The 72,089-nt window shown below is 33.7% G+C and overlaps 6 protein-coding genes, 1 non-coding gene and 2 pseudogenes across 10 annotated transcripts in view; 3 read left to right on the top strand and 6 right to left on the bottom strand.

The window, feature by feature from the left end:
* LOC145642129 (VAN3-binding protein-like) overlaps positions 1-662 on the top strand; it is a 3,291-nt gene extending 2,629 nt beyond the window's left edge. For both annotated transcript variants that reach the window (XM_081693219.1, XM_081693218.1), the window contains exons 7-9: positions 10-59; positions 209-266; positions 368-662. In XM_081693219.1, the coding sequence (XP_081549345.1) occupies positions 10-59; positions 209-266; positions 368-561 (302 nt within the window). In that variant the 3' untranslated portion in view covers positions 562-662. The remainder of the gene's footprint in view (positions 1-9; positions 60-208; positions 267-367) is intronic.
* Positions 503-6,813, bottom strand: LOC145642130 (lactoylglutathione lyase GLX1-like). The gene is made up of 9 exons (XM_081693220.1): positions 6,542-6,813; positions 4,976-5,180; positions 4,768-4,892; positions 4,542-4,606; positions 3,219-3,431; positions 3,071-3,118; positions 2,255-2,362; positions 1,991-2,131; positions 503-839 (listed from the first exon to the last, which is right to left on the bottom strand). The coding sequence occupies exons 1-9, from the start codon at positions 6,699-6,701 to the stop codon at positions 798-800; spliced, it is 1,107 nt and encodes a 368-aa protein (XP_081549346.1). The 5' UTR covers positions 6,702-6,813; the 3' UTR covers positions 503-797.
* A 20,121-nt stretch (positions 6,814-26,934) lies between these two features.
* LOC145556425 (aquaporin TIP4-1-like) lies at positions 26,935-28,686 on the top strand. Its single transcript, XM_081618079.1, has 3 exons — positions 26,935-27,175; positions 27,664-27,905; positions 28,161-28,686. The coding sequence occupies exons 1-3, from the start codon at positions 27,046-27,048 to the stop codon at positions 28,536-28,538; spliced, it is 750 nt and encodes a 249-aa protein (XP_081474205.1). The 5' UTR covers positions 26,935-27,045; the 3' UTR covers positions 28,539-28,686.
* A 1,794-nt stretch (positions 28,687-30,480) lies between these two features.
* LOC145556424 (protein JINGUBANG-like) lies at positions 30,481-31,963 on the bottom strand. The gene has a single exon (XM_081618077.1). The coding sequence runs from the start codon at positions 31,943-31,945 to the stop codon at positions 30,542-30,544; it is 1,404 nt and encodes a 467-aa protein (XP_081474203.1). The 5' UTR covers positions 31,946-31,963; the 3' UTR covers positions 30,481-30,541.
* Positions 31,964-35,794: 3,831 nt separating this feature from the next.
* LOC145556423 (exosome complex exonuclease RRP46 homolog) lies at positions 35,795-43,380 on the bottom strand. The gene is made up of 8 exons (XM_081618076.1): positions 43,059-43,380; positions 42,252-42,365; positions 41,689-41,789; positions 38,684-38,704; positions 38,286-38,358; positions 38,011-38,078; positions 37,189-37,318; positions 35,795-36,127 (listed from the first exon to the last, which is right to left on the bottom strand). The coding sequence occupies exons 1-8, from the start codon at positions 43,162-43,164 to the stop codon at positions 36,012-36,014; spliced, it is 729 nt and encodes a 242-aa protein (XP_081474202.1). The 5' UTR covers positions 43,165-43,380; the 3' UTR covers positions 35,795-36,011.
* LOC145557216 (small nucleolar RNA snoR101) lies at positions 39,962-40,022 on the bottom strand. The gene has a single exon (XR_014092265.1). It is a non-coding gene; the product is annotated as a small nucleolar RNA snoR101 (small nucleolar RNA).
* A 4,429-nt stretch (positions 43,381-47,809) lies between the features above and the next one.
* Positions 47,810-52,013, top strand: LOC145642128 (2-dehydro-3-deoxyphosphooctonate aldolase 1 pseudogene; annotated as a pseudogene). Of its 2 annotated transcripts, XR_014115645.1 has the most exons (3): positions 47,810-47,996; positions 48,877-49,800; positions 51,576-52,013. The product of XR_014115645.1 is annotated as a 2-dehydro-3-deoxyphosphooctonate aldolase 1 pseudogene, transcript variant X2 (transcript). The 2 variants fall into 2 exon arrangements; XR_014115644.1 differs by lacking the exon at positions 51,576-52,013 and having other exon boundaries at positions 48,877-50,020.
* A 115-nt stretch (positions 52,014-52,128) lies between these two features.
* LOC145555431 (protein JINGUBANG-like) lies at positions 52,129-53,425 on the bottom strand (annotated as a pseudogene).
* A 10,419-nt stretch (positions 53,426-63,844) lies between these two features.
* Positions 63,845-65,402, bottom strand: LOC145556420 (protein JINGUBANG-like). Its single transcript, XM_081618075.1, has one exon. The coding sequence runs from the start codon at positions 65,363-65,365 to the stop codon at positions 63,977-63,979; it is 1,389 nt and encodes a 462-aa protein (XP_081474201.1). The 5' UTR covers positions 65,366-65,402; the 3' UTR covers positions 63,845-63,976.
* Positions 65,403-72,089: the final 6,687 nt, after the last annotated feature.

Here is a 72,089-nt window from a genome sequence, read left to right as displayed (position 1 = left end):
TGACCCCAGGTGATTTACACTGGAAGCAAGTCTCTTTCAGCATAAATTCAACATTAGAGGTAGAACAACCTACTAATATATAATTCTTTCCATATATACAGCAAGAAAAAGAAAGACAGTATAATGATTTGATTTTCAACTATATAAAGTAATTTCCTAGACAGAGCACAGCATATAAGCAGATAACTAAATCTTTTGTGCTAAGCAGATAGTTATGAAGCTAAAAAGCACGCATATAGCAGGGGCTTTCACAAAAAAGAAGAAATGTAAGCAACTGATTCCCTCCTCCTTTATTAGCACACAAAATGAGCAATATCTTGCTCACCTTTGTTATGTTTAAATTTGACTAGTGACATTGTTTCAGCAGTTACAGTATCTGGAGTATATTCTGATGTTTTAGCATGGTCTGGAAGAGAGCGAGAAGACAACAGCGAGCACAAGGCTTACTTTGGGATACAAACAGCTGACAGGGTCATAGAATTCGAATGTAAAAACAAAGGTGAAAAACAAATGTGGACTGATGGGATCCAAAATTTGTTGAATTGCCGCATTAGCATGTAATTACAAACTACTGTAAGTGTAAGAGTTTCGTTGCAGGTTGACTGGTATAAAATCAGAAATTTCTTTCATGAGTGCATAATGAGAAAAGCTTCCTGATAAAATCTCAAGTCATTTATAAAGAAACTTAAATTTACATCATACAGCAATCTTTGACATGATGCTCATATAGATAATTTCCAAGCATCAAAATTGTACCATCTCATCTTACAGAAAGATGGAGAAGCAGCAGCCCTGGGTCACTCAAGTTCCTTGAGAAAATCCTTGTTGTCAACAAATACCTGTAGAAATCACATTTGCAAAGACGTAAAACTGATATCATATAATTGCTGAAGTTCATACAAAATTATTTAACAGACAATAAAGAATTTAGAGATTGAAGGCCAAATCCAAATTTTGTGAAAGGAAAGTTACAAATTCCATCACAGTAGATCTCATATTCTCACGTTGATAACAATTCCTCTATCCTGCTTTACATAATATGTTTTCAATATTGGATGAAGCAAATAATACAGCGAAGTGCAAAAAGAAACAATAAAACTGTTAATACTTTCCCTTTTGCAAAAAAAATCTAGTAGCCTAGGGACACTTCTGTGATTAACTGAAGAGCCCCTTTTCTATTTTCAAGTTCAATGTACCTTTAAGATAATCTCTATTTATCTTTGTCAAATCGAGTTTCAAATACACCACATCTTTTGTGTCAGCCAAATTACTTAACTTACTTGAGGTTCAACGTTAGGCTAATATTCAGGGAAGGAAAGAGAGGAAATGAAAGAGGAGAAATTTCAAAAAGTAAACAAAGTTGATGAGCAGTCGAAGTAATGTCAAACTAAACCCACGCTTTAGGCAGCTTTTGGAAAGCTAAAGTGCTAAACTATTGAAGGACTGGACCTCTGCAGGCGCATAAGGTTAATGTTAATGACTTAATGTCTATGTTTTGATAGTGTCTCAAATTAAACTCCTCCAAGGTCCAAATGCACAAAGAGCTCACGCATACAGGAAACACTCAGCATCATAAGACCCAAAGAAGTTTACCCAACAAAACTAGATCTTTATACATTAGATTAAGCTAATGTGAGATGACTAACAATCTACTTGGTTGGCATTTGCCACTAAAATTTTTCCAACTTCCTAAATATATAAAGCTTAAACGGAGGCATGGTGGCCTATAAACTACTCTAAATAACAGCTGAAGTTTTGGAGATTTCTGTATCATAAATATACTAAATATTACTCATACAATGCATTTAGGGAATATTCCAGAGTAGCTTCAATCACAATGTAAAATTTTAGAACTTCAAATTTTCACAAGGACATACAATATACAAAAATCTCCCTATACCATGAAATTGCCCCAAAGAGGAAAAATCATGAAATTTTAAGCTACAAATAAAAATAAAATTAAGCCGTTTCATGATTAGAGAAATTATACCGTCTTCCAGCCATCAGGATCCAAGCAAGCAGTTATCTTGGTATTTAATCCAGGCAATGGGCCTGGATCAAGTACAATTTTCCCTCCATTAAGTTTAACTGCCTCAGCTGTTTTATATACATTGTCTGTTCCAATAGCAATCTGACAGATAATAAATAAACACATCAACAAATAATTCACACATATGAAAGTTAAAGCCAAGGAAGCTAGAGTAGAAGTAGATATCATGCTTCAAGTCCAAGTTCATCAAGATCAGAAATTTACCTGTGCATAACCATTTCCTTTGTCATACTCTTTGACTCCATAATTGTATGTTAGCTCCAGAACAGCATTGTTATTCTCTGGACCATAACCCATTATAGCTGTTGTGTACTGGAAAATATCAATTATCAGTCAGCAAAGATGTTTGACAGACAATTCCAATCAATTAATTTAAAAATTAATACACCACAATGACACATCAAGAATGATGAGAGCTTAATAGCTTAACTAAAGCACTAAAAGCCACTCTTTCCCGTTGCTGGATCCAAAATATCTTAACTGCTCCCTGGAAACTAAGAATTATCTGAATAGATTAGGTTCCAGGCTATTCAGTTTACTTTGAGCCAAAAGTCAGCTTCCTGAAATGGTGAAGCTATTATTTCAATGCTTCTAAAGAGGCTCTTTCCCTAGAAGAAGAGAAAGCCAGGTTATGCAGCCTTACCCTAGCAATGAATAACAAGGCTGTTTCAAGTTGACACCTGGACACCTAAAAAATCCTCAGAACTATGAAGATTTATATGTGCTGGCAGAAAGTTTGAGCATAGAACTCACTGAGTCCATCACACAGACACCGATATTTTTTACAGGCTCACTTCTTTGCACAAGAGGCCAAAGCTCTAGAGAAAGAAAAGATGGTACCAAATACCCTTTTATCTTTCATCGTCCCATCAAACAATGTTTTATAATGAAGCAAGTCACTGACAAATACTAAACCAGCCCCTAACAATCCACCATATGGTGACAAAAGAAAACCTTCCCCATCTGATATATACCTAATGAGGCAAGACCTTCTGCAATCACAGGTAACATTTTTTTTACCTTGTGCTCAGGAAAATCCATCTTGCGTAATAGCTCCATGCCATATGCCTTCAAATTCAAAAAGCGCCCAACAAATGAACAATCAGACATGCAACACGTAAAAAACACCACCTGATGGCCAACAAACCAGCCATTGAGTCAAAGTTACCTTTTTATAGAAACTAATGGCACGATTAATGTCTCCAACTCTAAGCATCACCTTGCAAAGGGGCTCTAACATAGATGCCCTTTCCAATAGCTCAAACTTATAACCATCTGGATCTTCTACAAAAGCAACAATGGAACTTTCACCTTTATCTGGACCAGGTTCCCTTGTGACCTTTCCACCCTTTGCCTTAACAAGATCCACTGTTTTAGCAACCTACAGCAAAATAATGTTCTAAAAAAAAGTAAAAAAACTGGCCACATTCTCATAGCATGCATCTTTAAACAAAAACTGAAGTTTCAAATATCAAGAGGACGTCTAAAAGGAAAATAGTCCAAAATGAAAACAAAATTAAAATGTGACATGTTAAGAGAAAAAAGCTACATGGAAAGCTAGAAGCTTGCAAAAAGATCAGTATCAATCCTTCCAGGTCAAATTGAACAAATGCGTTCACTATACTATATGTGGTGCACATGATTACAGGAAGATGTACAAGAAGGCTCATCCGCTCATGATAATCAAAAACAAAAATAAAACGTCATCTCATATTTAAGTTAGCATATTCTATTTTGGGACATCCCATGAGTAAAATTTTTCTACTCTACATTTTCTATTAAGTTGGGCCCACTCACCGACCACTTAATTTCTTTACTTTTCTACAAATTACATGGTACACCCAGGTGCACAATGCTCATGGTGCGCTCGATCAAAAACAACTATCTATGTTCTTTGAATTAAAACTATACACTCTTGTGATTTAGACAACATGCTCTTTACAGAATGTTGTTTACGTTTGAACTATATGCTCTTATACTTAATGTTCCATCCGTATGAAGTGGGTGCTCTTTATATAGATCTTTGTATATTTCCCTCATGTTCTATAGAGAAGGGAGGTGTGCACCTTTAAGATTGATCAGGCTATAGTTTTAGAACAAGTGCACATAAACCAAGCAATTCTACTCTTCACTCTCCTTAATCTCCATTCTCCATGCAGAAAGTAGATGTTAACCAAAATAAAAAGTTGAGACCATATACAAGATATCAACCCAAAAGTTAAAAAAAGAAGGTAGGGCCTAGGGGAAATAATTGCAAGCTCTCAAACAAGCAAAGCGACTTTCAGGAAATATTAGACATGAATTGATTGTATCTGAAATTCTGTAAGAATATAATTTCTCCATCTAAAACAAGTTTCAACTTTACCAAGATTATTCTAAAGTGTGACATTGGATATAGTTTATACTAACCTTACCTTAGAAGATACTCTGTAGTACATAGTAATCTATAGCGTTAAGTGCCGGAAAATCTAAGAAATTCAAGGAAACTCACATCCTCTACCGCAACACCAAAGTGACCAAAACCGGCCCCAATGTCATATTTGTCAACTCCATAGTCTGCAATCATTAATTTAATGACAACACCTTATCATGTAAGATGCTCTTCACACAGCAAAGAAATAAAGTAACCGCGTGGAAGGAAAGGTAAATCAACTAAAATAATAGGCCTGGGTGTTCATGGTATTGGAATTAAATGGAGTCAAAGCCAGATAGCTTACTGTATGTAAGTTCAACAGTAAAGTGTGACTCTTCAGGTCCATAACCAAGAAACGCATTTGAATACTTCTCCTCTGGAATGTCTCTTTTCCGTAATAACTTCATGCCAAGGCACTCCGTATAGAATCTACAGGCTCCCCACACAAATAAGTCATCTGCTTCATAATAAGCAAATCTTAAAGTCACAGATGTTCAGAGTTGGAAATTTACTTTATAGTCTTATCTAAATCCCCAACACGATAGACAGCATGAAGTAATCTTCTCTTGTCATTTTTAGCCCACTCCACAGCATATTCCTCGGTGACAGAAGGTCTAGCTTCAGCTATATTACCGACTGTACCAGCCTCCAGTATATTCTTTTCTGGCCTTGGCAGTGTAGATTCCTTAAGACCAACCAACTGTGGCTGTGAGACAGCTGTAGAGCATGAAATATGTATTAGTGCAAACTTGATACAAACTTCATGAGATCAATATCATTTCCTCCCACATTTTTCAACAGATTTTCTCCAAACCAACAGCATTTCCCAAAAGAATACACAAACATTGAACAATGCAAACTCCTGGCAGCACCACATCAAACAACAACTTCTGCGGATACCAATAGTACAGTTTTCCTAAACCGTTCTCCGGTTAGGATTCTCTGTCATAGACAATGGACAAGAGCTTGCTTCAAAATTTCTAGATACACTTGGGTTTCATTCATCACCCCATAAATGTTAAACTCCTCATTAGGATTCAAGAATTTATATCAATTTTAATGTGATCGTATGCTTAAAACTCTTTCCTTTAACGTCTCTCAATGCTTCTTTATAAGATTCACAAGCCATCTTGCTTGTCGAAAAGTCCTCCCAACGGAATCAAAAGAATGCATCAAACTATAGCAATCTACACAATGAATTCAACTACAATTCAAAAATTACAACAACTGAATGACATGATTTTTTTATTATCATATAATCCTCGCATCAAACATTCTAAGGGGGTGTTAGATATGACTAATGGAAATGGAGTGGAAAGGGAAACAAATAAGTGGGAGGAAAGGAATCATTTAACACTACCTTTCCATTTGTTTGGTTTAATCATGAAAAAGAATCACTTAAACCTATCTTCCTTTATTTTTGTTTGAGGAGAGTAAGGGTAATTATCACCTTAGGTTTTAAAGAGGTAACAAATGAGTGGAAACCATTACCCTTAGGCCTTAGGAAGTGGTAATTGTTACCCAAACCTTCCAACCAAACACTTGGTAATGATAATGGTTTATTTGAATCCTTTTCCAATCAAACATGCTCTAAATTTCTAACAATCGAATGCCACTCTTCAACTCTATAACAATAGCGCGATTTTATCCTTTCTATCAACAATTGACAACTTTTACTGTCAATTTCCTCCACATTATCAACAAAAAAAATTAACAATAAACAATATCTTATGAAACAAGATTCTGCAATAAGTTTAGCAATGATATTTTCCCATTTTATTTCATCAATACTGAACTCTGCAAAAACGTACGATGAAAATTAGCATTAATTTATCAAAATTGTCTTATAATTAATTTCAAAAAGAAGCATTATATCCAAATTATCATCAATTAGGCCCTAACATTACAAAACTAATCATTTCAACATGAAAAAACATAGATTATAGTTTCCTATCCACTAAATTAAACAATTAAACATCAAAATTCAAAAATATAAAATCAAAATTCGAAATGTATTTCGAAAAATATCATCAGCGCATATGAAATTGCAGTAAGAAAAAAGAATTAGAGGTAATTACCAGCACCGAAATGAAGGAGAGAGAGGCGGCGAGAGATATGAAAGGAAGAGAGAGAAAGTGAGACGCGAGAATGAGAAGCGAGAATCCTTGTGTTGGAGAATGTTGAAGAGAGAGACTGTCGAAGTGGAGGTGCGAGTGATAGTGGAGAAGACGACGCCATTGTTGCTGTTGTAGTGCTAATTTCTCTCTCTGCTACAGATTTTTTTGGCGCTTTCTTATCTGTTGTAATATTTCTTTGGTGGTCAATATGTCATAATGGTTTGGTTCTCCGTCTCGACCGTGGCTCAACCGCCCAAAGGGAGGTTCGGACAATATTAGAGATGGCTATAGGCCACAATGCCACATCGTGAGCTTGGCCAGTGGGTTGAAAGCTCAAGCACGACTCGGGACCATGGGCATTGTGGGTGTGTCGAAAACCAGATATCCTCAAAAAAAATCGATAATTCTTACGATATGTTAGGTTGCACAAGAGCGGGTACTGACAGCTAACACGAATACGAGTATGATACGGATACAAGAAAACGTATATCTCAAAATAAGGGACACGAGTATGGGATAATAAAATTTATATCATATATTAAAAAAATAAATAAATAAATAAAAATAAAAATAAAAATTTAACCATATATTTGTCGCTTTGTCCTCTTCTTAGATCATACTATATATGAAGGCACTTATATTATTTAACTATTACCTTATTTATCTTATTTTACTTAAATTTTCTTATTACTAGGGCAGCCAAAGAGCGCGTTGCGCACAAAGTGGCAAGCCCTTGTGGCTTAATTTTTTTGGCTTGTGTTTGCACTTAACAAGGATTTAATGGACTGATAGAGGAATATCTCTCTATTGCTTAGTCTTAATTTTTCTTGGCTTGTGTTTGCACTTCACATGGAGTTAATCGTCCGCTGCCGAAGGCTCTTGTCTTTGATGTTGTAGGATATTCTCGAAAATGTGATACAACATGCCGCACCCTTATTTAAGTAATGGGAAAACACAATGTGCTAACACTTTGTATAGGAATTAATGATATTAATATATCTTTTGCGCTCATTGACTTAATTGGAAACAAAAAGGTACATCATATAGCAGTACATGGTACATCACAATAATATATAGTAGTGGCATTAATACATAATAGTATTCAGATACACATGATTTCACAATGCTCAAAAGTTAACAGATAATCAGAAAATGAACTCGGACAAAATGCTTCTAACAATTTAGTTTTGCAGTAAATTAACCCTATGCCACCCATAATGCTCTTAATAATCCCTTGAATTCCTCTTTGCCAAACCATAATTCCCTTAATAATTTGGAAAATTTGCCAATTACTACTGCAAGTTAATACCACTTTGTAAATTACTACCGCAAATTAAAAAAGTTGTGAATTACTACCGCAAAAAATTATAAGATGTTGCGTTTAATACCAAACCTCCATTAAACCCAACTATGACGTCATTATATCACTTTAACCCATGTTTGACCATGGTTAAGGGCTTTAACCAGCCAAAAAAAAAAGGAAAATGGGTTAGGGATATAATGATGTCATGGTTAAGGGATTTAACTCATGTTTGACCATGGTTAAGGGTTTTAACCATGGGTTAAAGAGCTATAATGACGTCATAGTTGGGTTTAATGGGAGTTTGGTAGTAATCGCAACATCTTAAAAAAAAATTGCGGTAGTAATTCACAACTTTTTTAATTTGCGGTAGTAATTTACAAAGTGGTATTAACTTGCGGTATTAGTTGGCAAATTATCTTAATAATTTCCTTGAATTCCTTTTTGCTTTCTTCCCCTTCAATGTAGTTAGTTTGGTTTCATTTTTTTCTAGTACATCTAATTCGGGACAATCATAGATTAATTTAAGTAGTTTCAACGTCCTTTAAATACAATTATGTGTAAGTTGTTAATTTCGACCTTTACAAAATATAGAAAGAAAAACTCCACATAAAGCAATAACCTTTAGTTGTCTAGTGACTAATGTTGTCATGTAATAAAATCATAACCCCCATTAAATTAAATATTGAAAATTTTAAACTTTATTATTCCATTCTTCATTTAATTTCTAATTAATTGATGGGTCTTTAGAAAAATTACACTTGAGAGTAAGAAGGTATTAAAAAAAAAAACATTTTGAGGGATATAATAGTCCGTGCACTATTCATAAGAACAATCTCCCACTTACACTTGGGAGTAAGAAGGTAAAAAACATTTTGAGGGGTATAATAGTCCGTGCATTATTCATAAGAACAATCTCTCACTTTTTATAAGGTTGGGAAAAAAGTTGAACAACTCATATTATAGTAGGATATGGTCCGAGACGTATCGTTGTATGTCCCACGAGTGTCGGTGTCTGACACGATGTCCGACACGGACACGACATTTGGATAAAGTGTCCATGTAATCTAGATGATATGTGAATTACAAATTATGATATGGAGTACTTTGTATTGGCTACATATACAATGAATCATCGGTTGGTTATAAAACTTTGTTATTTCTATTGTCATAACTAATGTAGTTAATTCAAGGTTTATGATAAGGAAAAATTAGAAATAATAATCCCAACTTTCATCAATTTTGCTACAATAATCCCAACTTTGGTTTATTCTGGAATAATCCGAACTTTGGGGATTGTTCTTTTTCTTCAATCCCAAAAACCGGTGACCGGTTTAATTTTATCATTTTTTTTTTAATTTTTTTAAAAGTGACACGTGTCACAATTGAATTGGCTTAAACAATATAAAAACAAAAAAAAAAGGAGAAAACAAAAAAAACAAAACCCCAAAATCCCGACCACCAGCCAAACTCCAAAAAACCACCAGCCTAACACCAAAGGGCGGCGGTTGTTGCCCTTACCCCTCCCCCTGCGCCGCTTATTCCCCTCCCCCTGCGTAGGTTTCCCCATCCCCACCCGTCGGTCCTCCTTTTCCCGTTTTCCGACTATCCTTAATCGAAACCCCTAACCTCCTTCCACTCGAAAATCGCTTAAAACCACCCGTCCCACTGCCAAACCCCCCCCCAAAAATCCTCGCCACCGTCGAAAAACCCAGCCGCTTAGGGTTTCAAGGTGGTGGGAGGAACGATTTGGGGATTTTGGCAGTGGGTAGGGTTTTCATTGGTGGATTCAGGGTTTTGGGGGTGTTACGGGGATGGAGGAAGACGACAACGCGGTGGGTTGTTTCATGCGGCTGGCCGGCGAGATAGGGGCGGCAGACTGGCAATGGGGTGAGGGTTAGGGTGGTGGGATGGTGAGGGAAGGGGAGGTGACTGGTGGTTTGGTGATTTTTGGGTTTATTTTTTTTTTTGACCAATTAGGGCTTGACACGTGTTAAGTGACCTGATATAATAGGTCATTGACTTTTGTTGACCAGTTAGGGATTGAAGAAAAAGAGGAACCCCCAAAGTTCGGATTATTTCAGAATAAACAAAAGTTGGGATTATTGTAGCAAAATTGATTAAAGTTGGGATTATTATTTCTAATTTTTCCTTATAATAATTACATTGGGATATTTTCTATTTTTCTTATATAATGGTGATGTACAGATCCACAGACCCATTTATAAGCCGATTGGTTCGTGTTTCTATAGGTCCTAATAGGGGTGTACGAAGTTTGGTCTAGACCGCACTAAACTTTCCTTTTGTTCCCTCCTTTCTTCTCCCTCCCCTTCTTTTCCTTATCCTTTCTTTATCCAAACACATCACAAGAATTGAACCTTCAAGAAATCAATACCACATTTTCAAAGGAACTAAAGAAGTCATGTTGTGCTGTTTAACATCATACAAACCAACTGCATTCCTTTCATCATTTGAAGATTGTTAGGAGGAGAAGAGGACACCACCCTTCTTTACCTCCTAGCCCACCCCAAATTTACATTTAATTGACATCATACAAACAAAAACCACCAAAGAGAGCCAAATTCAACAATATATATATATATAGAGGAAGGCTCATATAAGAACCCTCCTCTATATAAGAATCCAATCTTATATAAGAATCCATCCCAACCGTTCAATGATTTTGATGTAACCATCTAAAATCCCCCTTTAGTAATGGCATTTTTGTAATTTTAATAACTCTTTTTCAATCTTTAAATAAAAGAAAACTCTAAATCTCTCTCATCAACATTTTCTCTCTCCTCAACATTTTCTCTGTTCTCTCTCCTCTACCTCAAGGAACTTGGTAAGTTTATTTTTTTGGTTTTTTTTTTCGATTTTTAATAATTTATTTTTTTAATTTCCAGTTTTTTTTTCAAGTTGTTTTTTCGATTCTTTTTTTTTACGATTTTCCAGTTTTTTTTTATTTTTTTTATTTTCCAGTTTTTTTTTTGGCGATTTTCCATTTTTTTTTCGATTTCTTATTTTCATTTTTTTTTACGATTTTTTTTTCGATTTTCCACTTTTTTATTCTATTTTTCAGTTTTTTTTTTCCAGTTTTTTTTTTTTTTTTTTTTTTTTTGTCGATTTTCAATTTTTTTTACGATTTTTTTTTCTGTTTTCCAGTTTTTTTTTTTTTTTTTGTCGATTTTCCATTTTTTTGATTTTTTATTTTCAATTTTTTTTTTCGATTTTCCATTTTGTTTTTTATATTTTCCAGTTTTTTTTGTTTTTTTTTTGTCCATTTTCCATTTTTTTTTCGATTTTTATTTTCAAGTTTTTTATTTTAATTTTTCGTTTTTTTTTTCCAGTTTTTTTATTTTCGATTTCAATTTTTTATTTTTAATTCGTTTTTTTTTCCTCTGTTTTTATTTTTCAATTTTTTTTTGATTTTCCATTTTGTTATTTATATTTTCCAGTTTTTTTTTTTTTTTTTATTGTCCATTTTCCATTTTTTTCGATTTTTATTTTCAAGTTTTTTATTTTTATTTTTCGTTTTTTTTTTTCCAGTTTTTTTTTTTCGATTTCAATTTTTTTTTTATTTCGTTTTTTTTTCCTCGTTTTTTCCTCTGTTTTTTCCCTAATTTTTTTCGCTTTTTTTTTTTTAAGTTTCTAGTTTTCATTTTCAATTTTTTTTCCAATTTTTTTTTTTTTTTTGCTTGAGTTTTTCTATTATTGGATTTTAATTTCAATTTTTTTTTTTTACTATATTAGAAAACTTTAGAACATAAGGGAAAACTTTAGAACATAATAGAAATACTTTAGAACATATAGATAGAAAATGTTAGAACATAATAGAAATACTTTAGAACATAAGTAAAAAAATATAATAAAACATAATAGAAAACTTTAGAACATAATAAAATACTTTAGAACATATGGGAAAACTTTAGAACATAATAGAAACATTATAACATAATAGAAAACTTTAAAACATAATAAGGGAAAACTTTAGAACATATTGGAAAACTTTAGAACATAATATAAATACTTTAGAACATAAGGGAAAACTTTAGAACATAATAAGGGAAAACTTTAGAACATAGTAGAAAACTTTAGAACATATGGAAAAACTTTAGAACATAATATAAATACTTTAGAACATAAGGGAAAACTTTAGAACATAGTAGAAAACTTTAGAACATATGGACAAACTTTAGAACATAATATAAATCCTTTAGAACATAAGGGAAAACTTTAGAACATAGTAGAAAACTTTAGAACATAAGGGGAAAATATAATAGAACATAATAGAAAACTTTAGAACATAATAAAATACTTTAAAACATAATAGAAAACATTATAACATAATAGAATGCATCAGGAACCTTGGCAAAATAGAGATATTGAGGTAATGGGATTCCTGCGACTTGTTGGTGATTATAAAAAATATAATGTTGTTGTTGTGTGTTGAGGAAATCAAGCAATTGTTCCCTCAAATAGAGGATGGCATCCTCCTTCTGCTGGAAAAGTTCGGGTCAATATAGATACATCTATACTTGTTGATGGGTGTGCAGGTTTGGGTGCAGTAATAAGGGATGCATATGGAAAGAATCTTGATGTGGCTATTTAGAGAGTGAAGTGTGGGGGAATGGTGATGATGGCTGAAGCGCTAGAAGTCGGGTGGGGTGTGCATAAATGCTTTGGTTTACTCATATTGAGCTCCAATGTGCCTTGGAGGTTGTGAAGGCTGTCCACAATACTATACATAGGAAAGCTCTAATTAATTTGATCATAGTAGATGTGTGCTTAATGGGGAATCACTTTATGTAATTTTCTTGCTCACATGTGAAATGAGGTGGCAATGTTATGCCCACTTTGCTCCTAGATTGTGTCCAGTAGATGGGGGAACAAGTTTTCTTAGATTCTTTCCCGCAAGGTATTATGGCCTTAGCGGATATCGATGTAACTTGATTTTATCTGGTTGCTTAATAAAATTTCCACCTTGTTTCAAAAAAAAAAAAAGTGTACAATCATAGCATCAAAAACAAGAAAATTAGCATATATTGATGTTAAAGTTGTAAAGGATGCACTTAAAGTTTTAATAAGATTGCAAGATTTGCAACTGTTGTTCCAACTGTGGTGTAAAATGGCACATCAAGGATGCTTTCCCCACCATTATTTTTTAATTTTTTTTCTTCTCTTTTCACTTATTCTACCAATTCAATGTTGTTTAAAAAAAAACCGAATCCAATGTTAATATTTCATGGAGTAAAGTGTCCAATTGCCAACCTATTTGAGGAGCTATTATTATTTAGTATGTTCTAAACTTTATAAACATATGAAGTTTTTTTTTATTTATTTTTTATTTTTAGACATAACCTATGTAGGAATTGAACCTACATCCCCTATGCATCTGCATAGTGCTCTACCATTTGAGCTAATAGGTTTTACCAAGTATATCTATATTTATGATAAACAAGAGCTACAAAAAATTTTGTTCTAAATTTTTTTTCCTATGTTATAAAATTTTCTTTTATGTTCTTAATGTATGTTCTAAATTTTTTCATATGTTCTAAAATTTTTTCCTATGTTCAAAACTTTTTCTCCTATGTTCAAAACTTTATATTCTATGTTCTAAACTTTTTTTTTTTTTTTTTTTTTTTTTTTGCCTATGTTCTAACTTTTTTTCCCTATGTTCTAAACTTTTTTTTCTATGTTCTAAACTTTTATCCCCATATTCTAAACTTTTATACCTATGTTCTAAACTTTTCTCTAATGTTCTAAACTTTTTTTTTCTATGTTCTAAACTTTTATCCCCATATTCTAAACTTTTATACCTATGTTCTAAACTTTTCTCTAATGTTCTAAACTTTTTTTTTCTATGTTCTAAACTTTTATCCCCATATTCTAAACTTTTCTCTAATGTTCTAAACTTTTTTTTTCTATGTTCTAAACTTTTATCCCCATATTCTAAACTTTTATACCTTTGTTCTAAACTTTTCTCTAATGTTCTAAATATAAGTTCTAAAATTTTGCCTATGTTCTAAATTTTTTTGTTCATGTTCTAAATTTTTTTCCTATGTTATAAATTTATTTTATCTGTGTTCTAAACTTTTTTTTTCTATGTTCTAAACTTTTATACCTGTGTTCTAAACTTTTCTCTAATGTTCTAAATATACTAAAATTTTGACTATGTTCTAAATTTTTTTGCATATGTTCCAAAATTTTCCCTATGTTAGAATTTTTCTGCCTATGTTCTAAACTTTTTTTTTTCTTCTATGTTCAAAATTTTTCCAATGTTCTAAATTTTTTTACTTTTGTTCTAATTTCTTTTCTATTTTTTTCCTACATTCTAAATCTATATTATTCTGAATTTACAATAAGATTATTTTTCGTCACTTTTCGTGCACTACTACTTTTGCAATAACTGAGCAAAATTTGCAGCTTTCCAAGCAACATATAAAACAACATTATATCTAGCACTCATACAAATTTGTAAGTTTTGTCAGCTAATTTGATGGGTATGGCATAGTAACATAGTGACTACATCTTATACCAAAAGTATTAGAAGTAAACTGATTAGTGATTATACAAACTTGCAAGTTCAATCTTAAAAGGCAGTCCGATAGAAGCAAAGTGATTCATCCTCTTATTATCTTTTCCTGGAACCATATTTCTTCTGTTCATAGAACATATCTATTTTGGCACTTCCTAGACTGACATTTTTCGGACACCAATCTTAATCCTTCTCCTGCCGAGTACATTCCTTGCAGTAATAGGCATCTAAAATGCATCACATATCTACCCTGAAACGATCTGTGATTGCACTCATCACACCCCTCACTCATCCCCTATCCCTGTTGCTCCCTCACGCAAAACTCTCAGCATCTGCCAACATCACCAACCTTCTCATTCCTCTGCCACCAATAATCACACCTAACAACAACCACCAACAACCACAAAAATGGCACAACAACAACACCAACGACACCAACAATAAAAAAAAAAAAATGGCACAAAAATCGCCCAACAAAACCGCACATAAATTGCATAAAAAATGGCTGAAATTACCTAATATCGCTGAAACTCGAACGCTAAAATTGCTAAATTCGAACATTAAAATCGCTGAAATTTCAGCCTTAAAATCGCTGAAATTTCAGCCCTAAAATTACTGAAGTTTGAACCCTATAATTACTGAAGTTTGAACCCTATAATAGCCGAAGTTTGAACCCTAAAATTGCCAAAAATTTATGAAAATCAAATCAGAATAATAAAAAATCGACTTTAACTCATGCGAAGTTCATGAAAATCAAATTAGAAAATCGCATAAATCAAATCGCAAAAAATCAAATAAAAAAATCGAAAAAAAGTAAATCGAAAAATAGCAAAATCTACTTGAACATCATGTGTTTTTCATGAAAATTTGAACAAAATGGAAATAAAACGTACCTAATTAGAGCAATTTAGGTTGTTTATGCAAAATTTGAACAAAAAATTCATCAACTTGCAGCAATTCGTGTCCAATTTTGGGATTTGAGGAGAGAGAAAGTAAAGAGGTTTGAAAGTTTGGGGAGAGAGGAAATTTTGGACGGTGGGTTAGGGGTTTGAGGGAGGATATATGTTTTAATCTTGACCGTCCAAAGTAACATAATCTTACGGCTGAGATTGATTCCTATATAACTAAGGTTCTTATATAAGGAGGGGTTCTTATCGGATCCCTCCCCTATATATATATTAAATATCGCCCTCGATTTTCTAACTAACGCCCGCAAAATGAAATTAAATTACGTATTTAACCTTATTATAACGATTATAAAAATAATTAATTTTACCTTAATTTCATACTTTTACTGGACACAAAATTTTTTACCGCTCTCTCTAGTGGTGAACGGCCACCGACCTTCATCGGACAACCACCCCAACCACCGTGAAATCAAACAAATTTTATAAATTTTGCAAAATCAATTTCGTTAGATCTTATGGACAACAACGAAATACCAGAAACACAACCTTTGACGCTTGCCGAAGGCTCGTCGAACCGATCAGAATCGGTACGTTGCGTTAATTTTTTTAAAAAAATCGAAACCCAGAAAACGCCTAGGATTTTCGAATGACCTAGGCTGAAACGCCTAGTTTTTTCGAATATCCTAGGATGTTTCGAAAAAACTAGGCGTTTTAGCCTAGGTCATTCGAAAATACTAGGCGTTTCCTGGGTTTCGATTTTTCTTTTTTTTTTTTTAATTTTTTATTTCACGTATTGGTTGATTGTCATTGGATTTTATACTTTTGAAATTATTATTGTTATTAAAATTAGTTATTATTATTATTATTATTGTTATTGTTATTATTATTGTTATTGTCATTATTATGGTTGAAAGTTTTTTTTATAATTAGTTGTATTGTTATTGTTGTTATTACTATTAGTCGTCTTCTTTGGTTCTAACTTTTATTAATATTTATATAGGATTCTGAGTCCGAGGATGGTGACGGTGTGGACTATAGTGGACATTTTTCGACAAACGAAGTGTTTCCGAGTTTTGAGGATGCTGTTCTATGGGCACAAAATGTTTGTCGACCGCTCGGATTTATGTTAGTGAAGGCTTCTTACAAGACCGGTCGGAGTGGTCGACCGTATCGATATGTGAGTTGTGATCGTGGAAAAAAGGGCATGATAAGAGACATGATGAACGCGATACGCAAAGACACCAAAAGCAAGGCAAACAATTGTCCCTTCAAACTCAAGGTTGAGTATGTCAGAGTAGTAAATGGTTGGAAGCTTAGTTGCTTGAACGGAACTCACAATCATTCTTTGGTTGTTTATCCCGAGGGACATCGACAAATTAGTGGTCTTAGTATTGCTGCTAAGCAGGTAGTGCGTGACATGACTCAGGCACAGGTGCCACCTCGACATATCATGAGAACTCTTGTAGAAAAGTTTCCCGGAGACCATCCTAACATCAGGCATGTCTACAACTGCAGAAGTAAAATAAGAATGGAGCAATTTGAAGGAAGAGAAGTAGTTCACCAGGTGCTTCATTTGGCCAGACAGAGCAAATACCTCACTTGGGTTTTTACTGATTCCAACAATGTGTTGCAACATGCTTTCATGGCACACCCGATCATGACAAATTTGCTTCGCACATACCCGTACGTGATAGGTATGGATTCCACTTACAAGACGAATCGATACGGCATGCCATTCTTTGAGATTGTTGGGGTTACACCGACTAATCAAAACTTTCTTGTTGCATACGCATTCATGAGGTCAGAGTCTCAGGAAAGTTATCGGTGGGTGCTTGAGTGCTTGAGGTTGTTGATCGGTTATCATAGAGAGCCATCGGTACTACTGACAGATAGGGAGCTTGGCCTTTGTGCAGCGTTGAAGAGCGTGTTTCCAAACACAAGACACATGTTGTGTGTGTGGCATATTAACAAAGATGTTGAGGCGAAGGTTACTTCCATGTTTGAAAAAAAAAAGGAGATTGGTGCCAAGTTCAAAAATGGGAGGTGGAGGCTTGTGATTAATGCTACATCTGAAGAGGCATATAACAGAGAACTTGCAGTGCTGAAAACCAAGTGGAGTCGATGGCCGAAAGTGATTGAATATGTTATGGACACTTGGCTCGTACACAAGGAGAAGTTTGTATTGTTTTGGACAAACCAGGTACTACACTTTGGCAATGTTAACAACTGCAGGGTTGAGAGCCAGCATTCAGCATTGAAGTGTTGGATTGACAGTTCAACAGGCTCTTTGGACACGGTTTGGGCTCAAGTGCACTGCTCGATTGAGAACAAGATCATAGCCATTCGTAATGTATTGGAGGCATGTAGAACAAGTCATGGTCAGAAGTACAAGCATAAGCCTTTACATCAGCTGAACGGAAAGGTATCCCACTATTGTCTGTCTATTCTTCTCGGTGAGACAAACAGAATGCGAGGGTTGAGTACGGATATTCATCGACGCTGTGGGTGTGCTCTACGTACTACCCACGGCTTACCTTGTGCGTGCCAAATATATGACTCGATTGCTGCAGGGAAGGGGTTGTATTCTAAGAATATTCATCCATTTTGGAGGACCCTTGTCATTGGAGATGGTGTCGACATTCCTAATATAGTTGATGAAAATGATGAGGATCGAGCTCATTTCCGCACCCTTGTTGATCAGGTTATTGCCAGTGATCCTGTGATGCTTAGGCACATGTCACGAGTTATTGAGGGTGAGATGGATCCTAACTACGATGACCTTCAGGAGCCTAGAGTCAACCCTCGTGTAAGGGGACTAAGTGATCGCTGTGCTGTAACCATGAATCGTCCTACCCACTGCATAAACAATTATAATTATATTAATAATAATAGGAAAAATAAATTAAATAAAAAAAAACAAGTAATAAAAAACTTACGTAATCAACGTTGGTCCTCTCAGGAAGACCGTGATCATCCTCAACATTAGGAGTGACGATAGGATGACTAACTCTCCTAAACCATGATAGGTAGTCAGGTGCACAAGTATGTCCGCCAGGCGGAACTCTAGTATATCCACCAAGCAGAAGACTGAACGCAGCACCGGGAACAAAACCATTCCACATGCGAGTAGTCATCTGAGCTGAAAAACTGACCCTATAAGACTTAACACTAACTGGTCTATGAGCATCATCAGGCCTAATCATGTCACCGGGAACCTCCTGTACAAACCCCAACTGTCGAACAACTCGACCGGGCATATATGGCTCTATGATGCCTCGATATCGAATACATCCAGTAAACGCAGTCCTAGGCACCTGTAATGCAGGAAAAGCTCCGTACGGCAACCAGCATACCTACAAATTAATACAAGAGTAAATCAACTGTAAATTAAAGCATTGTAAAACAAATAGTATTACGTATCTATTTATACCTCATGGTCACCCAGCTGGTCAAGTCGAGTACGAAAGGACACGAGACGCTGTTGATGCTTCCGCGCCATACCAACATCCCATAACCCTGCACGTGCATATGGAACGTCTCGCGTCAACACACCCTGGTGAGGCCGAAAACATGGAAAGTACTCATATATCCAAGACTGGAGAAGAGTTAGACAACCCGCGATAGAATCACATCCATTTCGGGTGGCATGCCCGAGCTGACGATACAAGTACGCTAGTGTGGCTGAACCCCAGGAGTATCTCGTCAACCTCTCCAGGTTATGCTCCACAAACAACTCAGTGAGAAAAGAAGGGTGGGTACGACAACCGCTCTTGTCAGTAAAGAGCGTGTTACCCAAAAGGACCCACATGTAACCAATGACCTGAACCTCCTCTGTAGTCTCTACAGTACGACACCTATCAAAAATCTGGTCAGTATGGACGCCACCATTCCTATATATGGCAGTCTGAGTCTTGACCTGTAGCTCCTCTGTAGTCAACTGTAACAACTCAGCTGCAAATGTCTTATACCGGTCACTAGATAGATCCTCGGCAACCATATCACCTTCAACCCGAATACCAAGTATGTGGTAAACGTCATGCAACATGATGGTCATCTCACCAAAAGGTAGGTGGAAGGTGTTTGTATCTGGCTGCCATCTCTCCACAAAAGCAGAAATCAGCGGAAAATCAAGGTGGTCGTGCATAATGCTCGGCAGGTGTGACAACCCAGTCTGTCGTATCCGCATAGCAGTGTCTGCCGTAAATCCCTCCATCCATTCACTCAACAATCTACACACACTAGCTCTAGTATGACACCGCAAAAACCGTCGATCATGCCCGTCCCAAATATATCGAGCAACATGGGCCCCAAAACTAGGAATAACGGTCCCAACATCGGGTCCACCGTCCATCGGCCCCTGAACAAGCCAAGGCGCTACAGATCGAGGTGGTCGTGAACTCGTAAATCTCCCATCAGGACCTCTCGTCACGACAGTCGGCTGCTCCTCAGCATCAGCATCAGCATCAGCATCATCGTCCTCAGGTCCATCATCATCGTATCTCGAACCTGAACCCGAAACCGAGCTAGTAGTCCTCAACAAAGGATTAGGACCGGCTCCCTCCCGCTCATCCAAATAAGTCCCAGAACTACCCACTTCTCTATCGCGCTCCGGTAAAGAACTACCTTCCCGTATACTAATCCCCGGCCCCCTATCTCTCCTAACCGACGCGTTAATGCCGCGTGATCTAGCATGGCGTGGACCAGAACCCTCGACTACATTCTAAATTTAGAATAAAATGGCATTAATACTAACAAAATCGACCAACTAATATTTTTAATAACTAACAACTAAATATTCAAACTTTCAACCAAATAATAAACTAGTACACATATCATCCAATTAATTATAACAAAATCCAACAAATTTCTAATAATTAACAACTAAATATTCAAAATTTTAACCAAATAATAAACTAGTACACATATCATCCAATTATATATAACAAAATCCAACAAATTTCTAATAATTAACAACTAAATATTCAAACTTTTAACCAAATAATAAACTAGTACACATATCATCCAATTATTTATAACAAAATCCAACAAACAATATTTCTACATTATTCCTTAGTTAATCTTGCATTAGCCGACATAAAGTAATGATATAATACTAGTATCACCATCAACTATAAGAAATAAGAAATAATGACCGAAACCAAACTATCATTACACATTCACGTTAATTCGAGAAATCTAAGGAACTTGCACATAGACTAATCAAATTGCCGATTTTAAAATTTCTATCGGTAAAAAAAAGCTATCTTTCTAGTCAATTTTGGAGTAGGGTAAAGTCAAGACAATCTTGAAGTAACGGAGCAAGCAACATTTAAAATCTAATCAAAACCCATTTTCCTACTCACATCTTTATAGTAGATAAAAAAAAAAGGATCAACAAGTATAGGAATATAAAAATCAGCCAATAACCATTGCTTATAGTATGAAAATCTGAAAAATGAAAAAGAATCAAGAATGCTCAACAAGTATTTTCATATAGATGAATTCGAAATCATATTTAATCCTCATCAACTATATATCAACACAAACCACCCAAAATATCAACAAAACTTCAAACTAAACATCACGAAAATTCTCAAAAAAAACTTCCAAGAAATTCTATACGGGCATCGAGATAGATAGTAATGGTTGGAACATCTACGAGGCTAATATCTAAAACAATAATAACTCTTAATCAATCCAACAGCACTTAAAGAAAATCCATTATATACAGAGTACAAATATTGCCAACAACGTCATTTCTCAAACACAATACAACTAACTACTACATATTTATAATCCGATTGTAAAGTCATATTAAAATGTATAGGGTGTGAATATATGAGCACAAAGCATAGATATCTCACTACTTTGTTACACGAGATGCTAAAACCATTTATGATTGAATTAAAATTAAAGCATTACAAAAATTAAATCTACACTAACAAATCCCAAAATCAACAACTAAAAACCAAGCAATTGAAGTCCTTCACTTTAGTTGATTAAAACCCAAAAATCTTGAACTTTAGTTGATGATTTAATTTCCAATTTCCAAACAACAACAACGAATTTACAACAACGAATTTAATAATAATAACAACAACGAATTTACAAATTCAAAGCCAAGCAATTAAAACCCAATACCAAAAAAAAAAAAAAAAAAAAAAACGAATTTAAAAAAAAAATAAAAACCCAGGCAAACGCCCAGTTTTTTCGAACAGCCATGGCTGAAACGCCTGGTTCGTGCGTACAACCGTGTGGTTGTACGAAAAAACTGGGCGTTTCACCTCAACCGCCCAGATTTTTCGTACAACCACACGGTTGTACGCACGAACTAGGCGTTTCAGCCATGGTTGTGCGAAAAAATCAGGCGTTTGCCTGGATTTCAGAAAAAAAAAAAAAAAAACACAAACCTCTTCTCCGCCGGCGATTGACTTGCCTTTGTCCTTCCGCGGCATTATGACGGTGTAGATCGGCGCTCAACCACTGCTCCGGCGCTTTTATCTGCGGTGATAGTGGTGGCGGCGGTGGATGTTGTGGTGGTGGAGGTGGATGTGGTGGTGGTGGTTTGTTTAGAGAGAGAATGAGAGTGAGTAAGGAATGAGGGTTTTGTTGGGGGAGGGAGGTAATTTTGTTTGAGGGTTATTTTTTTTTTTTTATAAAAAGGGTAAGAATGTAGTTTTAATTTATTTTGCGGGCGTTAGTTAGATATTCGAGGGCGACGTTTAGCTTTCCACATATATATATATATATATATATATATATATATATATATATATATATATATATATATATATATATATTTTTTTTTTTTTTTTTTTTTGTGACGGGAAATTCAACAAACTCAAAAGTGTACCAAACCAACCTACAAAAAACAAAGAGTAACCATAACACTTCCCACGTTATGCAAATAATATGCAGTAAAAGCAATAAAGAAAGCGAAATAAAAGAACATCTAAGTCATCTAACATGAAGAGCAACAAAGAGGAACGACGAACGAAGCTAGATAAAACAAATGCCCATTAAACCAGAACATGGGCCATAAATAGACCTCAAGGGCAACAAAATTGGCAAAATTATATCCAAAATGGCAAAATGTCCTTAATCAAAGAAATGGATCAATAATTTGGATTTCTGCTGTCTCGTGCTGAATTTCGACTTATCATCTATTTTTGTACATGATGATTTATGACACTTTCTTAATAATCATGTATTATACCAATACAAAATACATAATACAATAGAAATATTTGTCAATTACTACCGCAAGTTAATACCACTTTGTAAATTACTACCGCAAATTAAAAAAAGTTGTGAATTACTACCGCAAAATTTTTTAAGATGTTGCGATTACTACCAAACCCCCATTAAACCCAACTATGACGTCATTATAGCTCTTTAACCCCCATTAAAGTGATATAATGACGTCATAGTTGGGTTTAATGGGGGTTTGGTAGTAATCACAACATCTTAAAATTTTTTGCGGTAGTAATTCACAACTTTTTTAATTTGCGGTAGTAATTTACAAAGTGGTATTAACTTGCGGTAGTAATTGGCAAATTTTCCAATACAATATACTCCCTCCGTTTTTAAATACTCCCTCCGCGGAGTTTTAGGAAAAATTGGAGAAAGTAATAAAATATGAAGGTAGTGGGGTAGTTGAGAAAATAAAAAATTGTAAAAAGCAAAAGTAGTAGAAGAATAGGAAGAGAGAAAGTATTATGTTGGGTCCACCAAATTTGATAAATGAATTAAATATTGTAAAAACTTTCCAAAAAAGGAAATGGAACAAATATTTAAAAACGGCCAGAAAAAAAAAGTGGAGCAAATATTTAAAAACGGAGGGAGTAATAAATATTGTAGTTAAACTTCATTATCTTTGACCATTAAAAATCCGCCAATAAAATATTGTACTCCGCATACGATTTCACCCTATAGGTATTAGGTAGGATGTTTTGGATGGATCATAGAAATGACCCCGGCAAGTAGCTGGGGAATTTTAAAGGGAGGAATGTTAGGCATTTAGAAATGCATAACAAAGGGTATTCATGTAATTATGCATATGTACAAACGAATAAATATTCTGATATCATTGGATGATCAAATGGTACCATTGAATATACCGTGGTACTATATGTGCATTCAGTTGTACTAAATTTATGCGTAAATAGTACCACTGAGGAATCAATGGTACTATATAAACTTTCAATGGAACAATCACCATGTGGTCCCCATCACGTGATACAATCCGACTAAAAAATAGGTGTGGTCCACCTACATGTCTCTCTCTTCCTATCTCTCTCCTATTTTCTCTCTCTACCATGTGTTTTTATAATATTTTAATCAATGTTATGCATTAGTAAATACATAACTTTCCTCCATTTCTAGTTTCTGCAAGTAGCAAGTTAAACAAGTAATGTTGACAAATGATAAGAAGGGCGGCCACTATAGGACAAATAAAAGTCGTACGTACTTACGTGGTTGCCAGCTTTAGTATGCAAATAATTCACAAAAATATTTGATCAACTTCAAAGGAAATCATCATGCGCCTTCATGCACGTTCAAACTTTTGGGATAGTTGTAATTATTTTTATTTGTCAATTGTGTAGTGGTGCATGAACGTTGACTGTTAGAATATATGAAAATATATTCTGATAAATATTGTATATAATTAGTTTGGTAATTGTATATATCCTTGCCCTTTGTAGCTAGATAGTTTTCTAGTTTATCTCTTGTACATTGTGTATTTATACTTGAAGCAATGAATGGGAAAGGCAACGATCACATTCTTTCATTGTGTATTTTTGACGCCTTTTGGTCCAAATTACTTCTAATTACTCACTTACTAATTTAATTGGACAATTTTTTAGTACTCCCTCCATCCCTAAATTACATTCCTGTTTGGAAATTTACACGGGAATTAAGGAGGAAAGAATAAGACAAATAACAATAATTAGATAATGTAATGGGAACTACTGAACATTAAATAATTTTTTGAGTAAAACAAAGATAAATTAGTGATTACTCATGACATGTCATCAATCCTTTGCAAAAAAAAAGGACCAATCACATGCTCCTAATTGAAAATTTTTAACCAATCATATTCATTGTAATTTTTCGGCACAAAGATTCTGAAAAATTAAAAGCTGAAAAAGTACATTAGCCAACCAAACATTAAAAGTGGAATATAAATACATTAATTATACATTAAAAGTACAACTTAAAAAGAGAGTGAAAAAAAAAACTTACTAAAAATAGAAAGGTAGAATGTAATTTTGGAATACCCAAAATAGAAAGGAGGAATGTAATTTAGGGACGGAGGGAGTACACAAAAGTGACAAAACATAAGCATGTAACGATAAGATTGGGGGTACGTAGTACTCAATGTTTGTCGTTGATCCGAATTCATCTATACTACTAGACACTACCTTCCTACTTCTATGTATTCCATATGTTTCAATATTCACTATAGTTGTATTTTGAAATTTGAATTGACAATATTTGTCAACTTTACCTTGATTATCGTAGGAGTAAGTCATAGCAATATTGATTTCAAATCTGAACACAAGAATATTATTGCAAAAAATATAACCAGGGGTGAGCAAATAAATATACAAATGAGATGGTTCTAGGGATGACAACGGGTCGGACTCGGAGCGTATTATGCTAAATCCGACTCCGACCCGACAGAAAGTCGGAGGTTAAATCCGACATCCGACTCCGACTCCGACATCCGACTCCGACTCTAATATCCGACCTCCGACTCCGACTCCGATCCGACCCGACTCCGAGTTTTTTTTTTCATTGTTCAATATACTTTGAGATGTTGGGCTACTTGGGCCTTTACAATCCACACCCAATGCCACCATAACCCACACAAAAATCCACTATCTATTGGAGTCGGAGTCGGATAATCCGTTAAAGTCGGACATTTGTCGGAGTCGGATTTTTTTCTCGGATTTTTTTTAGGATCCGACTCCGACCCTCCTCCGACTCGGAGTCGGATTATTTTAACGGAGTCGAACTCGGATTACTTTTTTCTCGGACTCAGAGCGGATATTTTTCCTCGGAACGGGGCGGAGTAGGGTCGGATCCGGACTAAATTGCCATCCCTAGATGGTTCTAAGCACCAAGTAGACCTTTCGAGCCCTTTCAGGAACCCAAAGAAGTATGCACCTCGATGTCTAATTTTTGTTGAGCTAAAAATGTTTTTTGGGTCTTAATTTGAAGGCTAATTAACTACTATAATAAATTAATAATACATGAAAATAGATAATTTTTAAATATTTTGGATTGCGGAATTAAGTACCGAAATCCCATCAAAGGGTGCAACCCAAAATCATATTGTATTGTTTGTAACTATATATGCACCCCAACCAGTTACATAAAAGCCCATGATGGCTTTGAATTGATGAAAAGGAGACATAAACTTCTTATGTATTTGGCAAAATCAATAATTAATTTAAGAGGCAAAAAAGATGGTTACAATCACCTAAATAAGTCGAAAATTATCCATAATTAAAAGACTATAATTCATGCTTTTGAAAAAAAATTCCCAAATTGAAGTGGTTGTAAGGGTGTCCCTCCGAATTACAAAAAATGCTTTGTAACCCATAATAAACCTACTAGTAAGCCTGCTAGTTGATTTGTCACTGTTTTGAGGTCAAATGTATGTAACAAAAGTTTTTTAAAAATTCCAGTCACTTCCAAAACAAAATTATGTGACAAAGACGAATCCGTTGTTACCCATAATAATAAATCAGTTCAGCTTGTTTTTTAGCCCTTTTTTTTGGTGCTACCTTTGAATTAATAATTAGTATGTTGGTGGGATGCAAAACGCATAATTAGTGGAGATGGATAATGATTTTGATTTAACGCAAAAACCTCCTTTAATTTGGGTGTTCCTTATTGGTCCGACGTTGACCTGTGAAAAAACCTTTATTAACAAAGAAATATAGTACTCGTGTATGAAAATCAACAATGTACTAGCAATAAATTTGATATTTTGAAAATATATAAGATGAATCAAACAAGATCACACATGACTATATTTCGCATTACGTATAAAACACAAAGCACGGTTGAAGGAGATCGAGTGAGTAAATAGTGTTAAAGTCAAAACGTGTCAACTAAAAAAGAAAAAAACGGAGGTATGTAGTACTACCTCCGGTCCAAATTACTCGCAACTTTGGAATATTTTAAATCTCACAAATAATATCCCAAAATTGCGAGTAATTTGGACCGGAGGTAGTATTAAATTATCAAGTGGGATGTGACAACTAACAAGCTTCACAATCAAGCCAGCCCTACTAGCTTAAGTCAATTAAGTGGTATAAAGTATAATTAATTAAGCTACAAAATCCTTTTGTCATTGCCATCTAAAAAAAAAAAAAAAGAAACTTTAGTCATTGCATCAAAAACAAAATAATGTTGTAAGGCATAATGTATACTAATATATCATTTTCACCCTTGACCATATAACATGATCACATGGACAAAGGAATCTCCACCTTTGCAGCTCCACCCTTCACAAATAATAATCTTTCTCGTTGTAAAAAAAAAATAATAATCTTTCTCACTATCTTTATATATAAATGTATGCTCGTTTATAGCTAAGGCATGCACTTGCATCTCATTTGTCAAACTTTTTGTACGTAAGAGTAGTAGAGTATATACTACTCTATTATTAGAGAGAAAAAGTGTGTAAAATTACTCCATCAACATGCCTAGCAGAATTGCCCTAGGAACAAGCCGAGAGGCAACGCAACCCGATTGCATCAATGCCCTCGTCGTTGAATTCATTTGCACCTTCCTCTTCGTCTTTGCCGGTGTTGGATCCGCCATGGCTGCTGGTACCACCTTCTCTCCATTCCTATCATTTTAAATAAATAATAGTATATACGGAGTATTTCGAATTTTATAATTCAATTAGAGAAAAGGAAAGAGGTTATAAAATTAAATTTTGTTATAATTAATGTTTTACGACGGAATATTCTGTTAGGGATGACTCCTATAGGTCTAAGCTACTTTGCATAATAATGAAAAGGTTTATGCTCCACATATTAATTAGCTCCACTTGTATGATATTCCACACATACGTTATCCTAAACCTACCAAAAGTCATCATCTTATATTACATGTGGACGGAAACTCATCTCAAATAATCTTAGATCTCAGATATCATATAATTTCTTTTAACTTTAACCAGCTAAGCAAGATGATTTACGACTTTGAATTGTCAATGGATCACTTGCTAGTTGCTATTGTCAAGAAAAATGTTTATATTCCAATTAAGCATATATTAAGTTATAAACATGGATGAAAAATGTGAATTTTACAGATAAAGCAGGAGCAAGTACAATAGTAGGGTTGTTATTCGTGGGAATAACACATGCATTTGTAGTAGCAGTGATGATTGCTGCAGGATTTAACATTTCTGGAGGTCACTTGAACCCTGCTGTTACTCTTGGTCTTGCTATTGGTGGCAATATCACAATCATCAGATCGATTTTATATTGGATCATCCAATGTCTTGCTTCTGCTCTTGCTTGTTTTTTGCTCACCTATGTCACTGGTGGACTGGTAAATTATTTTTCCTTACCTGCATTATCATTTCTTTTTTATTTGTCGTCGCTTTCGTTTAAAATTATTATTTATCTTGTTCAAAATCAGTTATCACATTGTCTTACCTTACTTTCATATGTAACTAATATTATTATACTACCTCCGTTACAGGTTATGTGCAACTAAGATAACTTTTTTTTTTTTTTTTTTTCCAATAAATCCGAAGAGACGTAGGGAATATTAATTTTGACGATTTTGCCTTTAACAATACAGGTAACCCCTATACACTCTCTTCCAAAGGGGGTGGACCCTCTACAAGGATTGGTGATGGAAGTGATCCTAACATTTTCTCTCCTCTTCACAATTTACACTACCATTGTGGACCCAAAGAAGGGCCCACTTCAAAGCCAAGGTATATTGCTTACTGGGCTAGTGGTTGGGGCCAACATCTTTGCTGGTGGGCTTTTCTCAGGGGCATCAATGAACCCAGCTAGGTCATTTGGGCCGGCTCTTGTTAGCTGGAACTGGACTGATCACTGGGTTTATTGGGTTGGCCCACTTATTGGTGGAGCTCTTGGTGGCCTCATTTGTGACAACTTCTTCATTGTTAGATCTCATGTTCCTCTTACAAGAGATGATGAAGCATTTTAATAATATCATTATCGTGCAATTAAAATGTAATTAGTTGCACTTGAGCATTTGCGAAAAGAACAAGCTTCTTGATGTAACTTTGCAATTAAGCGGATAATTTAATCAAATATTGATCTAAAAAGAAAACAACGTAAGTCTGTCTTGAATATTTTTCCATTGCACTTTAGATAAACTTTAAAAACTTTTACCGTAAATATCACTTATCCAACTACAATATATAGCTAGATGAGATATGAAATATAAAATTACAAAATTTTTACGTGTAAAATATATTGTTTTAAAATGTGTATTAGATATTGTGAAAAGTAAAATGAGACAAAACTTATACCTAATACAAGTACTTCTTATTTGGTACATCAAGGTCATACTCAATTTCAACAATATAATCATAAAAGATTTGATGCATGTATGTTCAAGAAATTACCATTGCAATAATGACACACATCAGAACTCAGAAACATGTGATACATGTATATATGTGATAATGTGAACATGACAGATCAATTATACTGTCCAACAGATTATAACATTTGCAAACTTCTAATACTCCGTAACTCATCACAAAAAAAAAATATTGACAAAATATACAAAGGATGAAAGGACACAGCAATAGTGAAATGTGATACAGAGTAATAAATGTTACAAATTTTCAAAAGTACTATTAGTATAACTTCAATTCTAAACAATACATACAAGACAATTTTGATATGTAATGAGTGTCTTCCGTACTTTTTAACCATTAAAATAAGTGCTATAGTAATACATAACTTCATCAAATTGCAATTCTTTTGTTAAATTTCAATCATTTTATTAGTTGATACACTTTTAGGCAAACGCATTATATATTAATAAGAAATATTTATATAGAATTGATGAATCTAAAAATACTCCACATAATTATGTCCTTCTTAATTATAAATCATAAGGATGCCAGTCAAAAGTAATTTATATGAATAGTGTTGAAAGTGAAAATATGTCGATAACTACAAAAATGATGAAATTATAAATTTTATTTGGACAAAATTTCCTTTAAGATTAGGGTTTTGAAACTTTGATGTAGGTGTATTTCCTTTTTAATTCATCGACTTTGTAACATTGTACAATACTTGTAGATATGACGACAACATACTCTACATAATGGTTTTTTTCCAATATAATGTAATGAAATCTAATTCCTTAAAACTATATTTATGTTTCAAATTAAAGTTCAAAACATAAATAAGTGTTTTTTTTTCCCAATTTGTGTCAATTTTTGATTTCAAAACCATCCTAATAAAAGATGTAAGTCAGAACGTTAGTTGTAAGCTCAAACCAAAAAGTTAAATTCTCAAGCTAAGAACATAACGAAGTGAGAATGTTTTATTAAGCAAAAGCAAGCATACATATAGAAGGGTGAGTTTATGCATTAATTAGCACAAATTAGAAACTCAATTGTCAACTCTTATCTTAAAAAAAGTCAAGTGTCAACTTGAAAGCAAAACTAAGAATTGTGATTCTATTTGTAGTTTACACACCTACACTTCCTAATGCCTATACAAAACATAGTAGACCTACATCAACAACATACATAGAAGAATATAGGATGGTATGAAATATATCCTAAATGTATAAGGGATCAAATTTCGTACGTTTAAATCACTATCGATCATTTATGATTGGTTGCACCTATAAATAAACTTTATATTTTTTTTAGTCTTTTATTGTATTCTAGCTAGGTCAAAGGATTTAATTTGAGGTTGTAGGACAAGTTAATTTTGCTATTAATCTTGGTTGACGTCTATTCTTGTTCCAAGATTTATTTAAAAATTTAATACATATGTATGTAAGTATACATTACTTTGTAGCACAAATTAAATGTAATAACCTAAAGGGCATAGCTAGGTATGAAATTAGGATAAAAAAAATGATAGTAATAAATATGGTCTCTACTAATATAAATATAAATAACACAGTAACACACTACTCCGTACATAAATAATCTTGATCATCATGAAATTAAATTATTAAACCAACTTATGTAAACTGCGACTAATTTGGAGCTTCTTCTTGACCCATGAAGGAGACAACACAGGACTTGTCTCAAACTCCATTTGAGATTTACTCTCCTCCTTATCATCATCATCATCATCTCCGAAAGGCGATTTCTTTAATTCCGAAGACAACAACTTAACTCTCCACGTCTTAAACGTTTGATCCAAACTAGCACTATACACCAAGAAACTCAAAGCAAACTTATCCTTTTGTGAAAAAGCAGCCAAGCATCTTACAGGCCCTCTATGACCCTCCAACACCGCGAGGCACTCGTGTATATTACCTCTTCCTTTCTCTCTTTTCCATATCCTAATCGTCGAGTCCTCAGATCCACTGATCACAATATTCTCAATAGTCACAAGACTAAGGACCGCGAACCTATGCCCTTGTAAGAACCCTCCATGAGTGTACCTACAAGAGAGCTCTTGCTCCCAATAGTTAATCGTACCATCCGTAGAACCCGAGTATAAGAAGCTCTTATGTGATACCGCGACACTAAAGGCTAAGGCATGAAAAGGGTAGGCATGAAATACAAGAACCTTGATTAGGGCATGGGAGTTTTCACCATAAACCCTTAACCACATTTTTACCGTACCATCGGATGAACATGTAAAAAGATAACCATTTTGTTGGTTAACCACCATATCATTGATGTTACCACCATGAGCTATAAATGAGTCAATACATTTCCTCTCATTAACCCTCCAAGCTTTAACGGTTCGATCGAATGAGCCGGTGTATAGAATCCCTTCAACATGGTAGTAAGCCATGCAAGAGATAGTGTCCCTATGTTGTGGGATAATAATTGGTTTAGAAGTGCCCATAATTTGTGGGGTAATTGGCCTATAAATGATTTTTTTGAAATGACTATCATTTGGTAGGGTAGTTATTTTCCTAGGTTTAAAGCTACTACTACTACTAGTACTAGTACCACTACAATTCTTCATGTTCCAAACCCTAATCTTGTGATCCTTGTGTGAAGTAAAGAGTACCTCACCATGAGCCACCATGGCTCGAACCTCACCCGAGCTTGCATGTATGTATCCTTTTGCATGGCAGTCCAGTGACTGCCATGCATGGATACGACGGCCAGATGAGCCGGTTAGCACTAGGTCATTTGACACCGCAATGGAGTAGATATCTCCATCGCGGTGCATAGATGAAATACAACAATAAAGTAGAGAAGGGTGTGTAGGGGTCAATAAAGGTGAACGAGACCATATGGATTCGGGACTTGGTGGGAGCAATGGTGACGGCGATGATGGTGGTTCAGGGATGAAGCTAAGGTGGTGTAACGAAAATTGATTAAAACTCGGTGATTGGTTAACTTCTTTATAGGTATTATCATCTTCATCACCATGAAAATAACTAGACATTGAATTATTTCTATCAATCTTGACACTTCGTATGGTGTGGTTCATAGTTAGAAAGAAGAAATTGAATAAAAAGTGAAGAAATTTTGGAGAACGTTACGTTGAATTGTAAGGTGGTACGTGTCGTAGGGCATTTAAGCATGCAAGACGCATTTAAAAAGCGTCAGAAAGTTAGCTAATCATTATTAATGAAAACTTACATAAGGAGTAAAGAGTTTTTGGCAATATAATGCTTAAGACTTAAGTTGTTGGTTGAGGAAATGGCATGCATTTAAACACGCAATTCGAATTAAGCAACAATTTATTATGCCCCCACAAAAATTAATCTGTTTATGTTTATGTATGTAAGAAAATTTTTGAACCAAAAAATGTATTTAAGAAAACGTGTGCATGAATTAGAATCATTATTGCATCGACCGCAAAAATAGTTTAAATTTATTGCACTGAAGTATATATTGAACACATCGTTGCATCTATCACCACAACAATTGGATGCTTATCCGGTTTATCACCTTGATAAATATGAGTTGTTTATCAAATGACAAATTTGTAATTAAATTAAAAAAAACATTTATTGTTCATGGTAAAACCGCTAACATCATTAGCGATTCTACCATGAATATATATATATATATATATATATATATATATATATATATATATATATATATATATATATATATATATATATATATATATATATATATATATATATATAGTTCATAGTAAAATCTCTATTGGTGTTAAAAATAGTGCAAAAAAAAAAAGCACTATTCATGATAGAACCGCTAACAATATTAGATGTTCTTCCTTGAATAGTGTTTTATTTATTTATTTACATATTTGCCACCATAATAAACAACTCATGTTTATAAAGGTGATAAACTTGTATTTACTCCAAGAATAATTAGGAGACTATTTAATTTGATTCGTTATGTATGATGATCTTATGACATATATAGTACTTACCAAGCTAATTTTAGGTTTAATTACTGTGGTGGTTAGTGATGAGAAAAAGGGTCGGGTAAACAATTTATATAGGGCAATGCTACCCCTTAGGACTTTAAATTAAATAAGTACTCCGTATTAGATATCGCTCCTTATTTGATACACCGTATTAGTTTAGAAATACATAACAAAATCACATACACGTAAATTAGTGTAATTAATGAATATATTTCATTACTATTTTCCTATTTCCGCTTCTTATGTAGCCCATAAAATTATGTACAACATTTTTCCTTATAAAATTTTAATTAAGAATAATGTTTATGGACAAATGTAAATTGAAGATTAAATTATCTCAAAATTGGTAACGAATATTAGATGGGTTGGATGCTTCCAATTAGTTGAATGGGTAACGATGTCATAAACTCATAATAAGCAAAATTGGCAGCTTGTTATATAATGTTATGAGTATTGGACAATTTGGTATAAAAAAAATTTACATCCAAGACATCAAGGTACATAAAATTAGGCATAAGGACATGTAGCCCTAAATTTTTAACAAAATTCACTAAATTCAACGTGTATTTGTCAACCCGTAAAATTTTTTATCTGTACATTTATTTTAAATGACTGCAATTTCATTTATTAATTTTACTTTTTTTTTTCTCTTTGTAATTGTAGTGTACTTGTTGATATTGATTTACTTTAAAATTGATTCACTACAAAAAAAAACTGTGAGGTCAAGGTTTACACAGCTCAAAATTTAATTAAAGAGTTAATAGAAAACCTAACAATTTCTTATGTATAATTAATTAATTAGGTCATTGATTTGTCACCATACGTACAAATGTACAATTGTCAAGCTGGATGTTCGTGTGAAAGAGTTTTGTAAAAATAGCTTCTTTTATATACATAGTACAAATCATAATGAGAATTGAGAAGGATCAAGTTGATATTTACTTGTACTTCTTCATAAAAGAATATGAAATCACTCCATCCACTTGACTTTAACTCGAATCGAATAAGTAAACAAAAATTAACAAGCCAAGTTGAGATAATTTAACTTCAATAAAACACAATAAATGGAGCATTTGAAATCGATGAACGGCCTCAAAATTCATAATATTATACTCGCATTTGATTCGGAGTTAATAATCACATTAATATCGTAATTCAAATATGGAACAATTAAATCCAAATAAAAGAGTATATTAGTAGTCTTTAAAAAATGGTGGATCCTACTACCATCGTTTCTTTTTTTTTTTTTTTTTTTTTTGTAATAATTTAATACGAAGTGTGATAAAAATATCTTATCGTTACAAATAATGTGAAACGGAGAAAGTAATAATAATAGAGGGGCCAATATTGAACCTCCAATCTGTACTCTTGTCCATTCAAAATAAGTGCACTCAAAGAGTTTTATGGCACCTTGATGTAAGCAATACCAATACATATATTTGTACTCATACAATACACTAGTAGAATTTATAACAAATACTCCATAGCTAACCAAAACAATATAATACCACCTCCGTTTCTTATTATGTGCAACAAAGGAATATTTTATTTCTTACAAATAATACCCCTTTGTTGCACATAATATGAAACAAAGGTAGTATAACGAAGTACAAAGTATAACCTTGTATTTATATTATGGGTTGGTCCCCAACCGGACCCGAGGAAGATCCTACATTCCTACCTATCCTAAAGGGAGTAATTTGGGAGTCATAAGGATAAGAATGGGTGATGAAAATAAATCCTAAAATTTCCTTAAACAAAAAATAAAAAAATAAAAAAAAAAAATTGAAATGTTTAATATCTCACAAATAATATCCCAAAGTTACAACTAATACAAAATGGAGGTAGTAAATTATCCCTAACTCTGTTGAACATTGTCTTGTCATTGTTGTATGTACTCATAAGTTACTACAATACTACTCGTCTTAAATTCTTAACGCAACCCATGTGTTGCATTTATTTTCTCCATCTTATAAAATTAGGTTTGCATTAGGACGACATTACTTTGTTCTTTCCCTTTCAATTAATTTCAAATCCAAATTGTATGTCCTATTTATGGGTGAGAACGGAAAATTTACTCTTTTATCCTTAGTTACTTGCTCGCAAGCAATTGACACAAATTTTTAAGAGTCATGAAAAGGTAATACTATCGGTTTTTTTTACTCGCAACGAAGGGGTATTATTTGTGAGACATAAAATATTCCTTTGTTGCGAATAATAAAACTAAGTTTGGGGAAAATTTGAGAGAAGAAAAATACTAAATCAAAGAATGAACACATTAATTAAAAAAAAAAAAGTGATTTGAGGCGAAGAAAGTACTTGTATATTTTTAACCAAGGACTTGGGGGAGTAATAAGTTTTGAATATAGCAGCAGTCCAAATTCTAACAGAGATACCATACAAGAGCAGCACAACCAACAAACGGTTTTATATGCAACTACATCCTTAAAATTTATCGATGATTAAATACAGAGTAGAGAAAATTTGATTTTTATACTGTAATAGGCATACTCGTCAAAATTTATATTCTCTTCCCGAACAAAATCTTACCATATTCATTTCGAATTTGTTGGAACTAAAATGAACAAAACTGAATTTCAAAACACCAACATCTAGATAGATGTAAAATTACATCCTGTAAGCAGTTTCAGTCATCTTATCAGACAACATTAACTTTTTTTTTTTGTTTTTTGTTTTTTGTTTTTTTTTTTAATGGAGACAACATTACTTTTAATGTGCACAAACACATTAGATTTTTACATTAAATAATTTTACTGTCATCTGATAACCCATAAAATGTTTGACAGTCTAGCTTTTAATCATCAAAAGACAGTGAGTAATTATCTTTAAATGTTGCAGCTACAATCTAATGAAGAACTCTAAATATACTGACAGTATTGAGCTTAAAAGGCCAGAAGTAAAATTGCTTTCAATGTCACACTCACAAGTAATGCAGACTCAGCTAGAAATAAATGATACAAAGCACAGCTGTTCATATCAGATGGAAGTAGATACAACAAGAAGTAACTTTGTGAAAAATTTATCTCCCAAAGACAGTAATTGTAACACCCCAATAATCATACAATTTACCTAGCCAGATGAATCATGTGTCCCCAAGCAGGTCACTTGGAAGCCGATTTTGCAAGCGGCTTCTTAGAAAGTTAGAGAGCTTTGCTGTTGCAGCTCGTCCACTCTTGAGACAGTTAAAATAGTCATCAACTGCAAGAGAAAGGTATAGATTAAATCTAATTACAACTGGTGATGATGCAGAAATGAGGGTACCGATTAAATATCTACATATAAATTTATGGAAATCAAATATGCAATAAAACACACGGCTATAACCAAGAGCCTGGATTTCAATTCTTCCATGTTTCAGAAGAGAATAGCAAAGTAAACATGATCAACAAGTTAGCATTACGCTGATGCAAGGCTCAAAAAGTATATAATAAAGAATAGAATAAGCAAACAATTACTAGACCAAGTAAGATTGGTTAAAAAAAAACAAGTTAACATCATACAGACATACACCAGTTGCAATAATCTCCATCTCCACATATGAGTATCCTAATGGAAGTTGCACAAGATGAGATTTTTATTTCCATTTCAAAATAATACTCAGGCTACAAGTGACTTAAGCCTGCCTGCTCATGGTACTGAGTTCTAAACTTTTGTTAAGTTAATTTTAATTTTATCAACTGTGGCTAATTGCTCCAAAATGCATTGAGTAAATATTATGCTCTTGTTGAGCAATTGGACATCAGAAATAATTCTGAATGACAAACTATCCTGGTTCAATGACAAAGCCTGAGTGAAGATGTTGATTGAAAATTTGAAATTTAATGAGCCCATCAACCACCCTTTCATTAAACCCAAAACGAAGGCATAGTCTTTACTACAAAATTAAGTGCATTAATGAAAAATTAACATCTATCATAAGAGCCATCCAATGACGGGGTGGGTAGCAGGCAATTACACGTCAGTTCACCCAAGAGCATCCAAAAATATCTTAAAAGCTATATATTGCTTATAGTAGCAATGTAACATTGTAACTGCATAGAGAATAGGACAGCTAAGATGGCACAGCCCTATCAAGTCCCCTTTAGTGTCATTGCAGCTCATATATAAAAGGCTCAGCACCTCATTTTAAATGGGGAAGAACTACCTACTTCATGATGCTTACGACGATATTAAGCAGCTTATATTACATGTGCATGCGTGCGTGCATACAATTGGCTGTGACAGAGAAAGGGAAGTGTACAATTAACAATGACAAGTACCTGACATTGCTCCATGGGTCACAGATGTGATAATCCCATGCTCCATTGGTTCATCATTTGTAGGGCCTGAATCTTGTACAACTGATAACACGGAATTTGGAAACACCAAATACACAAATGCCTTCATTTTCTGCCAGCAAACAAATATACTTAGATGATGTAGATGTTCCATTCACAATTTTGCAACACATAACCCCTCGCATTTCCCCTCAACACCGAAAACAAAAATTATAATAATAATAATAATATAAATAACAAAAAAGAATTTGCTTCTTTAACAGTGTGTTTGCATAAAGAAAGAGGAAGGAAAAGAAGGGGAGGGAAGATAAGAGGAGGGGAGGGAAGAATGGTGAGTTTTCCTTCCAAATCTCTCCATTCTTGAAGGGGTCATTTTCCTACAATTTAATCCCTCCATTTCTCTCCCCTTCAATTCCCTTTCTTCTTCATTTGTTATCCAAATTAAAGATATCACATCTCTCCATTTCTCTTCCCTTCTTTTTCCTCCATTTCCTTCAACCCAAACACACCGTAAATTAGGTAAGGGGTAAGCGCTGGTGGACTGAAAACGGGAGTGCTATGGTCTAGCTTGAAAAAATAAAAACCTCAAAAGCCATAATTTTTCCCCCTATTCCATCCACATTAACTTTTCACATATTGAGAAGTTTTTAAAGATTTTAAATTAGAGCCTTTAGCTTCTAGAATATCCTTTATGAGAGGATGGTTATTCTTCTCAAAATTTACGGAACATTGACCAATCACCAACTACTAAAATAATAAGATACCATAGAGAATCTTAGAAAATAAAACACGACCATCACTTACCTGCTCTTCTAGTTTTGTAGGATCCAATATAACACATCCTGTTTCAGCCAAACAACAGCATATTGCAACTGCAGCACAAAATAACTGTAATGTCACAATAAAATTTAAAAATAACAAACAAATATATCTGTACATAATCATCTCTTAGGATCTCAAAAGTACCTCAATGCATGAAAAATCTTATTGCTACTCCCAGATGTATAAATCTAGACAAGACTCCAAAATTTGAAACATTCATGTCATTTTACTAATTGAGGGAGGAGTAAAAAAAATACCAGCAAGATGCTTCAAAGGGATTCCAGCATCAACAAGTGCAGCACAAGCAGCATTAATTGCACAAGGAAGAAGCTAGTGGCAGTTTCAGTCAAGGAAATTTTTAATGATACAAGATCTTGTAATTGGATTTTGATTCATGGACTAGTAAAGCAAAGCAAATCAGGGATTAAACCAAGTATGTACACAACGACACGGGGTTAGTAGTCAAATTTTTGCTCATTATCAGCACCATATCAGCTAGAAGCCAAAGCAGTAAGGAAATTATAAATTAAACAAAGAGAGAAGAATTATCATAGCCTCACAGGTAAAGATAGAAGAAGACAAAGTTGATAAGAAACTAATAAGAATATCAATGTGAACAGCAAGACATCGTGTAAGTAGATTAACATAAGGATACAGCACCATCATCATTAACAACCTGCAAATAAACACATACAAAAAAATTACAGCCTTTTTACAATATGGATGAGGGGAATGGGGATGAGAAAAGGGTTGCATTGATATGCTAGGTGCAGTTTGGTAGCTTGTTATAGAAGAGCAGTTCAGTATGAAAATAAGTAAAGAATATTTGCAAGCACCATCACATACAATAAGATAATTTCTGAACTCTTTAAATTTTCTTCTTTTCTAGAACTGTAGTGAGTTAGTGGAGATTAGAGATAGTTTCACTGAAGTTTCAGTTTAATAAATAAACTCACATTAAATTAGCAAACATGAGAAGGGACAATCAAAACATCAGATAATAAATTTAATTAACAACATTAGTTGGTTTCCGTCACTAGTTAAAGGCGTTTACTCGTAAACACATTTCATCATTGAGAATGCCCAACCTCACTTAAATAATTACACAACAAATTTAGAAGTGATATGAGCTTGAGAAAGTAAGAGAAATGCTCATAATCTCTATAAACTATTCCAAATCTCCTAATGTTTATCCATAAGCAATTTCCTTGAAAAGTTAACTGGCTAAAAGTATATATATATATATATATATATATATATATATATATATATATATATATATATATAAATAAATAAATAAAATAAAAAAAAAATCACGGGAAAAGATAATGTTGCCATTATGTATTATCCCAGAAAAAAAAAATAAAAAATTATATTCACAAACAGGAAATAGTGAACACCTTTCCAGGGGTTTGGAAGCCTAAAAAAAACAATTAAGTGAAGACTAAGGTAGATGTGATTAAACTAACACTGGGACCTATATTGCTTTTCATAGCCAATAAGGTGAAGAGCATAAAAGGCACTAAAGCCACTAACTACTTTCCCACCCCTCACGCACACACATACACACACACACAAAAGAAAGAGAAAGAGAGAGAAGAAATAGCATTTAGAATCAGTACCAAAATCTTAAAAATTCCTTTTATGCTAGGAACTTGAAGGGGAGATGCGCAGTTTTATGTAACTGCTGGTTTTGTTGGTATCATAATGCTTGCAAGATCCTTGGAGACTATGATAATATAAACATTTCACTTGGCCAAAAAACGTTTATGTCAGAAAGTATATTACACACCCCACATTTTGTCTATGATTAAATCCACCCTTGATGCCCCTCTGCAACATGTTGTAAAGTAAAATTATACAAAATTCAACAATATTCAAAAGGATTCTTTTAAAAAAAAAATATTAGATTTCTTGGTTCTGCAGAGAAACTGGCATCAGTTACCTTGAATTTCAACATTACTTACCTGATATTCAGAGATCAAGTGTATAACATCATATGCCACGAAATTTTAAATAGGTAGAAAAAAATAAAACAGAGTATTTTCTCAGGTAAATTAAAAAGGCTCCCCCAAATTAATCATAAAAACAACCAATATTTATATGTTTTTTAAATTCCAACTCCCTCAAGATCTAAAGAATCAATGGACCTTGTAGAACATTTCATCAACGTAACCACAAGGTCCACAATAGAAGATGTGCAAGACAATCTTCTAGTGTAAACTTGGGAACATCAGTTAAATTGAGTGATAACAATGGAAATTATAATTAAAAGACCCTACGGAAAATAGACCCTTTTCGTTTAATAAAATAGAAGTACTCAAGGTTATAAATGGAACATAATATATAAAGTAAGCAAGTATCTAATATTTATAAAATTTGTTTTCAAAATAAAACCTTACCAAAACAAAAAATTTAGGGTTATTCTACATGGTGCCCTTGTGTTTTTTGGGTTTCTACATGGTGCCCTTGTAAATTTAACTCTCTCTATGGTGCCCATGAGTTTTATTAAGGTTATTACCTATACCCATTCCTTAATTAAATTTTAATTTACATTTAACTATGGTTAACAATTTTTTTTTTCTCCCAACTCCATTAAACCTGATTTCAATTTTCCTATCTTACCTTCTTTCCACTGAACAGCCACGCCTATTTTGGTATTACTTTATTTGCAATTCTTTCTGGTTTTATTGTTTATATATATTTTTTTTTTCTTGGGCTTATTGATTAATAATGGTGAGTAATTTAAAGGAGAGATTACATTAGAAAATGCCTTAAAAGTCAGTATGCAATGATAATCACAATATAAAATCAACAACTAACGCAGTATAACAAACCATTGTACTCAGAGAGTTTGCTAATTGTTAATCGTATCACCAGAAGCCACAAGGTGTTTGCTTGAGCTGAAATTGCCCAAACTGGTAATTTTATCACCAAGCAAGCCATAAAAGGCTGACTTGTAGCAAATTGCTCCTACCATGAATCTAACCAGGTCAACCGATTTCAACAATAAAGCCTTTTCTTTTTAGATAGAACAAGTAAGTAATTAATCAAGTAATCATAGCTTTTAGAATAATATGAGCAAAGACTTCCAGTTTCATTGAATTGAGATATTTAAGTTGCAAAGTTTGTGAATTGTGCATAGAACAGGGGTGAGTGAAGGGAAAGGTGAGTGGTTTGATTAGAATTGAGAAATTTTATTTTATTTTATTTTTTTTGTTTCTTTTCTTTTACTAACCACGGTCAAGTGTAAGTTAATTAACTTTTAGCCAAGGAATAACCCAATATACAAGGGCACCATTGAGAAAATTAAATATACAAGGGCACCATGTAGAAACCATAAAAACACAAGGGCACCATTGAGAAAATTAAATAAACAAGGGCACCATGTAGAAACCATAAAAACACAAGGGCACCGTATAGAAAAACCCAAAAATTTATATATTGTAATAACATTTAGAAAAGTAGAACAAGGTTGCAAAAAGTCAAAAACAGTGCATCAAATAACTACGGGGCATATATTAGACAAAGCAGATACTACTAAATTGTAATAGTAACCAATTTTAGGTGGAGCAAGAATATAAACAGGATAAGATTTTAACATTCGGCAAAACATTATCCTGAACAATGCAGAAGATCAAGTAGAAAATAAAGTCTTACCTGAACAATTATTGAGGTGGTTGTATTTGGGTTGATAGTCAATATACAGATACTTTGTAATGTTCTCTTCAGAATCATCTCATACTCCCTCTCCAATTTACCTAGTTGATAAAAAGTTATTAGATGATTGAATCTTGATACTAGGTCTAGGTGAGAACAAGATTCAAATCAATTAAATATGCAAGTCCAGGGATGTCACGAATAACTATCAAGGAACAGTCAATGAAATCAGATAAGATTTCAACATTCGGCAAATTCATTATCTTCATACAAATAAATTTGTCTAAAAATCATTCATATATAAGCTGATCATTTCCCTAAAAACACAATTTAGGAAAGGCATTGCAACATATTAGAATTTTTAACTTTTCTAAAAATTCTTCAGCAGTATTTGGCAAATGGAAGCAATCATTAACAAGAAGAGACACTTAATAAAAATGATAAACATTGTCATATGTACATATCATGAATTTTATGAACACATACTCCACACCAAATCAGATTCACGAGGGTTAACAAGTAAGCAAGAGCATGGATGTTATACAATATAAAGCTAACCTTACCAATTTGTCCTGTTTTGGGCTTCCAAATAACTTCAATTGAAGCCTTCTCTGGATTTTCATTCTTCTTAGTCCCAGCCTTTGGTCCATAAACTGCAGCTAACACTTTGGTATCTCCTATAAAACAAAATATATGAAATTACACATCTGAATAACATCATATCCAACATAATTTCTTCAAAAATCTCAACCCTTGTGCAATTACATTAGAAGAAGGCATTATTCAGACTCCAAAACAATAACAATATCCAAACTCAACAATTTTGTCTGCTTCACGAGGTGAAACACGAGTTTAGCACTTCCAAATTCTAATGGGCATTTGAGCTTGGATATTGATCCTTCACACAGACCATTAAATCACAAAGTAAAACAAGTGATCTCGGCCCGCATTCTGCGATCTTCCTATTGAATACAGCATTTATGCAGCAAGTTCAAGCATTACAGAATGTAAGAAGCACTCATCATTGAAGACAATAAGGAAAAACAATTTTTAATAGATATCAAACAATGCATGAAGAAATTGTCTTTTTTGAGAAAATAGCAAACCCAACAAAAATGGCCCACTATCAAAATCCATTCAAGACAACCACATTGCAAAATTGACAGAAATAATCATCAAATACCCTCTCAATCAGCGTCACGCTACTAGTTCAAATTACACTATCAATGTGGCTATTAATTCCGGACGGAGGGAGTATCAAAACCCCTCTCATCATTAACCCAAAATATCAACAATTAATAAATCAAAAACATAAAACAATACTCAAATTTAAGGGAAAAAAATACCCAGAACGATTCAAAAGAAATTACCTTGGGACCAACTAGCAGAACCATGAGCACGATTAAGGACAGTTCTAGAACAAGCCAAAGGTCTCAACATAGTTGGCGTACGCCCATCTTCCCTATCAACCTCCATTTTTTTGCTCTCTCCTCACTTTTTGCGCCTTCTTCTTTGACACTGCTTTCGCTCTTTGCTTATCACTTGCACCAAATTGCTAGCAAATTGAAACAGAGAGATTGAACGATTTGAAGAGTTAATTGTAGAAATTTATGGAGGAGAAGAGTTTTTGGGGATTTAGGGTTTTAGCTAGGGTTTATAGTGTATTTCCAGCAAGTGAGAAATTGGGACATTTTTAGAGCGACAAAATAGAGGTTTAACGGGCAAATCCGCCGATTTCAATTACCCGCTTTTTGATGGATCACCTGAATCGGGTCTATCCACTTCAAAATGTTAATACGGAAATGAATATTTTATGAGAAAGGGAAATTAAGAGCTAAACTAGGGTCTGTTCACATCAATAACTATACGGCTATTTCACAAATGTCACTAAGTACTTGTAAGATTCACCAAATGTCATCAAAGTTTTCAAAATTAACCAAATCCCACTGACAAACAATATAATGACACCTCGTGCCACTAATAGCATATGAACGATAGTTTTCCGTTAATGCAATTCTTATTTCACCAAATGCCATTACTTTGAAAAATTATTTCACCAAATGCATTATTTTTTAAAATTAATACACAATAATTATTTAGTTTTTTTAGATTTTCGTGACAAATATTGTTCGGGTAAGGTTTTGGGGGTCATTTTGACCCTTTATGAATATACATTATTACATTAAACTCGAAATTGGCAACAAAAAAAAAAAAAAAAAAAAAACAACCGTAAATACCCTGTTTTGCATTTTTTTTTCCCAAAAAAAAATTACGATATCGACATACAAAACGGGGCACATATGTTAGTTTTTAGTCAATTCCGAGTTTAATTTGTTATCATAAAGGATCAAAATGACCCCCAAAACCTTACCTGATCAATTTTGATAGTTAAAAAATAACAACACGCTAATCGATATATCTTTCAACACACAAAACAGAACATTTACGTTATTTTTTTTTTTTGTCAATTTTGAGCTTAATTTGTATCCATAAAGGGTCAAAATGACCTCCAAAACCTTACCCGATCAATTTTGATGGTTAAAAAATAACGACACGCTAATCGAAATATTTTTCAACACACAAAACGGAGCATTTACATTATTTTTTTGTCAATTCCGAGCTTAATTTGTATCCATAAAGGATCAAAATGACCCCCAAAAGTATACCCGAGTAATTTTTGCCACGAAAATGAAGAAAAAAAATATCATTTTTATTAATTAAAATAAGTAATTAAAATGAACCAATCATATTATGACACGTGTCAAGATTTAATCTTAATAACTAACGGAGTTAACAGCCGCTAGTCATTAATGGCATTTGGTGAATTTTTTAAAAGCTCGATGGCATGCATTTGGTGAATTTTGAAAACCTCGATGGCATTTGGTAAATTTTTTAAGTACTCAGTGGCATTTGATGAAATAGTCGATAACTATATATTAAAAGACACGTTAGCAATGACACGTGTCCTTTTCTGGTGTGTCCTTAAGTGTTTTTTTTTTTTTTTTTAAATAATAAATTTCAATTAAAAACACAAATCTTATTTACAAAAATCCCCTAACCTTACACAATATAATGACTTAAAATAAAAAAGGTTCAACATATTTTTAACACAAATATTTATATCAATCAATCAATCAACAATCAATAATCAATAATCTATACTTTTAGGGGCCGTTTGGTTCACCCGGGGTAAACGGAATGGAATGAACAAAGGGAATGGAAGTGAATGGAATGAAAATACCCAATATTCTCTATGTTGTTTGTTTTAGAAACAAAGGGAAACAATCCCATCAACCCACCACCACCCCACAACCACCACACAACCACCTAATTCATTCACTTTCCACCTTTTGTAGCCACCATCCGTCCACCAAACCACCAGCCGCACCTTCGCCGCCCTCCGCCGCACATTCGCCGCCCTCCACCGCACACGCGCAGCACTCTCTTCCCTGAGAATCAACCCCGAAAACCCTAGAAACTAACCCAGCCCCTAGAAATCCCTCCCTCTCCCCGCAAAACCGCCGTTCGACCCTCCCCCACCCTCGAAACCCTAGCCGCGCTAGGGTTTTGAGGGTGGGGGAGGGTCGGACGGCGGTTTTGCGGGGAGAGGGAGGGATTTTTAGGGGCTGGGTTAGTGTTTGCGTGAGGAGAAGAGTGTTTTACAGGGAGGGGGAGACGCGGCAAAGGTCGTCGGAGACGCGACGAACGTCGTCGGAGAGGCGGCGAAGCAATGGGTGGTGCGGTGGTTGGGTTTCTCGGTGGTGTGTGGAGGTAGGAAGGTGGTGATGTGGTGGTGTGGTGGTGGCTAGGGAATGGAATGGAAAAGTCTAGGGGGGTGGGGAATGAACTTAGAGGGATTTGGGGTAATGAAGAGAGGAAAGGGAATGAAAGAAAGTGGTAAACAAACATCAACAAAGGGAATCGGCCCAGTTGATTCCCATTCCCTTTCCTGATTACCCCCAACCAAACGGCCCCTTAGTATTTAAAAACTATAACCAAGATACTAAGAAAGACACATGTCCCCACCCATTCTATTACACTTCTTTAACCATAGTGCCACATGTCATCTTACACTATTAATTTTTTATTACACCATTTTTTTTAATTCTTTCATTAAACTTATAGTTCATCTTTCATACACACTTCCCTTTAATTCAACATTTTCCTATTTTCTCTTTAATTTTAGCCCTTCCACCTTTTATTTAAGCATCTTTTTCGATTAAAGTTCCAAAATTTTAATTTCTTTAATCATGTTTCCGATTACATATTATACCCTATAATGACTTAGTGATATTTTCTCACTTATCTCTCAATACAATTTTTCCTATTACATATTATACCCTATAATGACTTACTAATATTTCCTCACTTATCTCTCAATACAATTTTATATACATAACCCGTGCATTACACGGGCCAGAATGCTAGTTATATATTAAAAGACACACCAGCAATGACACGTGTCATTTTCTGGTGTGTCCTTAAGTTTTATTTTTATTTTTATTTTTTATATTAATAAATTTCAATTAAAGAAACAAATCATATTTACAAAAATTCCCTAACCTTACACAATATAATAACTTAAAATTAAAACGGTTTGACATATTTTTAACACAAATATTTATTTAGCTATAAAAACACATTCTTAACATAATTTTGCTCATTTTCTACCTCAATTAATATCTAACATATCTTTCGTAATCCTTTATTTTTCTCAAAATTTGTCAACTATATTTTTAGAATTTTTTTATTTATAAAAACTAATTATAATGATAATTTAATAATGATTATTGAAGATTACTGTGCATGGCATGGGAACTAACCTAGTTAATTTAATTTCAGTTTAGTTCAGTTCAGCTCCAATCAATTCAGTTCAGCTCAGCTCCAAACAGTTCAGTTCAGTTCAGCTCTTAATTTCCCTCTCTCATAAAATATTTATTTCAGCTCCAGCTCAGTTCAATTCAGCTCCAATCAGTTCAGTTTAGTTCAGCTCAGTTCAGTTTAGTTTAGTTTAATGCAGCTCAGTTCAGTAAATGTAAACAAGCCCTAAGTTAGTTATATTTATTTTTATAATATCAGATTTCCAATAATTTTATTACCCATAACTAGAGCAGTCAATTCGGGTAAACGGGTCGGGTTAGTGTGAGTCGGGTCATCTCGGGTCGGGTCAATACGGGTTAATGTCATAACATATGCGGGTCGGGTTCGAGTTGGGACATGCTTGAGTCAGGTCACGTCGGGTCATACATCTTATCGGGTTTGAGTCGGGTTTTAGGTCGGGTTAGTAAAAGGTCGGGTTACATTTGGGTCGGGTGAAAAATAGGTTGGGTTAAATTCGGGTCTTTACGGGTTTAAACAAGTTAGGGTCGTTCTCGGGTTCGAGTCGGGTTCGGTTAAAGTTAATTATTTACCAGTTATAATCAGGTCGGGTCATTCTCGGGGTCAAGTCAGGTTTGACTCAAGTCAATAATTTACGGGTTATAATCAAGTCGGGTCATTCTCGGGTTCGAGTCGGGTTCGGTTCAAGTCAAAAATTTGCGGAAAACATGTTTCGTCCCTAAAAACTTGTTGTGAAACTAACCTCTTAAAAGTCAAAGTGAAATATTGAAGGAATAGAGTTAGGATTCAATTTCCGTTACAATACCAACATGAGATAAAGACCTATACATATTGATTCAATAACAAGTCGGGTTGATTCGGGTCGGGTTTGTAACAGGTCGGGTTGAAATTCGAGTCGGGCTTGTAGTAGGTCGGGTTAGGAACAGGTCGGGTTGAATTCGAGTCAGGTTAGGAACATGTCGGGTTGAATTCGGATTTTGACGGGTTAAAACGGGTTTGGGTCAATTTCGGTTCAGGTCGGGTTCGATTTAGGTCAATAATTTATGGGTTACTTTCGAGTCGGGTCGTTTCTAGGTCGGTTAATGTTCGGGTTCGGGTCTCAAATACTCGGGTGAAGGGTTAGTTTCAGGTCGGGTTCGGGTCACCATTTTTTTTCGGGTTCAGACGGGTCGGTTAATAGGTTGAGTTAGGGTCGGTATTTCGGGTCGGGTCAGCTTTTGACAGCTCTACCCATAACATACAATTAGATAAATTAATGACTAAAGTCGAATCTTGGCATCACTCTCACACACACAGTCACACTCGGCGCGGGAGCTAGAACTGTAGAGTGCTGTATCAATATTCCTCCATCATCCAAGATCTGCGTTTGCGTTCTCCCTCTCCTCTCCTCTCCTCCATTGAACCGTATTCTGAGATCTCCATTGAAGCGCCTTCTGAGCTTTCTCTCCTCCATTGAACCACCTTCCGAGGTAAAATGTTTTTCCTAAAATCATCGAATATCTATTTCTCAATCTAGTGTCATTTATTTTGTTGCCAGTATTGATGATTTACTGATTTAGGGTTCTTATATAGTGAATCATTGAACTATTGATTATAAATACTCAAGTTTCGAAAGGTTATAATGGTCGATCTTGTTGCTAGAATTTTGTATTTTAATGTAATTTTATCGAGTATAACTGGTTCAATTGAGATTGTAATTCTAATACTTGTAGTATTACTGTATTAGTAAGCCAATTGCTATTCTGAAACTATGAATTTTTGATTGAGATTAAATGCTTTACACTGTGATACATTGTCGGTGGAGACTAAGGAATCTGAAAATTTTAGATATTGAATGTGTACTCAGTTTTTGTCCTTTGAATTATTATGGGAATGGAGGTAAATCACAGCGGCTACATGGTTTTACGAAACCAAGAGCGCGGATTTTGTATGGATCTTTGCTTTATCAATTGGCTGGTTCTAGGATACTGACAGTGTAACAAGGTTGAAGTTTGGGGAATAGAATCATAGATAGAGGGATTCTAAATCAATAACTGTTGTCGGTATGTTTAAACTTCATGTGTTGGTACAATGGTACATTATTATTATTGTCCTAGAGGACAAGAACGATTATTGGCAGAGACTGGTAGATATGATCTTAGAAATCCAGATCACTAGGGGTTGCAATGAAGGGATTTTTCCAAATGATATTGTGTTGCATTGACTTCGAAGACTGAATAACGCTGATCATTATTAATTTCTATCTTTAGTTTTTGATCTTGTTTCATTGTATTGTTAACTTGACATTATTTCAATCGTTCACATTAAAGCATACTTATTTGATTAATTTTGACCCTGTTGCATTTGCAGTTTGGAATCAATTTGAAGGAAATAGCTGAGAATATGGATTCTTCGGCAGCTCTGTATACCCAACTTAAGGGAGCAAAGCCATTCTTCTTGATGGCGGGACCTAATGTGATCGAATCAGAAGAGCACATAATGAAGATGGCTAAGCACATTAAGGCCATAACAACCAAACTTGGGGTGCCTCTGATCTTCAAGTCCAGCTTCGACAAAGCAAACAGGACATCTTCTAAATCATTTAGGGGTCCTGGTATGGCTGAAGGGCTTAAAATCCTTGAGAAAGTGAAAGTAGCATATGATCTTCCTATAGTAACTGATGTGCATGAAAGTGAACAGTGTGAAGCTGTAGGTAAAGTTGCTGATATTATCCAGATCCCGGCTTTCTTATGCCGTCAGACGGATCTCCTTGTTGCAGCTGGCAAAACAGGGAAAATCATCAATATTAAAAAGGGTCAATTTTGTGCGTCTACTGTTATGGTGAACTCTGCTGAAAAAGTCCGAGGTACTGGCAATCAAAATGTGATGGTTTGTGAGAGAGGGACTATGTTTGGTTACAATGACTTGATTGTGGATCCCCGGAACTTGGAATGGATGAGAGAAGCTAATTGCCCCGTTGTAGCTGATATCACTCATTCACTACAACAACCTGCTGGTAAGAAGTTGGACGGTGGAGGTGTTGCTAGTGGAGGTTTTCGGGAGCTGATTCCGTGCATTGCTAGGACAGCGGTTGCAGTTGGAGTTGATGGAATCTTCATGGAGGTCCATGATGATCCATTAAGTGCACCATGTGATGGACCCACACAATGGCCTCTTCGGCATTTAGAGGAGTTGCTGGAAGAGCTGATCGCTATTGCTAAAGTAAGCAAAGGGAAGCAACAATTTGCGATTGATCTCACACCATTCCGTGATTAGGAACATCTTCCATCAATGGTTTGTAACCTCAGCTCATTCTTTCATTTTCTAAGTGGATTTGAGATTATCAAATGCTGCTTGTTTACAAACTTTGCAGTATCAACTAGGTTAGTCATTTATTGAGAGCCTTACTTTCTTTAAAGAGTCTGAAACTGATTTATTGTTACCTGCTAATAACCTTGTATTTCTATAATGTATCAATGTGTGCCATTTATGAAGTTTTCAATTGTTTCTTAAATTAGCTAGTCTCTTCCCTTTCTCTGTTCTTCTTTCTAAAATTGTTGCCAGTATTTTGGCTGCTAGAGGAAATAGACCCCTGCAAAAAACAGATAATCTACAGTGCCTTTTTCAGGTTTGTATTAGATATTGAAGATGATTCTAATTCACAATTACCAATTTCTGATGGCTTTTGTTGAGATGATCGTTAGTTAATTTCTAGTTCTAGTTTTGTATTTAAGTCAATTGTAGTGACTAGTGAGCTTGAGTTTTATACGGTTCTGTTTTTCTGGATGTTTCCTTTGGTTTTGGAGGTGTAATTGTTTTTGAACTTCACAATTTGACTACGTCACTGTGCTCGTGGACGGTGGATGGGATCTTGTTCCCCCTTTAGCATGTATGGGTTACATGGAATAAGTATTAAGGAAGGTGATTGGAGATATTGTGTGTTTGCTTAAGGTGTAATGTCACTGAGATGGAGAGTGCTAATTGCTAAAAGGAAAATAAGGTAGCTCTCATTTGAGTCTTTGAGAGTTGAGGAGGGAATCCATGCTGCAAAATTTAACGGTAATCCCCAATTTAGGTTCTGTTAATTTGACAAAGATATGCACTCCTGATCTTGACAATAGATTTAAAAAAATGCAGCGAAGGAGTGGTGGTCAGGTGTAACCATGTATGCTTGAGATTTTAGGATGTTGTAAGGTTTCAGATGGGACCTTATGTTTAAGGCTCCATCCCAAAATGGTCAATCACATTTCTTACAATTTGAAAGTGTCTCAGATAGATCTTCTGAGTTATGGATTGTCATATTCCATTTTGGAAAATGTATCTTAAATGAAGGATTTAGGTATTTTTTTTCAAATGATCTTGAGGGAAAGTTGGGGCAGGTTTTGACCTGCACCAGTGGGCATGTTTCCCTCGTAAGAGGGGATCGATGCCACACATTCTCTTGTCAAAGGATAGATAGTCACGAAGTGAAGTGACTCTTCAGTCGAGTTTCAAGAATCCCAGGATTGTTTTACTTATCCAGAACACTGAAAATAATGTCTGCGGACCTGGAGGTTAGCAATTAGTGTTGCAGCATCCATTATTGGAGATTTAGAAGGCTATTGTGGCAACATTTACCTTGCACCCTTCCACACTTGCTTTTCTGGAGATCCACTCTCCAATATGCACAGGTATAATTTTCTGTTGCAGGTTATAGATCGAAACCAAGCACCATTCTCATATTGAAGAAAAGATTTAGGATTCCAACCCTCCAAAGAATACATCTTCCTCAAGTAATTGTTTAGTTAATTACTTCTTAAACAGCTGTAAAGTTGTATATCATTATATAACTATATACTTAGTTTCTGTCTTAAGATTTTGCAATTTGTTTCACTTTATTTATAAAAAGTCAACAGATATATGCACTAAATATGCGATCATCAGTGACCAAAAGTTTATCTTCTTCTTTCTAAGGTTCCTTGTGTGTGTGTGTGTGTTTTTTTTTTAATTTTTTTTTTTAAAAGTTGTGTATATTGTTCGTTTTTGGCTAATATACGCCTGTCGTTTTAAACCAGTTTCCTTATTTGTAGGACACTTGGTCATATTCATGGCTGCAATTCTGCAAAGGTATTGAATTTGTGGCTTCTATTTGTATGATGTATTCTGAGCTCGAACATCTGCTTAAATGCATTTATTACGAGATTATGTTCATGCTTCATGTTTGATCGAGTTGCGTTGTGGGTCTTCTAATATAATAGCAGAGAACATGAATGATGAAACCATTTCTGAGCAGCGCAGGGATGGATTAGTAGTCAGCTGGATCATTGGCAAGCCATGTTGCGAAGTCCTTTTTTCTTTACCTGGTAGCAGGGTGTGGGCGGGTCTACAAGTATTAAATAACTGGAAAATTTTATCAAAATTTACTTTTTGTTTATATCATTATATTATCATTTGTATCATGTTAATCGAAGATGACAGCTTGACACAATTATATTCATGTAATCAACAATATATAAAGGATGAGATTTGAACGTAATGTCAATACTTATTTAAAATTTAGCTGTCACATTATTTGTTCAAATTACATTGAAAAAGTAGATAAATTCAAGGTCGCCAGTGTGTTGAATTTCTTACAATATAAAACTAACTAGTGAAGAATTGAGGATTACGACATTGAAGCTTCTTAACCCTAGAAGTAGTTATCACAGGGCTTGCCTCAAACCCTAAAATCTCCTTCATTCTCCATACCATCTTCTCGAGTGCTAGAATTACCGGTGAATTTCTTCAATTCTCGTAACAACTTAACTCTCCACACCTTAAACGTTCGATCTAAGCTAGCACTATACATCAAAAAACTCATCATAGCCTTATCCTTAGGCAAGTAAGCAGCCAAGCATCTCACGGGCCCTCTATGGCCTTCTAAAACAGCAAGACACTCATGAATTATAATAACTCGTCCTTTTTCTCTTCTCCACATCCTAATCGTCGAGTCTTCAGATTCACTGATCACCAAATCCTCGATAGTCACTAGGCATAATACCCCGAATTGGTGTCCTTCTAGGAAACCACCGTGATTATACTGAAACGAATTCTCTTCCGCCCAAAAATTTATACATCCATCAGAAGATCCGGAATACAAGATACTTCTATGTGATGGTGACACACTTAAGGCCAATGCATATACCGGGGAGGTATTATAATTAAGGACATTGATGAGGGTATGCGACGTCTCCCCATAAGCCCTTAACCACATTTTGACTGTTCCGTCCGAAGAGCAAGTGAAAAGATATCCATTTTGTTGGTTGATTACCATATCATTGATGTTTCCTCTATGAGCTAATATAGAGTCAACACATTTTTTCTCATTTAACTTCCAAACTTTTATAGTTCTATCAAATGAGCCAGTGTATAATAGCCCTTCAATATGGTTAAAGGCCATGCAAGAGATAGTGTCCTTATGTTGTAAGGCAATTGCATGCTTACGAAAAGGGTAGTTCTTGAAATGGCCAGTTATATCAATAGGTAGGGATGTAACTTTTCTAGGCTCGAAATCACCTCTTGAATTTTTCATATTCCACATTCTCACTTTGTGATCTTTATGTGAAGTGAAGAGCAAGTCACCATGAGCCACCATGGCTCGGACATCACCCGAGGTGGTTATTATGTAGCCTTTTGCATGGCAGTCGAGTGACTGCCATGCATGGATGCGGGTGGTGCTCGACCCCGTTAATACTAGGTTTCCGGACACAACAATAGAGTTGATGGCGCCATCATCATGGCAAAGTGAGGATATGCAACAATAGAGAGTATAAGGATAAGAGGCCGAGGTAGGTTGAATGGTTAAGTGTGGAATGTTGGCTGATTGATTTTCTTTAATTTTTTCTTCAAAAAAGGTAGGAATTAGGGTGTTTTTCTTGGTAATGAGTTGGTGATTTTCCATTGTAAGAGATCAAAATTGTTTGAGTGAGTGGAATTTGGATTAGGGTTATTTGAGGGCAATGGATGGAGGAGGATTTATGCATGCAAAACCATGCATTTAATCATCGTCAAACAGTTGGTTAATCATTATTTCATAATAATTATGTGAGTTGTATGTTCGAACTTTATTTCTAATAGTCAATGAATCATTAACATAGGAAAATAAAGCATACATTGTGTGATGCTTATATATACACCGATATACTACAAATAATTTATGTCTAAAATTTAAGGTCATTATTAATTCCATGATGAAAAAGGTTATTAATTCCATGATAAAAAGTCAAAATTTGTCCAGTCATTGTACTTAGGTTGTTATAAATCTACTATGATAAATTGATATTGTTTGACTTTTTGCACAATATTAAAAGAACGGAGAAAGTAGTAATTGTGTCATTTCATCCACTTGATTTTCACTTAATTAAACTTATCAAACCTTATTTGAACACAAATGATAATCATTATCAATACTTATTAAAACTAATTTTAGCTATAGATTAAATTTGATTAGCCTTTTTTACCCCTAACTTTAAATATTCTAATTACATATACTATTCTAAATTTATCGGTCTAATAAATATTTTGTAAACATAATTACACTTTTTTCCCGAATGAAGTGGATATACGATGAGTAAATATATGAGTAGTATAATAATGTCAATGGAAATCAATTAGGTTAAGGAAAAAGGGAGGAGGCCAGGATTAAGCAAAAGAAATAATAAGGCATAAAAAAAGAAAAATTGAAATAGACCATTATAAATAGGCAAAAGCTAACGAACGCCCCGGGGACGTTGGATAAACTAGTTAAAAGTAGAAGGATTAAATAAAAAATTAACATTAATTACACCGATTGACGCGTAATTTTGTCATGCTTTCTCAAATTAATACCACTTAAGGTAATATTTTAATTAAATATTGATCAACGCCCCAAAGACCTTCGTTAGCAAGATCCTTATAAATATTTCTTTCCTTTCAATATCTCCCATCCCATCTTTCACTAAGCAATTACTTCTCTTTTATTAAAAAAAAAAAAAAAAAAAAAAACTCCTTCATTGGGATTAACAAAGTTAAAGATTCAAGAAACAAGGTGAAATTAATTCAATTTGCCCGTACAAACCTATATTCCTTATTCTCCTTTAGAAAAGAATACTTCAAGTCAAATACGGAGTAGTTAGTTCATCAATTCTTAATGAGCAATTATTAATTGTCATGTCTATGTAATTAAGTGCACAATCAATGAGTTTTTAGTGTAAATAATTATTACTCCATAAAAGACATAATGGACACACTAGTACACAAGACTTTTTCTTTTTCTCTTTATTTACTATTTACTACAGTAATAACAGTATTATTTTACTCCATATTGTTTTTTTATTGCAAGAAAAATACTACATCCGATTCAATTTACTCGCAACAATTTCCTTTTTGGGTGGTTCAATTTACTCGCAACAAACTTATATCTTTCCTTTTTTTAGTACTCCGTATGTTTTTGGGTGGTAATTGACCAATATACCCTTATGTTTTTTTTTTAAAACAACCTTATTAAATTACAAATCTGATTTTATTATATTAAACCCCAACCTTAATTATTTAAACCCTCATCCCCTTTAATTTTCTCTCTCCTCCTTCAACCCCATTTACGTGGTGGCTTCGTGGTGTTAAGAGCGGCGGGGGGTTGTAGAACGACGACGTCGTGGGTTTGATTCGTGGGTCGGGTTTCGTACGTGGTTTCAGATCGGCGGATTTTGTGGGTTGGTTTTGTGGGTTTCCTGGGTTGGTGAATCGGCTGGGTTCGTGGTTGCAAATCGGCGACGGGGGGTTGCAGAACGGCGGCGTCGTGGGTTTGATTTGTGGGTTGGGTATCGTGGTTTCAGATAGGCGGGTTTCATGGGTTCGTTTCATGAGTTTGGTTTCGTGGGTTGGTGGATCGGCAATGCTGGGTGCGTGGGGTGGTGGTGGTGGGTCGACGGGTTGCTAGGTTCGTGGGGTGCTGGGGTTCCTGGGTTGCTGGGTACTGCCTGGGTTCGTGGGTTGCTGGTGGTGGGTTGGCGGGTTGCTGGGTGCGTGGGGTGGTGGTGGTGCACTCAGTGGTTTGCTGGGTGCGTGAGGTGGTGGTGGTGCGTCGACGGTATGCTGGGTGTGTGAGGTGGTGGTGGTGCGTAGGTGGTTTGCTGGGTGATGCTTGGTTTTGTTGGTGGTGGTGGGCTATTTATTAAATTAAGTTGGGTTGGATTAATAGTTAAGCATATACCCTTATTTTTCCATAATCATGTTTTCAATCTTTTGCCCTGGTTTCCGATAACTTGTACTTTATTGCGACTAAATTAAACTGGAGGTAGTATATCAACATACAATGTACGCACTACGTAATATGGAGTATAATCTTTGACAAAATCTATTCATGTTACGAATTAATAGAATGATGATAGCTAATATGGTTGGTTAATTATTTAAAGAATGTTCTTTTTCGAACGAATTTAAGTTCTGTTCTGATTGACTAAACTGAACTGAATTTATTGGAGTTGAACTAAACTGAACTGAACTAAACTCAGTATTTTATGAGAGAAGAAAATTAAGATAAGAACTGAACTGAACTGAAAATAAGTTGAAGAGAACAGACCCTTACTATACCTAATTTTCTCATTGATAAAAAAATTATTTCCCAACCAAAATAGCTAGGAAGCACTAAACAAACAGATGGCGAAGCCCAACAAATTCAAGCTAGGATCAAGCCCCCCCCCCCCCCCCCCCCCCCCAAAAAAAAAAAAAAAACAAAAAAAAAAACAACTTTTGATTGTTGTTATTCTACGTAATGCTTCTTGGTATATTTCTTCGTATCTGAACATGAATAGGTAAATATGCAGTTGTACATAATAAGAAATTAATAAGTCCTGAAAAAATTATGAAACTTTATTTGGGTAGGTAAAATTTTAAATGACCTACTCATACCATACAGTACCAAGTACTCGCGTATATCACATCACATATCGGTCTCACCTTTCACAGTCAACCAATCAAGTTTTAGTAAGCATTTTTAGCATAGGTCCCCTGATGGTGGACAGCTGACTCTCCATCCCAATTTGGACTGCTTGGAATTAGATATTACAGAGTACCAATAAGTTAAATTTCATTATATGTAGACAGATAAAATTGAATGTAATTGTCAAAGATATTAAGGGTCTGTTCTCTTACGTTGAAATTCATTTCAGTTCAACTCCTAATTTCCTTCTCTTATAAAATATTCAGTTCAGTTCAGTTCAGTTCAGTTCAGTTCAGTCAATGAGAACATGCCCTAAGTTGGCCTGGGGGAGTGAACCAAACAACATTCATACATGCATTGAATTAAAATTAGTGTTTTTTTTTTTTTTTTTTTTAAATATGAGAAAGGAGATTAAAAAAAAAGGTTAAATGAATTGACGTGTAGTGTGATAGGGATGATGGTTTATATTTTTAAATACTAAGTATAGATAAAAGTATAGATAGATGTTACGGAGTATGAAGTATATAGTATGTGTTTTTAAAATGATATCTATGTTCTTTATTTATTACTCAGTCTTTGTTTCTAAGCACTATCTACGTACATTTTTTTTTTTTTTTTTTTAACAGATTATCATGGTACTTTTACTGTTTTTACAATGATGTTATGTGTTATTCTTCGCCTCTTCGGTACATACTTCGTTTATAATACGAAAAATATCAAAACATTTTTTTTTTTTTTTTTTTTAAGAATATCAAAACTATGTTGGTTACATGTAGAACAATATATATTGTATCATTAAATTTTGGATTGTTAAGTATTGTTCATGATTTTCTTTTCCCACACCATTTTTACTTCCTTTAGCATTAAAAAGAAAAAAAATGTGTTGACTGTAATTACTAAGTTAAAACTCAAATTGTATCATTAAAGTGATTAGACTATTATGTAAAGTTATAAACGGACAAATTAAAATTTTATCAATTAAGAGTCTGTTCACATTTACTGAACTGAACTGAACTGAACTAATTGGAGCTGAACTTAACTAAACTGAACTGAGCTGAACTGAATATTTTATGAGAGAGGGAAATTAGGAGCTGAACTGAACTGAACTGAAATTAAGTAAATGTGAACAAGTCCTAAATTATCCTTCTATAATTTAATATCTTCCTTAAAATTTGTGCCAAATTAAAATAGTGTGTTGTAGAGAAAATATATTGGACACAAAACTTGCCACCAACTGATTGGAAGTGCCAATCATCTTATATGAACCCCATTGTTAAATTGCCCTTTAAAGCAAAAGAGGTTTAAAACTCATGAACTAACATTTTAACTTATGTGTATTGTGAGTTTGTGACAATGAAGCTTAGCTAGTTTCTTCTTAACCCATGAAAGTGACAACAGACAACAAAGGTAGAACTTGCCTCTCCCAGTCTCCCACCATTCAAATCCGAACAGAATTCGCTTAGTCTTCTTCCCCTGGCCTCACCATCGCCTCCATTGCTACGACTACGACAACGATCGTGGCGCGGCACAGGATCACAAGGCCAAAGAACCTCAAACAACCATGCATGCCCTTGTATTGATGTTGGTCCTGCCAGACATGTTAATTAAACTCATGAAAAAGATAGCTTGCTCCCATATATTAAACCTATTTAATTTACATCTATCAATCAAAAGATCTTATATATTTCATTTGTTTCATTTAGAATTGTTTTAACATTTTTCACAATTAGGGTATCATATTACAGATTTTAACCAACTATGTTATTTGATCATCCACGACTTAAACTAATTTTACCAAGGTTGGTTCTATAGTTTATTTGTTGAACATTTCCATTTTTGGTATGGTCCCATCTATTTTTTAATGTTTACAATATCAATTCAATAGCTATATACTAAGAGACACACCAGTAATGACACGTGTTATATCCTGGTGTGTCTTGGTTTTTTTTTTTTTTTTTTTTTTTTGAAAAAAAAAATCTATTTAAGAAACAAATCTCTTATCTATATAAAGTAATAATTATGTACATTAAAAAGATTTGATATTTTTAAAAAATCTTAATAACAATTATAAATTTACACAAAAAAAAAAAAAAAAAAAAAAATCTTAACATAATTTGTGACATGGACTATTTTTTTTAATAGAAAATACATACTTTATTATGTACTACGCATTACAACAAGATTATATATATATATATATATATATATATATATATATATATATATATATATATATATATATATATATATATATATATATATATATATATATATATATATATAATTGGGTATTAGAAGTTCCATGCTTAAACAATGAAATGCAAATATCAAATCAACATATGATAATTTTGTTATTTCTTTGAATAATTTATAATTAGAATTATTGAAAATTACCGTGCGTGGCACGGGACCTAATCTAGTTTATCATAACTTTCATCCTAATTGTTTGCAATGATAACTAACATTGATTTGTGTTCGAATATGAAACCTTATTTATTTATACTCCCTCTATATCATAATATAGTTTCTGTTTTTCTATTTTGAAAACTCAAAATATTGTTCCTATTTCTATTTTTGAATAGTCTGTAAAGATCATTATATTATACCCTCATTTTTTTTACTTTATTCATTATACTTCCTATTTCGGGGTTTTTTGGAATCTCTCGGAATACATATCTTGAACATAGTCGGACAGTCTTGGACACTTGCAAAAACAACTCGCCTTCCGACGATCAAGTTAGTGACCGGAAAATGAAGTAATGTAGAGAGACTGAGAGAGAAAGTAGAGAGAAGTTTGAGCTATTCAATGCTCTTGAATGATATGTCTTAATTCTACCCTCCTATTATAAATGACTAGAGTGTACCCGTGCAAAATCCACGGGATATATAAGAAAAAATATATTTAAAATATGAAAAGTTGATTTTGATGTTGTAATTTAAACTTGAGTTGTAATGGTCGGTTTTTGACTGGTCGGTTCTGTTAAACCCTAATTAGATTTTTTAATAATCGTATTAATAATGTGATGACACCTGCTGTGCTATGCTGAAATATGATATTCTATGCTTTAATTGCTTAGAAGATCTAAAAACAGGGTCTTACTCTTAGTTAAAAAAAAAAAAAATGCATAGAATTGCTCCATTCAAGAATTAGAGTGCTGTGAATGAAAGTTGGAAAAAAAAAATTCTACAATTATATATTAGATTAGGGTATTTTTAAGGGTGAGAATGTGTGTCACTTTAGAGTTTAATTTGTGCCCTAAAAAGGTGGATTTTGATTGGCTGTGCAATCGGGTAAGAACATGTGTCATTTAAGGGACCCATTTTGCAGTTTTCTTGGAATTCAGGTCTCCTGATGTAATTAAGGAGACCCTTTTTCTCTCATTCAGATGCTCTTAGGGTTACCACGTATCATCTTCCTATAAGGACATGTGTCGCCCTTTAATTGGGTCACGTGTCATTATAGGATTAGACTACGTGTTGGGGTATTTTTTACCCTAAACACTTTCTACATTACCATTAAATTTTGCACATACCTTATACTTTGTTCCACTTTCTCTCTCTAACTTTTGACTATAATTGTACTTTTACTTTTATTTATGTATTTTATTCATTTTCTCTTCCTATTTCTTTAATAATTTTAAAAACACAAACAAAAACTATATATTGGGATGGAAGGAGTATTGTTTTTTTTTTTTTTACCGTTTTACGGAATCTTTAAGACTTTAAGACTATTTTATTTTTCTTTTTTTTGTAACGATTAAACTGTAGACATCCTGAAAAGGCACGTAAATGAAAGAAAGCCATTACGATGATACTGATAATGATAGAGTATATATCAATGAATCATCTGCATTTATTTATAGGAGTATACCCTACATATATATCTCGTAGTTTACAAACGAATATTTGTCCGTATTGTAGTTTTCTTAGCTTTGACGGATTCAAATTCATATACAAGTACGTTATTATATTTCACTGGATTTTGGTCTCTTCGTCTTTACTGTAAAATTTATTTTCTTTTTAATAGGTGGGGTTAAAAATTTAATTTGTTCGACCAAGAGTCATAAAAGTATTCATACGGTATAGTAGGTGAGTCATTCACATGGTAATCTTGAGGTCTCAAAGTCAAATCCTTCCCGCTACGATTCTAAGGGATTAAAAATTGATCAAAATTCTTCACCTGTTTTTTTTCCTTACTTCTAGTACTTGACCTATATATATTAAACTATAAATGTAGAGTTGAGATGTGGTCTGAATCCTTCTCCTTTTCGTGAAAGAATACGAAAAAAAAAAAAAAATTTAGTTGGTGCATGGGAGCACATGAGTTTTGATTAATAGTTTCATTATTGTCTATATAAGTTTTTATACAAATAGATTATTTGTGCTTCCTTGAAGGCTATTTAAAAAATTAAGTCAAGGTTGAAATTGATAGATTATGTAAATCGATCTTAAGCTTCAATTATCCACTTAAGCTTTTGGTTGAGTTTGTCCTTTAGCATGATATTAGAGCCAGTGTGACACAAATGTCATAATTTAAATGTCATCCACCATTCCACCCCCATTTTTAAGTGAAAAAATTCATGCCGTTTCAAAAAAAGAAAACAAAAGAAAAAAAAAAAGTGGAATATTTCATGCTGGGGTGTGATAGAGTATATATAAATCGATCAATTCTTCTCTTCAATGCATGCTCGTTATTCTAAAAGAGTACTTGTATAGTTTTCCCATTGGAACTCCAGTTTGCTTATTGATCAAGGTCTTCATTATAAGGTGAAATAAATAAATTTGCATTGGTTATTGATCAAGGTTTTCATCAACTTTCAAAACCTTAGGTTAAATTTGGTTTTTTTTGATCAATGTGTTTGTCGACAACCAAAGAATGTTTAACGGTAAACAAGTAGACATATCAAAGTTTCTAGTTTTTCTGGGAAAAAATAATACAATAAATAAATAAATTTAGTTTCATATTTGGCCAGGCTCAAAGGTTAGGACAAGTTATTAAATGTAGACTAGACTACTAGAGTAAAGGAATTGGGTTGTAAAAAGTGACTTTTTAAGGCAAGGAGGAAATAAACATTAGTAATTATACAGCAATAATTAAAAAGTATGTTATAGACATGCAGCTAGGAATGTAGAGGTGACTAGCTATCCCCAAAAGTTACTTCATATGCCCACATCACCATAATGAATCATAATGAAGATCGTGTACATTATCTAGCTAGTTTAATCAGTAAAAGTGTTTAGAGGGTAATACCCAATTCAAGTCAATCAAATGTTGTATACATCATATTTTATGACTGGATTAAAAAAAAAAAACATAATAATCGTAAATAAAAAAATTAAAAATAAAAACCCGAAAATAATATTATGTTATGAGTCCACTTGAACTTGCCTTCTTTGTTAATTGTTTATTGTTAGGATATCTAGAAGCTTGTTGGAAGATATTGGTTCAAATACAAGTGAAAATGTACGTGTTGTTGGAAGATATTGGTTCAAACACAAGTGAAAATGTGAAAGTGACTTGAAGTTGAAAAATTGGGAAGATTATTTATGAATACAACAAACCTACCCACTCAAAAATTAAATTTTGGACGAAATTTTTTACTTTTAATGAAGAGTTGAAAAAAAAATAGGAGAAGAGCTTTAAAAGTTAAGACCATAGACTAAATGCAAATTAATTAATGTCATTATTTTTTGACAAGCCAATACAATGAACACAATTAAATACCCTGCAACTTAAAATAAATACAGTAAAAATCTAGACGTAGGAGAAGAAAAAGAATGGAGGAGTAAAAAGTAGTAAAGTGCAGTAAATAAATTATTTTGACATATCTATACTTCTATATTAAAAAGTTAAGAGTCTTACCATTTTAGCCATTTATTAATTGTGTTTTTTTTATCCAACAAAATTACAGTTTACTTTTTTTTTTTTTTTTTTGACGGGAAATTACAGTTTACTTAGATAAGTTAATTTGTGTCTTATTATACTATTTGTTTCCATTATGTAATGATTGAGTTTGACAGCTAAAATATATTTACAGCAAGACTTAAACTCAAAACCAACAAGTCTTACTATCTAAACAGTCGAATTTGATTAGCAAATTAAACAAGTACAAACTAGCAACCCGGGGCATCACCCGGGCCACACACACTAGTTTTTTTTTTTTTTTTTTTTTTTTTTTGACACCAAGTTTGTTATTAATCAGGTGAACATACAAAATTTGAAATTTATTTTAAGCAATTAAGAAAAGTTTATTTTTTAGCACGTATCAATGTGTATTAACTCCAGTTTCATCATTGACCATTAACATATCTATTTTGTATAACAGATTATAATAAAGTTATACTTAGAAAATACGAGTACATATCAAGACAAATGTCCTACTAACATTAGTTCACATAATAACATATTAATATATATTAATATATATAATATTGGGAATTCACATACTTTCAACTTATCAAATATAGCATATACTAAGCATTAACAATTAGATAAATGCCCTAACAAACATTATATGAAGTATAATTGATAGATTTACATGTACGTGCTTTATTTAGTTCGTTTCCAAATCAATATACATACAGATAGCAGTTTCATTGAGCAATGAATAGGTTAACAGCTCAATTGTGTATTGAATAATTTGAATAGTACGTACCTTGACTTTTCTGAAAAATATAGCATCAATTTATGAGTATGTATAAAGTTTATTGACTTAAGGTTTAAGGACGACGGCGAAAGCACGAACATAGATAGATATATAGATTATTGATACATATAGCCATGATGAAATTGCATCCCTATATCTTATATGATGCAGATATTATGTTCAGAAAGACTGAAATTATATACGAATTATACTTATGATATCTGCCAAAAAGCTGCTCAAGTTTTAAACACACAACGTTATTGTATATTTCAATATTTGTATTTACATTTCATTGATTGATCACTTACGTAGCCAATATGAACTACCACAAAAATTTAGGGATCTTCAGAGATTTTACCGACATCATATCAAGGTAAAATACTACGGACTAGTACCAAAATTCTATGTCTGCATCTTTCATTTACGTCGGTTTTTCGACAAACAAGCGCAAAATAGTAATGATAATAGTGCACAAATTGATAGTCTAACATAAGTTTAGACAAAATAAGTTTTACCTATAATACTTTGCATGCGTATGTTTTCCTGAGGATGGTCACCTGCGAGCTATAAATATGCTGCAAAGATTTCGAAGGTAAGGGTGAAAACATTATATTTCTCAAAAATTTCTTTCATGGTCATTGCATTGTTTTAGGATAACAAAACTTATTTTATTGATAATTTAAATTGGTATGTAATGGTGCAAAATTACATGGAATAGAACATAATTTAATAGACTAATAATACATACGTACTACATGTTCGTTGCTGAAATAACTTTCAACTGCTTACATAAACATGCATAATCTACTTTATTTGAATCATCCTAAGATGATATTCTAACTTAGTAATATTACAAATAAAACCTGAAAACTTGTAATTAAACGAACTATTTAAGGCTACGACATTGAAGCTTCTTCTTAACCCATGAAGGAGACAGCACAGGGCTAGGCTCACACGCTGCAGAATTTGTATCTTCCATATCATCTTCTCCATTGCTATGGCGGCCAGGGGATTTCTTCACTTCTCGCAAGAGCTTTACTCTCCACACCTTAAATGTCTGATCCAAGCTAGCACTATACACCAAGAAACTCGTTACAAGCTCGTCCTGCAAAGAAGCAGCCAAGCATCTCACAGGCCCTCTATGCCCTTCTAAAACAGCAAGACACTCATGAGTAAATCTTATTTTCTCTCGCCTCCAAATCCTGATCGTCGAGTCCTCAGACCCACTGATCACCAAATTATCTAGGGTCACTAGGCAAAGAACCGCAAACTGATGCCCTTCTAAGACTCCACCATGATTGTAGTGAGTAGAAATCTCTTGCACCCAGAAATTTATACATCCATCAGAAGATCCGGAATACAAGAAACTCCTTTGTGATGGTGACACACCTAAAGCCAAGGCATAAATAGGGTAGGTATGAAAACTAAAGACCTTAATAAGGACATGGCTGTGTTCACCATAAACCCTTAACCACATCTTTACTGTTCCATCTGAAGAACAAGTAAAAAGGTAGCCACTTTGTTGGTTGACCACCATGTCATTGATGTGGTCACCATGAGCTACAAACGAGTCGATACACTTCTTTACACTTAACTTCCAAGCTTTGATAGTTTTATCAAATGAGCCAGTGTATAAAATACTTTCAACATAGTAAAAAGCCATGCAAGAGATTATATCCCTATGTTGTGGTGTAATTGGCTTATTAGCAGTTAACCTATGGTGTGGGACAACAGACCTACAAATGAAACTCTTGAAATGGCTAGCACAAGGTAGGGTAAGGACTTTTCTAGCCCTAAAGCTACCACTGCAAGTTCTCATGTTCCATATCCTAATTTTATGATCCTTATGTGCAGTGAAGAGCATGTCATCATAGACTTGCATGGCCCGGACTTCGCCGGAGCTAGATTGTATGTAACCCTTAGCATGGCAGTCAAGCGACTGCCATGCATAGACTCGACGACTACTTGAACCAGTTAAGACTAGGTCTCCGAATACAGTGAGAGAATAAATATCACCATCACGACGGAGAGAGGAGATACAGCAATAGAGAAGAGAAGGATGAGAGGGGGTTAACGAAGGAGAGGGAGACCAGGATGATTCAGGGCTTTGAGACATCATCGGTGAGGTATCAGGGTAGAAATGAGTGCCATGAAGGCGAGCAAGAAAATTTTGGTTATGCTTAGAGAGGTGTTGAAAGCTGGGTGATTGATCTTCTGTAAAATCTTCATCAAAGAAGCAAGAAAGGCTTTTCTTGTGATTGAGCTGGCGATCCATCGCAAGAGAAAAAACAGGAGTGGAGATGTGAACTATGGAAATCTTTGTGTGAGTGTGTGCGTGCATGCGGCGTTGGAACTAGGTTATTGGGAGCTAGGTTATTGGGCGTTGGGACTAGGATATTGGGAGCTAGGTTATTGGGCGTTGGAACTAGGTTATTGGGAGCTAGGGGTATATATGCATGCAAAACCATGCATTTATTCAATGACAGAGAGTTGGTTCAATCATTATTTCACGAAACATAGCTATGTTGTTTCTATTTCCTTATTTATTTCATTTTAGCATGGCTTGGGGAGGGGGGAGTTTGTTCAAAATTGGCTATCTGGGAACACCTCGTACATGTATTATACGTAGAAAGAGGGAAACCCCTATATGTGGTCCTAATGAGGACATGGATGGCAAAGGAAACGGAGGGATGGGGTTTTCCTCGCTTTTTCACAGTAGGACTCACTAGGGACCTACATGACGAGCCACTGCCTATCAAAATAGCATAATTGTGTCTGCCTAATGGCTAAGACTAAACCGGATAGTTCATTAGTTAAACATGCTCATCAACCATTAAACTTAAGGATGCGAATCATTAGGCACCTAAGCATGGCATGTAAAGTTCTCTCTTATTTTAAGTAAAACTTCTCATTCATGTTATATCCAATGTAGATCCAGGCAGTCATCCAGAATCAAAAGTAAAATGCAATCATACAGGCAAACCTGAGGGGCTACTATAGATCCTCTACCCTCAGAATTTGAACATACATATCTCTCTAGGTCACAGAGTTAGGGCTAAACCATATTATTCCAAGTCTATAACCAAAAATTTGTTATGGAATTTTCGTGAACCGTAATCGCACGAAAAAGAACCAGTTAAGCTAGTGTTTCTGTACATTAACCTCGTTCACCCAAAACCACTAATAAAATATTCATAACTTATCATTGACAAGCTTCTAGTTGTTGCTGTGCCCAGCAGACCAGCAGTCATTCAAGCTAAGGGAGAGCATTTATAATACGAGTAGCAAAAAACGAACCATACCACTGTTGATAGAAGCATTTAGCACTCCTATAACAGTACATAAGACCATATACCAAGAAATTATTGCATCGATTGGCAAATTATAGGATTTGCATCGAAGAAATAGAGAAGAACGACGGTTAAAAACAAAAATAAAAAGTCACTGCTAACAAACAGCATAGCTGTCTATCAACTTACACTGAATAGTGAATACTGATAATAACTTTCAAAACAGGCTACGGACAACATTCTCGTTAAATGGTAAGGGATTGATGATGAACTGATAAATATTATTACTCGTACATCAGTAGGATAATTGCACGTGACAGATGCAGGTTAATTCCAGAGAGATTTGCACCAAAAACATTTTAATGAAATTCTGTTTTCAGCAATCTTGACTCTATAATCGAAACTTTTAAAAAAACCTTATTTACCAAAAGATTGTATCAGTGCTAAGCCGCTAAGGCATGATTTGGTTACAGCTCCTATAGTAGTATTATACTAGGTTGGTTAACTAGCCCTTTCTTTCCGGTACAATAACCATATACAAAGTACTTGCCAGTTGCCACTATTTCAATTTTTTGGTTTTGAAGGAAACAAATCATATTCTCTCTGTCTCCAAATACGTGACATGTTAGATCCGATTTACTTTGCCTTAAAAAAAATTATAATCACTAATTCATTAAAATAATTTTAATTCAGTAAATATCGGTAAGTTTGACGAAGAAATATAATAGATAATCAATAAAAAATTCTTATATTACTAAAAATAATTTTAGCTTAGTAAAAATAAATACAGTTTAACAAAAATAGTTTCAGTTTAAAAAATAATAAGGTAAAGTGAACATAACCATAGTTTTTTTTTCAATATTCATAAACAAACTTTGACTGTAGTTTTATAATATAGGACTATATAAACAATGAATTTTATCATGAAATATATTGTTAAATAAGTATTAGGGCCTGTTCTGATATACTGAAATGAATATTTTATGAGAGAAGAAAATTAGAGAACAAGACCTTAATACAAGCATAAAGCTTTATAATATCAATTTTTTTTTTTACTATATTTAATTATACATTTATATGGACGTGTATCAAGTTTGACTATGTTAATTATTTATAGATTTTACTTAAACTTCATTAAATACATTTAAACTAATTAAAGGTTCAGAACTTAACACCTCTAAACAAATACTTTTCCCTTTTACCTCCAACGGAATAGATTTCAAAATACACGTATGGATTAAGTTCATTCACATTTCTAATGGCAAAGTAAATGTCAAATTAACTTCTCATGTCACCAATCACCTATCTCACCAATCACCATGGTTTGTGATTTTGTGTAATCCCTAAAACTTATGGCAACACACTTTAAGTCTTTAACCAAGAATATACCGTACATATTTTGGGAAAATGTGTAGAATGAATTAAATTTTAGCAGCAGCAATAATCCATTGATAATAAATACGGTACTTTAAGCAGTAAGCACGTGTGAATAGTATAAACCTACTTGCCTTATTTAATGATACTTGAAAAGACTATCTAAATATTAAAGAAAATAAAGTGACTAAAATGTTACTCCCTGCGTTTTTAAATACTTGCATCATGCGCGAAGTTTTAAGAGACTTTGAAGAAAGTAATATAATTTGAAGGTAGTGGGTAGGTGAAAAAATATAAAAAAAATTTATAAAAAATAATAGTGGAGAAAATTGAAAGAGAGAGAATATGAAATTAACAAAATATGATTTATGTTGGGTTCACTAGATGAGAGAAATGAATTAAATATTGTAAAAACATTCTAAATAAGGAAATGGAGCAAGTATTTTAAAACGGCCAAAAAAAAAAGTGAAACAAGTATTTAAAAACGGATGGAGTATACGAATACATAGTTCTTAGAGCTACATACTACGTATAACATTAAATAAACACTAAAAATTATATAAATTTAAAAAATCATATAAATATAAACACTAAATACACTGACTTACGCATGTGTTTTGTCATGTGAACTCTTGTAAGAAGTTAGTATTATATACTCCTAGAGTACTATGGATCATGGTACTCTATACTCAATATGCTTGAATTATTTTGCCCAAATTTTACGTTATTTTGCTTAAATCTTGTGTTATTTTGCTAAAATAATATGTTATTTACTTATTTACCACAACCTTAGCTCATGCTATTTTACATAAAATAGTACTCCCTCCATCTCTAAATTAAAAGTCTCTTTTTCTATATTATGTGAGTAATAAATACTAGAAAGAGGTTTTGTATTAAGGGACGTAGGAAATATGTACTTATTTAAAAATAACATATACTTCGTATAAAATAATAAGAAGTTTACGTCAAAACAACATAGCAACATTGCAATTTAGGGCATCGTGAAAAGAATTGAACACTTCAAGAGGTACTAAATTTCTGGACATGAACACATTTGAACCCTTCAATGGCTTCGGATCCACTGATTTATGAGAAACCTTGAAAATTGAAAAAAAGAGGAAAAGAGAAAATAGAAAATTTGTTTGATTTTGTGTTGGAGTAGCTGAGACTCTAAGAGGAAGAGAGAGATTGAGTGTGAGAGGTTGATTTATGGGAAACCCATAGTTGAAAGAAGAAAAGAGAAAGAGAGAGTCTGTTTGATTTTGAGTTGGTAGCTTGAGAGGAAGAGAGAGTGTGGGAGTAAGATGATCGAGAAAAAGGGCGATGAATTTCTAATCAAAGTAGAGTAAAAGAAATACTTCATAGTTATATTCATGTATAAAATAACATGTAGTTTAAAAATAACATATACTTCGTATATAGATTGAAATAATACTCATATCAAAATAACATGAATTTTATAAACCTCGAGTACCCTGTGCACGGTATTCTAAGAGTAAGATAGAGATTGATTCTTGTTAAATTTGTTTCGTAAAATACTTTTAAAATATCAACTATTAAAAAAAAATAGGACGAAGAGCAAAAAAAATCTTTTGGAAAAGGAAATTAAACATCCCCAAAGTGCCAACAAATTGAAAATAAAGGAAGTGTAAATATAATACAAGGAAAAAAAATGTTCTCTACAACCTCAATTTAACTATCAAGCTACTAATTCAATTTACACTATAACCATGATTTTTAATTTTAAATTGAGGTATAAAATGAATGTTCATGCGATTGATACAAATAATTAGTATTTGTTTTGGGATAGAGTAATTATTCTAAACTAGCCTTCTGGCCCGTGCAATGCACGGGTTAGGAAATATCAATAAGTTATTATAGGGTATAATATGTAATCGGAAAAATTTTATTAAGAGATAAGTGAGGAAATATCAGCAAGTCATTATAGGATATAATATGTAATCGGAAACATGATTAAAGAAATTAAAATTTTGGAACTTTAATAGAAAAAAGAGGCTTAAATAGAAGGTGGAAGGGCTAAAATTAAAGACAGAATAGGAAAAGGTTGAATTAAAGGGGAGAGATGAAGTGTGTATGAAAGATGAAATGTAAGTTTAATGAAAAAATTAAAAAAAAAAATAGTGTAATAAAAAAATTAATAGTGTAAGATGACATGTGGCACTATGGTTAAAGAAGTGTAATAGAATGGATGGGGACATGTGTCTTTCTTAGTTTCTTGGTTATACTTTTTAAATACTAATGGCCTGTTCCGATTGACTGAACTCAGCTGAACTAAACTGAACTGAGCTGAGGTGAGGTGAGCTGAACTGAACTTATTAATTAGTGATTTTTAACTACGGATTAGTAATCTTTGATTATTTATTGATTATTTATTACTATACATATGTGTATATACAAATGTACATATTAATAATAATAATAATAATAATATTATTATTATTAATTATTGATGATTATTATTATTTATTAAATATTATTATTATTATTATTATTATTTATTGATGATTATTATTATTATTTATTGATGATTACTTATTTGTTGTTGTTGTTGTCGTCGTCGTTGTAATAAGAGCTTAAAAGAATGAAATTTGGCTTTATATCATTAGCAATATCATTAGACGTAAATTAGGAGCTGAATTGAACTGAACTGAACTGAGCTGAACTGAATTGAATGGAGACGATTAGTACTTGTTTTGGGATAGAGTAATTATTCTAAACTAGGTGGGGAGACGAAAGATAATGCTAGGCAAACATAAGCTTAGTCAATTCTCATAAGAAACAAAACTAATGAGCAGACATAAAAAAAAATTATCAGACAAATATTAACTTGCTTCTACGGTTGAATTTAAGTTCTCCAACACAACTAATAATGTTTTGGATTGACAAGTTGACAAACCGCCAACGTAGTACTGTTGAGTTAATGGACTAAGGGTTTTACCAGTTACCGGCCTCCCCATAACTTTAATCCGGAGTTTCCTGATTCACCATACACCACTAACATCAGCGTATAATGATGTTTTGAGATTGAGTCAATCCATAAATAAGCAACCACAAAGTCCCCACAGATAGTACTAAAGTCACCAGATCAATAAATTTAAATCTCTTTAAAGCTGTTGAATTTAAAACTTTATATGATCTTTCCACTTGAATTTATTTATTTGAATTTAGTGGCCTTATTTTGGATCAATATCTGAATTGATTGGAGTATATTATGTTTTCAAACATTATACTCCAACACTATCTTACATGGATTCTAAAACGAGTGCCAAACACAAACACATGTCCAAGTGTCCAATCCAATAATTCCAAAATTTTAGGGCACGGGAACTCTATCTGATATTTGGACACGGGTACAAGGACACGTTAATACGTCACTTAAAGTTATATATAGCGGTCTTCTTCTTTTATTATTTTAATTCTTTACTTGGTAGATTCTCCAATATATAGCGGTCTTCTTCTCTCCATCTCTATATCAATGGTGGTCATTGAACAAGATGTGTTTTCCTTTCATGTGTCTCCTCTTTTTTCCTTCAACATTTCACCCAAAAAAAAAAAAATGTCAAACACGTGTTCCGTGTTTGTCACAATTTTAGTCGTGTCCAATTAACATAGCTCCAACAAATACTTCATATGATTTACAAGTACTACGTAATAATTTCCATCAAACACAAAAGATTTTTTTCAATTGATGGTTAATGTACAGTTTCATAAACATTTTTTAAAAAATTATTTAATTTGTCTAGTGTAATTTTTTTTTATAGAAGTGTAGAGAAAAAATAAATAAATAATGACATGAAAATTGGGGAAAAGGTAACAAAAAAAATGGTACTACCACAGTTTTATATTTTTGCAACTTTGAAATAATTTATATCTCACAAATAATACCCCAAAGTTGCAAAAACTATGAAACGGAGGTAGTAGTTTTGTTATGATAAAACCATGAAGATTAAAATATTAGGACCCAAAAAAAAATATATTACGCACACACTTGGAAAAGCACTACATTATAGAACCCTGAGTATAATTTACGCACACCCTTGGATAAGCTATTAAGCTCCCACAAATCATACACGCTCATCATAGAAATACTGCTCTTACCATTTTACTAACTTACTTGCCACACTATTAGACCAATTGTACATTATAAATTTAAAATTAAGGTTGTAAGTAACAAAAGAATGGAAAAAAATGTATACACAAGCATTGTAATTAGTCATTAAAAATCCACTTCACAAAACAAAACTGTAAAAGAGCAGCATTTATGTCACTTGATGTGATAAAGTTTGATGTATAAAATACAACTGTAGCATACAA

The sequence above is a fragment of the Chenopodium album genome, chromosome 8 (assembly GCF_948465745.1).
Source record: "Chenopodium album chromosome 8, dcCheAlbu1.1, whole genome shotgun sequence".
In the NCBI taxonomy this organism is placed as follows: Eukaryota; Viridiplantae; Streptophyta; class Magnoliopsida; order Caryophyllales; family Amaranthaceae; genus Chenopodium; species Chenopodium album.
Note: the sequence above shows the minus strand (reverse complement) of the source record. Positions and strands in the feature narration are given on the sequence as shown.

Excerpts from the sequence above, each read along its gene's own strand:
- LOC145642130 (XM_081693220.1), bottom strand. The coding sequence starts at position 6,701 with ATGGCGTCGTCTTCTCCACTATCACTCGCACCTCCACTTCGACAGTCT. Across the intron at positions 4,893-4,975 it reads GATTTAGATAAGACTATAAA|ATTCTATACGGAGTGCCTTG; the intron begins GTAAATTTCCAA and ends GGGAGCCTGTAG. Across the intron at positions 3,119-3,218 it reads CCATTAGTTTCTATAAAAAG|GCATATGGCATGGAGCTATT; the intron begins GTAACTTTGACT and ends TTGAATTTGAAG.
- LOC145556425 (XM_081618079.1), top strand. The coding sequence starts at position 27,046 with ATGCCTAGCAGAATTGCCCTAGGAACAAGCCGAGAGGCAACGCAACCC. Across the intron at positions 27,176-27,663 it reads TGGATCCGCCATGGCTGCTG|ATAAAGCAGGAGCAAGTACA; the intron begins GTACCACCTTCT and ends TGAATTTTACAG. Across the intron at positions 27,906-28,160 it reads CCTATGTCACTGGTGGACTG|GTAACCCCTATACACTCTCT; the intron begins GTAAATTATTTT and ends TTAACAATACAG.
- LOC145556424 (XM_081618077.1), bottom strand. The coding sequence starts at position 31,945 with ATGTCTAGTTATTTTCATGGTGATGAAGATGATAATACCTATAAAGAA.
- LOC145556423 (XM_081618076.1), bottom strand. The coding sequence starts at position 43,164 with ATGGAGGTTGATAGGGAAGATGGGCGTACGCCAACTATGTTGAGACCT. Across the intron at positions 37,319-38,010 it reads CTACAAAACTAGAAGAGCAG|AAAATGAAGGCATTTGTGTA; the intron begins GTAAGTGATGGT and ends GTTTGCTGGCAG. Across the intron at positions 36,128-37,188 it reads GACCCATGGAGCAATGTCAG|TTGATGACTATTTTAACTGT; the intron begins GTACTTGTCATT and ends TTTCTCTTGCAG.
- LOC145556420 (XM_081618075.1), bottom strand. The coding sequence starts at position 65,365 with ATGGATCGCCAGCTCAATCACAAGAAAAGCCTTTCTTGCTTCTTTGAT.